Below are 71629 nucleotides of genomic sequence, written 5' to 3'. Positions count from 1 at the left end.
AATCTATCTGCTGGCCACACCTACCGCTCTGATTCTGAGAAAACTCGAGAAGCTTCTCCACAGTGAAAAGCTTGCTTTTCCCCAACGCAGCGAAAACCCTGGAAATGGTGCAGGCAGCACTTCAGGAAGACACAGTGACAGACCCTGGAAACATTTGACTCCCATCGAAGGAAGCAATTGCAGATTCAGGATACACACCAGACTCTTCCACAGCTGCATCAACAAGCACCATCGGGGAAAAAGTCAAAACAGCCCAGAAGGCTCTGGCTGCGGATCCCAGGTACCTACATCAGCCAAGCCCTGGAAGGAAGCCACTTCCAATGTTCGTGTTAAAACAATGCTGCAATATTTTTTGGTTTCCACTGAATAATAGCTGTCAACAACTCAGGAAGGCAGTAGTTTGTTCCAGGTCTTTCTTCTTTGCAAATGTTCTTTTCTAAACATGATATTGCTCTTTTCAGCAAGGCCAAAATAAAGGCACGCACAATTACTCCAAAGGGGTAAATATTTCCACGTTATGTTCGAGCCTTTGTTTTGTTTCTACGTCTGAGAGGTCAAAGGTCCTGTATGGAGCAGACACAGTCCTTAAGTGCATGGTGGAAGGAGGGGCTTATTGGGAGCAGCTTCTATGATCTTCTAGAAGCCTCCTTGGGTCTTTACAAAAGTCTTGGGTGGAGTTCCCATTGTGGCTCAGGGGTAATGAACCCAACTAGTATCCATGAGGCCTCCAGGTGATCCCTGGCCTCACTCAGTGGGTTAAGGATCCGGCGTTGTCGTGAGCTGTGGTGTAGGTCACAGACACGGCTCGGATCCCATGTTGCTGTGGCTCTGGTGTAGGCCGGCGGCTACAGCTCCGATTCCACCCCCAGCCTGGGAACCTCCATGTGCTGCAGGTACAGCCCTAAAAAGACAAGAAAAATAAATAAATCAAAGGTTTGACAAGTTTATTGGGCTGTTCTGTTAATATTTAGGAGTCGCCCATTCCATTCTATTTTACCTAATTCCCATCTCTGCGTTCAAAGCGCCTGATTTGCTGAGGGCCCTCAGGAATTACAAACAGCCCCCCTCGGCCAGGCCTGGGTCTGAGCCGTCAGCCTCGGCAGAGTTGCTCTGCACCAACGCCTTTCTGTTGCAGAGCCCGTGGAACTCTCTGGACATTGTCTCTCACGTCCTTTCATCTGGACAACACGCTCCACCCCAAAGTGACCTGACCTATGAGATCACAGTAAAAAGTCAAGAAGTAGTTCTTAGAACTCTTTGCTCAGCGGGCCAAAGCTCCCAGCGGTGTCAGTCAGTGATCCAGACAAACATGTCACAGAGGAAACGGCGGCCAGGCTCAGCACCTTGAGTCAGCTCCTCGGCTGGCTGACAGGCTGGACGACGGTTCAAGGGTCCAGCTGTGGGCACATGTCCCTCACCTGGGGTCCAGAAGGACTGCCCGATGGAAATCACCATGGGGTGTGTTGTGAGATACGGTGAAACCAGAAACCCAAACATTGCTGGAAGGACTTCTCCTTTCTAGTCGTGAAAACTTTTTCATCTTTCATCCATTAACATTTTGAAACACTTACGTCAAAGTTCTTTTTCCACGAATGAGATATATTATCTTTCCAATGCTTTGCCCAGAGGCAAACCCCAAAATAACAACTTCAGCTCAGGGACCATGTGCCAGACATGGTGGATCTCTTGTCATCTCCCCAATAGCTCTGCAAGGACTCTTATCGCCACTGAAGATAAAAGGGAACTGAGGCTCAGGGAGGTTCCCCAAGTCACAGAGCTAATGAGTGGCAGAGCCAAAAGCAAAGCCAGATTGGCCTCACTCTGAAATCACGGTACCTTCAAAAAGAGAGGTGAAATGTCAAAGACTCACACTGATGCCAAGTTCATTTAAAACGCCAAGTACCTGGATATTTGCAAAATTCTGGGCAGCTGTTTGAAGTGTTTTGCTCTCAGAACAGAGGCCATTCCAGTCTCTAAACACTTCATGCTTCTTGTGGAGTGACTGGCACCCAGTAGGCCCTCAGGAAGGGCAGCTGCTCATAGACCTCAAAGTCAAGTGCCATGTGTTGCCTGGATGCGCCCTCCTTCAATAATTCTGTGAGCAGGCTGACAACAAACCACATGAAAGCAAGCTCACATTCTTTGGAAGACGGCTGGTCAGAACACGGCAACACCAAGGCATCAGGTTTCCCCACCATCACAGCCTCCATATGGTACTCAGAACGCTGTCTGGGCTCAGGCGCAGTGCTGGTCTGGCTGCCCTGGTGGCACAGTACGTGGAATTCATCCCTGGAGCATATCTGGTCATCAGGGAGCCCCTCTTCACCAGACTCTGGCTGGATCTTCCACAAGAGATAACCCAAGATGAGAGAAGCTTTACTTGGGCTGGCAGGGAATAGAAAGGCTCAGGGTCCGTCTGCACTCTTCCAATGCCTGGGGAATGGAGAACAGCCCTCCTTGGGGTGGGAGGCGGGTGTGTGTGTGTGTGTGTGTTTGTGTGTGTGTGTGTGTTTTGGGGATGAAAAGCAAGGCCCAGAAGCTTGATCTGTGGATCAAAGACCCTCATCTACACCAGGAGGAGGATGGCGCTCCCCTGGCCCTTTCTCGCATCCCAGCTCACAGGTGTCAGCCAAGCCTCGACGGTCCTTGAGATGTAATCTCTCCCAAATTACAAGCAAGCGTATCAAACAGGCCAAAGAAATGACCTTGAAACACAAGCGGTTCTGAAAGATACTCTAATTCAGAGGATCTCCAGCTCTACTGTGCATCAGAATTCCCTCAGGGAAGTGGGGGGCAGGGGGCTTGTGAGAACAGATCATGAGCCCCACCCCACCCCTGACCCCTCAACTGCAGGGCCTGAGAATCTGCATCTCTGACAAGTTCCAGGTGATTTTGTTTTTGTCTTTTTTTTTTTTTTTTTTTGTCTTTTGAGGGCTGCACCTGTGGCATATGGAGGTTCCCAGGCTAGGGGTGGAATCAGAGCTGTAGCCGCTGGCCTATACCACAGCCACAGCAACACGGGATCCGAGCCACGTCTGTGACCACACAGCTCACGGCAACGCCGGATCCTTAACCCACTGAGCAAGGCCGGGGATCGAACCTGCAACCTCATGGTTCCTAGTCAGATTCGTTAACCACTGCGCCACGACGGGAACTCGTTCCAGGTGATGTTGATGCTACTGGTCCAGAGGCCAGAGTTTGAGAACCATTGTTCAAATTATTTAAGGAAAACAATATAAGGGCATGAGAACACTGCTCTGAATAAGAAGGATATTATTATCAAATGCCTCGCCTGTGCCAAACCCTTCACTGCCTTTGATATTTACAACACATCCTGCCAAGGAAGAATGAAGATCCCTGCTTTACAGACTAGGAAGCTCAGACACACCTACCACTGCACAGCTAGTAACTGGCGGAGCTGAGATTTTTAGCTAAGATCGGGGAGACGGGAAGTTCTCCTTCCCACCTCCTTTTCCGTCTCCTCTGGGGACCCCGAGCAGGCACAGGGTTTGGGGGCGGGGCTGGAGGAAGATGCACGCAAAGCAGGGGCATCAGGCAAGCTGTGTACCGACAAAGCCAAATGTGTGCAGACGGACAGAAAGTTCAGCTCTGCTGCCCATGGATGAGCCGGCCCCCTGGGAGCATCTGAGGTCACAGGCACTCCAGGTCTCCAAGCACTGACAGAGGCCACGGACTCTGAGCTGGCCTGGCAGAGAGAGAATCAGGTGACAAGTGGACTCTTGAGTCAACCCTGTCCACAAAGAGAGACAGTGTCATCCACATGAATTACATTGTAGCTCAGGATCCTCCCCTCCTGCTGTGGGAAACTTGGGTCTGTGCAGACAAGCATGCACTTGAAAGACGGAGGGATGGTGTTGCCCGGGGGCATTTGCCAACTCAAAGGAGGACCAGGAGGGACAGGAACCAGCATTTACTCAGCTCCTACTATAAGCCACATTATTTTTTTTTTTTCCTTTTAGGGCCACACCTGCAGTACACGGAAGTTTCCAGGCCAGGGGTCCAATGAGAGCTGCAGCTGCCAGCCTATGCCACAGCCCCAGCAATGTCAGATGCGAGCTGCACCTGTGACCTGCACCGCAGCTCGCAGCAATGCTGGATCCTTAACCCATTGAGCGAAGTCAGGGATGGAACCTGCAACCTCACGGACACTGTGTCAGGTCCTTAACCCACTGGGCCACAATGGGAACTCCCTAGACTACTTCTTATACCAGCTGACCATTTTAGGGATAAGGAAACGGAGGTTCAGGAGATTAAGCAATCTGCCCCAGGCTGCACAGCAAGCAAAAAACGGGGACATGGGACTTCAATTCAGGTCTCTCAAAAGACCAAGATTGTACTCACGCTCTGACTGACCGTATAGAATCTCATGCCCAGAGTAGATCCTAAAACCCTCTCATCCAGCATCCTCACTAGACACTTGAATTCAATACATTAGACCTCGACCATGTCTCAGCTGGGAATAACCAGCCTGAATGTGAAATTCCATTCTTTGAGGATTTCCAGGAGAGTCCTTTATGGGGTCTCTGGTTTGAAGTTTTACCTTTGCCTCCTTCCTTTAAGCGTTCGCTCTTAACGTGCAAGAATCTTTTAACCCCCAACCCCTTCCTGCTCATGGGGAGTTTAGCAAGTGCAGAGCTACTGCGGAATCCATGGGATTTTGAGGTGGGTATAACCAGGCCACAGGCCAAAGGTGTCCACATACACACACACACATGCCTCCTCCTCTCCTGCTTCCCAGGCTTGGCCTGCACCACACTGTAACCTGAACTAGAACTTTAGCTGAACGGAACTTATAACAGGAGAGAGCCCCCCCCCAGTCGCCCAGATGGTGATTCAGGCAGAGCAGTGATGCTCATTGACACCCACTCCCTGTCATCAAGATGACAGTGCCTTGGGCTGCCGGGACCCTGTTGGACACCCACCCACTCAGGAACATGGGCCACCCTCATCCCTGGGCTCCAGGTCAGCCTATGCTACACAGCCACAGTCACATCCTTTCACAGCTGGGTCTCAAAGCTGCCTCCCAGGATTTGTAGCATCCTAAGACCCTTAGTTAGAGAAGACTTTGGTTATAAATTGGGCTTGGCCTGAGGGCTTTCACCAGTCCCTGGAGGAATAATCTAGCCAGGCAGCAAAGTCCGAGTATTTTTCTTCTTTAGGGTGCAAAGAGACTCTCCTTACATTCTGAAACAGCCCGTCGGTGCGGAACATAAGACACATCACGTTTCCCTGAAATGACTTTCTGGTCTGCGTTTCTGCCAGACTAAACACCCGGCCACCAGCAGGTGGATGTGGAAGAAACGCTGACACTCACCGGGGTGGCCGTCTCCCACCAGCCAATGTTGCGTCTTGCCCTTTTTGATGACAAGATGCTGTGTCTCACAAGGCAAGTTCAGTCTGAGGCAGCATATGGCTGGCAAAGCACTATTTACAGCCTTTCGGGGGCACCAGCTTTCCACTCCGCAGGGCTCGTGGGGGTCTTCCTTCCCTTTGGCCTCTATCTGTCTGCCGTGGCTCCCCTGGAAGTGTGTGGGTCCCCAGGAGATGGAGTTCTAGCACTGGGCACTAAACAGAGTCAAGCAATGGGTCAAAGTGAAACAGTGAATTGAAATGAACCTGCTGTTTCTGCAAGAAGACGTTTTGGGCTAAGCCAGTTTAAAAATAAAATCCAGGAGCTGCCGATGTGGTGCAACAGGATCGGCAGCCTCTTTGAAGCACTGGGACGCAGGTTCAATCCCCAGCCCGACATGGTGGGTTAAGGATCCAGCTTTGCCACAGCTGTGGCTCAGGTCGCAACTATGGCTCCGTGTGCCAGAGGATGGCCAAGAAAAAGAAAAAAAGAAAAGAAAACTATATCTAATCACTTGTGATGGAACATGATGGAGGATAATTTGAGAAAAAGAATGTATGCAGATGTATGACTGGGTCACTTTGCTGTACAGCAGAAATTGATAGAACATTGTAAGTCAACTCTAATAAAAAAATGGGTTTAATGCTTTTAAAAAATAATAATGCTAAAATAAAATAAAATAAAAATAAAAATCCAATAGAAATATCAATGAAACCAGAGAAATGAGGTGTCCCTGAGAACAATTCTATTCAGGAGTCTCACTCAACTTAGAGTCTGACTGTCTCGTTGGACATACCGCATTTCACCAGGCACAAAGCTCAGTCAATTGAGGAGAGAGATACATAGCAGGAGGTATTGGTCACATGGTTTTGTTGTGTGAGCCTTGGCACCTTTTCAAAGTGTAAGACTTTGCCAAAGTGATGAGAAAAGGGCTAGGGCCAGCCCTCACCCTGAAGGACTGGTCATGGACTTCTAGGATCTTTAGTGACATGATCATACCTCCAAAATATTGTGTGGGCCTTGCCACATACTCGTGCATTGATTTGGGGGTATTTTGTTTGTTTTTTGGCTGTGCCCATGGCATGTGGAAGTTCCTGGGCCAGGGATTGAAGCCAAGCCATAGCAGTGACCCAAACCACAGCAAAGACAACGCTGTGTCCTTGACTGCTACGCCACCAAAGAACTCCCCGTTTTGTTTTTAAATTTTGCTTGTATATTCATTCTAGGTGGGAAGGTCTGTCTCAATCTGTCAGACCCTCAGGAAGGCATTCAAACCTCTTCTCCATAACTTGTGCCTTATGTCCTTGGGGGATGGGGGCGGGGGAAGCTACTGGGATAAACATGGTCAGTCAGAGGAGGAATCAGGAGTCCAGGAGAAGTTATCAGATGGGGAATGCAATAACAGAGTTCAAGTTCTGGGGAAAAGAAGACATAGCATCAGGGAAATGAGGTCTGGAGCATAGAGGGCAAAGGCAAGGTCAGACAAGGCTCAGATGGAGTCAGGATGAAACACCACTGAGCAGTTTCCTGGGGCAGGGGCAGGGGGCAGGGGGCAGGCAGAGAGTAGGAAAGGAGGGCCTGGTGGTTTTAAATCTACCCGGGCTGTCATCATCTCACTGTAGACCTGGCTGATGGCTTAACCTGCATGTCAACCTGCCCTACAGCAGAGACGCCTGATAAATGCTGTCGGTTATGACTGTGATTCCCGTTATTGCTTCCCTGCCTTTCAATGAAACACCCCTTCTTTTTCATGAGCAACGCAGAATATTCCAGTTCAGCTTTGAAATCAGCAGCAAGACAAACGAAAACACAGTACCGCAATCATATCTGTAAATTTCACCACCCAACCATCGTTGGGAGTCATGATCCTGCAACCTCACTCCTACCAGAAGTCAGTGCCAGCCTCACCTGGGTCTAAATTAGGGTGGGAACAGATATTCTGCCGCAGCCTAGATGCCCACATGGTGCAGCCCCGCCTTAGCTTCCTATAGGAGTGCCTCTGTACAAGGCCTGCGCATAGTGCAACTGTCTGCAAACTAACAAAAGCTGCCCTTCTTCTTTTTTTTTTTTTTTTTTCCTGCCTCTTAGGGCCTCACCCAAGGCATATGGAAGTTCCCAGGCTAGGGGTCCAATAGGAGCTAAGCTGCCAGCCTTCGCCACAGCCACAGAAACACCAGATCCGAGCCACGTCTGCGACCTACAGCTCGGATCACAGCTCATGACAACACTGGATCCTTAACCCACTGAGCGAAGCCAGGGCTCGAACTAGTATCCTCATGGATACTAGTCAGGTTTATAACCCACTGAGCATCAACGGGAACTCCCCACATTTTCCTTTAAATAAACACCTTCAGATAACTTCAAAACACCTTCAGCTTTTGTTTACAGGAATTTCCTTTGGCCTCTGGAATAGCTTCTCTTACCATCTTGCCAAGGAGAGCATGCCCAGCCCATATACAGCCCAGTGCCTGAGACAGAAGACATTCCATAAATATTGTTTGCCTGAACAGACTTCATTCGTTACGCGTGGAAAGAGAATATGAAACCTCAACTTGTGTGCCACCCAGATGCGTTCTGCACGTGTGCTGTCTTGTGCGAATGGTCGAGAAGCTCTGCCTCGGGGGCGAAGACAGTGCTATTCCTGGCTGTTTGGGGAGAATGTGAAACCTCAACCAATTGAGAATGAAGTCTGGATGGTTTGATCAACAGCTGCAAATACCCCAAAAGGAATTGTTGACTCATGTTTCACTCATGTATCACAATTCCACCAATTCTGTAAACTGCTGTCCTCACCCTCAGGCACTGGCAGTGCCCTCTTTCCAGGAACCAGGTCCAGGCCATCTTATTACGATATTGCTTAGGTGGCATGCATCACAAAGCACCAAAACCCCAGGGCCTTCCCTTTGTGTGGGGAAGAAAAGGAGCTGCCATGTGTACAGCCCCGCTGTCTCTCTGAGCACTTCACAAGGGAGTCTTGAGAGGCTGTGGGTGAAAACAGAAAAAAAGGAAAAAAAATACAACAACCCAAGCTAGAGAACAATTGCCGAGCTTCCCAACACAAGGGGGACGCATTTTCAGTGAGCCACACGTTCCCCACAAGACACTGAATTGCAAACCTCTCAGATTAATCTGGAATCAATGGCACCACTGGGTAATTTTCACCAGGTAGTGAAACAGGTCAAACCACCTTTTTCTTATCTGCACATAACAGATCCATTTCTCCCCCCCCCCCCCAGCCAGGAATACAGCACTGTCTTCTCCCCGGAGGCAGTGCTTCTCCACCTTTCACACAAGACAGCACACATTCCGAATGCAACAGGGTGGCACACAGGAAGCTGCTGCTCTGACCTGGGCCCAAAGCCTAGGACCCTGGGGTTGCATCAGGCCCCTTCCTGAGCCTCAAGGAGGGGAGTGAGTGGCTCAGCTGAAATCTGTTTGGTATATGGCTCTGTCCACCAGCCAGGAAGCTTTGCTGCAAGGCAATGCCTCCACTGAGGAAGTCCCAGGTAGAGGAGGGGAAAGCCCTTTATAATTCTCTCTCTCTCTCTCTTTTTTTTTTTTTTTGTCTTTTCTAGGGCTGCACCCACGGCATATGGAGGTTCCCAGGCTAGAGGTCTAATCAGAGCTTTTGCTGACGGCCTACACCACAGCCACAGCAACGTGGGATCTGAGCTGCGTCTGTGACCTACGCCACAGCTCGTGGCAAAGCCAGATCCTTAATCCACTGAGCAAGGTCAGGGATCGAACCTGCAACCTCATGGTTCCTAGTCAGATTCGTTTCTGCTGTACCACAACGGGAACTCTTAGCTCTTTTATAATTCTAAGATGCACAGCTCCAAGGCTAGGGGGTGGGGGGGTGGGGGGACCTGCCATGAGCTGCCTTCTTGTGCAACAGTGTGATCCAGCACAGCCCTGCCCGCTTGCAGGAACACGGGATCCATCACCGGAAAACCCGAGAGAGGGCCTCAGAGGTTTTATTCCCAGTGTCCTCTTTTGACTCCCTTTTCCCACCAAGAAGGCATTGCATGTCCAACTTCAGGGTCTCAAATCTCCTGCCAAGCTCTGCAAATTCTCCCTTCACCGAAACAGCAAGTCCTCCCCATCACTAGCCTGAGACGCTGCCTCAACCACACATGATGTTTATCCTTTCATCACTAGAATAAAAGGATTTTTTAAAAAGAGGTCAGGAGTTCCCATCGTGGTACAGGAGAAACGAATCTGACTAGGAACCATGAGGTTTCAGGTTCGATCCCTGGCCTCGCTCATTGGGTTAAGGATCAGGCGTTGCTGTGGCTGTGGTGTAGGCCGGCAGCTACATCTCCAATACAACTCCTAGCCTGGGCACCTCCATATGCCCCGGGTGCGGTCCTAAAAAAAAGGACAAAAGACAAAAAAAAAATTAAAAATTAAAAAATAATAAAAATTAGAAGTCAAAGTAAGTAGGAAGCTTGTTGTTAAGAAAGGGAATCACAGAGTTCCCATCGTGGCTCAGTGGAAACGAATCTGACTAGCATCCATGAGGACTCAGGTTCAATCCCTGGCCTTGCTCAGTGAGTTAAGGATCCAGCATTGCCGTGAACTGTGATGTAAGTCAAAGATGGGGCTCAGAACCCGAGTTGCTACGGCTGTGGTATAGGCCAGCAGCTGCACCTCCAATTCAATCCCTAGCCTGGGAACCTTCATATGCCACAGATGTGGTCCTAAAAAGACCAAAAAAAAGAGAGAAGAAAGAAAGAAAAAGAAAGGGAATCAGTAGGAGGTCGGTCAGACTAATAAAGTGTGTGCTCCTGTTAAAATGGCCTTAAAGGTCACTAATCTACCAAAGTTGATTAAATTGCTCCTCTGAGCAAATCTTGTAAGGATGAAAGAAAAATAATGCTGGAAAAACTTTTTTTGTGTGTGTGCTTTTTAGGGCCACACACGTGGCATATGGAGGTTCAGAGGCTAGGGGTCGAATCAGAGCTACAGCTGCCGGCCTACACCACAGCCATGGCAATGCCAGATCCGAGCCTCATCTGCGACTTGCATCACAGCTCACAGCAATGCCAGATCCTTAATCCACTAAGTGAGGCCAGGGATCAAACCTGCAACCTCATGGATGCTAGTCCGATTCGTTTCTGCTGAGCCATGACAGGAACTCCCTTGAAAAGCATTTTTAAGCTCTGATTAAAAGTCACTGGCAAGGAGTTCCCATTGCGGTTCAGTGGGTTAACAATCTGACTAGCATCCATGAGGATGCAGGTTCAACCCCTGACCTTGCTCAGTAGGTTAAGGATCCAGCGTTGGCGTGAACTGTGTGTAGGTTGCACATGAGGCTCAGATCTGGCATGGCTGTGGCTGTGGTGTAGGCTAGCAGTAATAGCTCCAATTCCACCCCTACCCTGGGAACTTCCATATGCGGTGGGTATGACCTTAAAAAGATACACACACACACACACACACACAAATGTTAGTGGCACACAATGTATCAAAACCCAGAGCAAATCCTTTTTTAGCTCCCCCTTCTCTCTGCCGCACAATCATTCATCTCAGAATCACATAATAATCAGCAGTAGCCATTACCCTCTTGATGCGTTCTTTAGCTATAAAATGAACAACACGATTTGGAAAGAAAAACAAATGCCAGTGTTCAAAATATTATTCAGACTCAGCAAAATGTTTCACGTATGAACTGAAATTTTCGCTTACCAAACAAAAATATCACACCTCACAATTCACACTCTGCTTCACTGTGTTCAGTTTTTAACATAAACAAAATCTTTAAGCAGTCACACAGAAAGACAGAATTGAAGCAGTTCTAGTATATGTCCTTATCTTGACAATCCCTGTGCTCTCATTCTTTGCACACACAGCATACACACCACTTCTTAAAAACAGTTTTAAGTGCTCTATTGTTTACTTCATTTAACGCTATGTATCAGAGATGTTTCATACATGTATAGATTAGATGGACAGATGATTGATAGATAGACTGATCTACTTTATTCTTGTTGATAATGGCACAATATTCCATTAAATTGATATATCAGGGGTTTTGGGGTTTGATTTTGTTTTGTTTTGTTTTGTCTTTTTAGGACCCTACTCGTGGCATATGGAGGTTCCCAGGCTAGGAGTCCAATCAGAGCTGTAGCCGTCAGCCTACACCACAGCCACAGCAACGTGGGATCCGAGCTGCATCTGTAACCTACACCACAGTTCACGGCAATGCCGGGTCCTTAACCCACTGAGCGAGGCCTGGGATTGAACCTGCGTCCTCATGGATGCTAGTCAGGTTCACTAACCACGGAGCCATGACAGGAACTCCCCAATATATCAGGGGGGGGTGGTTTTTTTTTAAAGGAATATCTTGCATCATAGGGATTGGAGACATGAACTACACTGGAAGAGAGCGTGATGGTTCCAGATCATGATGTATTTACTCTTGAACTGTGTAGCATATATTGAGGTGGAGGAGGACAAACACGTACTTAGGAGGACCATCAAATTACTTTCCACAGAGAATACAATGCTCCTTAAAGGATAAGAATGTTTTAAAAATGCTGAAAAATCAACATGCCCTTTATTAAAACTCAACAGTTACCAACCTGATTGTTTAGAACTTAGAAAAACAAAATAATTTTTTGTGGGGCGGACCAGTTTAGCAGATATAGTTTAAAATTGCCCATCACCATAAAAAATAGACTCAGTTGGGGTTCATTTTATTCTTGTTTTAAAATTCTCTGTAGACAAGGCAGCCTGTTTGGTGCTAGAGGAAAGCGGGATCCCTGTACCGCCACCGCTATGCCCCCGTACAGCCCCACCGAAGGGTACTGTGTTCCTGGAACAGATTCTCCTTCTCCTCTTCTTTTTCTTTCTTTTTTTTTTTTTTTTTCAGTGGCTGTGACCTTAGCATGCAGAAGTTCCCAGGCTAAGGATCAAACCTACAACAGAGCAGTGATCTGAGCTGCAGCCATGACAACGCAGGGTCCTTCACTCTCTGAGCCACCAGGGGACTTCGCCTTCCCCCTCTTATCTAAGACACACGTGCTGGCCCTGCCTTCATGGAAGCTGCCCAGTCAACTCCCTATTTAGAAGTGTGGCCACCAACACGAATGGTGGACGGCTTCTCAGTGGCAAATCCCAGTGCCTCTCCCCCTGACCCCATGCTTCCTCTGCTCCAACGCCAGCCAATTAACAGAAACGTTATATATTCTGGAAGGCAAAAGAGAATGTTATGTCTACACGTTTCAAGAACCTGCCCCAGTATCCAGCACTGGGGTGTTTGCAGGGGGCCTAACACAGGGCTAAGAGCTTCGTGTTCCTCGTTTCCTTTACTCCTACCACCCCTGGGAAGTCGCTACAAAAATCATTAGCATTTCTCTCATTCAGACGAAAAACACCAAGGCTCAGAGAGACAAAGCGCATTGCTCCTGGCTTCACAGCTAGTAAGGGGAAGAATCTCGATTTGGGCCCAGGTGGTTAAGCTCTGAAGCTTCAGCCAGGACGCTCAGGGCCAGGTTGAGGCCGTAAATCCCTAACGCTCCAGAGTGAATGCGTTGATCGGGTCTGTTGGATCGTCTCTCTTATGTGAGAAAAACAGGACTAAGCAAAACAGTCCTAAGCCTCGGGACTAAGCAAGCAGTACTAAGACTCCAGCAAAAAAAGGCAGGCTTCCAGGATCCTCTGGGCCTCCAGGTGCATTGAGTGACTGCAGGAGGAAGTGGGAGGGGCCAAGTTCATCTTTCCCCTAATTGCTCAGAGGCAAGCATCACGAAGTCTCTTTTTCTTTTTTTTTTTTTTGTCTTTTTGCCTTTTTTGGGGCCGCTCCCACAGCCTATGAAGGTTCCCAGGCTAGGGGTCTAATCAGAGCTGTAGCTGTCGGCCTCCACCACAGCCACAGCAATGCATGATCTGAGCCGAATCTTCGACCTACACCACAGCTCACGGCAATACCAGATCCTTAACCCGCTGAGCAAGGTCAGGGATCAAACCCGCAACCTCATGGTTCCTAGACGGATTCGCTAAACACCGAACCACCACGGGAACTCCATGAAGCCTCCTCTTCTTAGACATTTGTGGAGCACCTTGCTTGTAGCAAAAGCCACTCCAGGTGCACAGCAGAAACGTTCTCCTGCATCCCAGATGGGGCCACCCAAAGAAAGCATCCCCACCAGGACACACCAGGACACACATGGCCGAGACTGGGTCTTAAAGGACCAGTGTCCTACATGGAAAATTTTTAAAAGTCCAGCTGTTTCTACAAGCTGGGGAGATGAGAAGGAACTTCATCCAATTGCACACTTCCTCCGGGAGAGTTCATTAGTTTTCCATCAAGGATACACTCAGCCTTGGGCTGGGCCAACCTCTTTACAACACTGGCCTGGTGATTTTGCATCAGACTGCTTGGTCCTGCCCAAACACCTTTATTTCCTCAGCTCTTCTCACCCCAAAGCAAAGCAACATCCAGAAGGACTGGCATCATCCCAAGGACAAAGTCATTATGTTTCTGAGATTCTTGGGTGCATCAGACACACAGATTTTCTCAGACCATCACCGGGACCACAGATTCCATTATTCCCTGGACATGCATACATTCCGGCGGCTGGGAGTCTGCGCTTTGGGACACCAACCCTGTTCCCCACCTAAAATCAACTCTAAATTGCCCTCCGGCACTGCATCCTTTCACAGTGGTCTTGGCGGGAATGGGCTACAGCCTTTATGACCAGATCTATACCATGCGGAAAGATATACAGAAAGCTGGGGCCATTACCTGGATAGATGAAGGCCAAGAGACGGGAAAGCTGAGAACTTAAGGGGGGTTCTTGGGGATGTCTTCCACCCAAATGATCCATGTGAGGGCCATGATTCTCCATTTCTCCCCTGCATGGCCCCAGCCTGGGCTGCTAAGGTATTTCATGCCCCATCTACTCAGAATTCCTCCTAGCCCCCAAAGCCCCATGAAGGAAATTCCAGGAGAAGGAGGAAAGGCAACATTCCTCCCCTGCCTTCTCTCCCACCACTGCCCTTCCCTTGTTCAACTTCTGAGTTTTCACTTTCTGCAGAATCAATCCTCCCTTGGCTGGATCCCTCGGTAGGAAACCACTTGTTGCTTCAAAGACCCAAGAAAAAAAATCCTTCTGACAGGGCATCCATGGAGCCGGCCGGGTCTGGTGGCCCTAGGGGGTCAGAGCCCGTCCCTGGAGCCTCTCCCTATCATGCTACTGGGAACCCAGCTCCTTTGAAGAGATTGCTCTGTGTCCACAGACTGCTGCCTCTGGTGGACTTGCTGAGGAAACTGAGACTCAGAGAGTTGATATGGCCTGGCCAGGGTCACTCAGGCAGCAGTGGTGGAAAACCCGGCCCCGTGTCATAGGTCTCTTGGCCAAGGCTGGTCCTCATTTGAATACATCATTAGGAGTTCCCGTAGTGGTGCAGTGGAAACGAATCCAACTAGGAACCATGAGGTTTCGTGTTCGATCCCTGGCCTCCCTCAGTGGGTTAAGGATCCGGCATTGCTGTGAGCTGTGGTGTAGGTCGCAGACGTGGCTCGGATCTGGCGTTGCTGTGGCTATGGCATAGGCTGGTGGCGACAGCTCCGATTAGATCCCTAGCCTGGGAACCTCCATAACAGCCCTAGAAGAGACAAAGACAAAAAAAAAAAAAATCATTAGATATGGCAGAGTCTGGCTTCAACCCAAAGCCTTTTTTGGCCCCCAGAGCTCCTCTCAAAGTCTCCCAACTCCTGACTCTGTCTTGTCTTTCATTTTGTCAGTGGTTCTTTCTCTTCTCACAATAGTCTTTCTACACTGAAGTCACCCAAGAGTTACTAGGACTCACTGAGTTTCAGTGTACCACAGAGCCCGGTGCCAAGCAAGTTCTCTGAAGCCTCCTGGCAGAATGCTCGTCCTATGCTCTTCCAGGCCATCTAAGTCTTCTCCCTGCCCCACCCCCGGCCTCCCAGGGAGGCTCAGGGGCCCCCAGAGCTGTGACATCCAGGACAGTGGCCACTCACCACGCTGGTCCAAACTGAGATGGTCTAAACATATAAAATACACCAGTTTCCAAAGGCTTACCATAAAAAAATAATAGTAATAATGCAAAACATTCTTTCTAATAGGTTTTCTATGGATTCCTCATGAAAATGACAACATAGAAATAAATCAGGTTAAATGAAACCTAGAATGAAACTTAATTTCTCCGGTTTGCTTGTGCATTTTTTTAAAAAATGTGGCTACTAGGAAATTTGAAATTACATATTACATTATATTTCTATTGCACAGAGATCTTTTAGAGAAAGTGTAGTTTTAGTCCAGGAAAAACAGGGGATCATTCTTCATTCACCAAAAATTCACCAAGCCGACCACTTAAGTACATAAAGAATAAAGGCAAAGTGCTGTGGGGATTAAAGGCGGTACACATTTAATGAGACTGGATTCCTGCTCCCCCGGGGCTCACATTGTCAAGGAGGCATAAGCTTCTACAAATTGCTGGGTTCCAAAACAGAGCCAAAGTTGGCTCAAATTGAGGCACCATCACACACATATAGGAAGAGGTGGGTTGGGACGACATCACAGAGGAGGATGAGTTTTTAGGATATTGGATGGAGTTCTCTAAAAAAACCAAAATAACTAGCCTTTTAAAAAGGAAAGAGAGAACTTTAGTTTTCTCTCAGATTATTGCTTCAACATCAATACCCCAGAGCCGAAGCGGGCAGCTGCACCATGTCAAGGACCCAGGTATCTTCCATCTTGTTGCTCTGCCAAGACACTGAGTCCTAACACCAAGTTCACATTCCTGCCAGCAGGAAGGGTGGGAAGGAGCCGATTCCTGGTCTCATAACTACACTTAGCTTCTGGAAGCCTGGGAAGCATTGCTCTTTTAGCCGTGTTCCCAGTTCAACCTCAGCATCACCAGAACCCAAGGAGAGTGGATATTAGGGCATAGTTCACATTCTCTGCAACAGAGGGGTCATCTGAGCGGAACTTGAGAACCAGAACTCTCCAGAATGTTCTTCTCACAGCCAGAACCACTCTTTTTCTTTTCCCAGCTTATTTTCCAAGAGAAGCTGGATGTTCCTAGAACAGTTCCAGGAGCGTCCTTCACCTGGGAGGGGAGCAAAGCAGAAGTTGGGGAGCCACGAATCGGCAGAGCTGGCTGAGCCTGAAGGGCAAGAACCCAAAGGGACACATAGGACCGGAGGAAGGACCTCAAGGTTGAGGATCACTAGCCACCTGCATAGGTATTCTTACCCCCCATATGTTTGTGTTTATGTAACTGTCCTCTGGCTAGAATATGATATCATAAGATGAGAGCTTTGTTTGCCAACGGCGGTACTTCCAGCACATAGAACATAGCAGGTACTCAACAAACTCCTTAGGCAAATGAACGAATGAATGAATGAATGATGGGTCAGCACCTACGATAATGCAATTTTGTGACAGCCAAGAAGATACCTGAGATGGTGATGCTCCCGACGACTTGCTACAGAAGCAAGGGAGGTCACAGTAACAGTGATAATTCCCACCTGACTCGTGCTCTTTTTTTTTTTTTTTTAACAAATGGCCGCACCTGCAGCATGTGAAAGTTCCCAAGCCAGGGGTTGAGCCACAGCCACTGCAGAAGCGACACGGAGTAGTTCTGTTGTGAGCCACACGGGAGGTCCAGATTCATGCTCTTCTTCACCCTTCCCAGCAGCCCTCTGAGAAAGACATTCCTCCCACTTACTAATGAAAACACTGAGACTCAGCAGAGCTCGGGAGTGAAGAAGCAAAGCTAGAATTCCAACTCAGGTCTTTCTGCTCCTCCGCTGCTGTTCCTCCTACCCATTTCTTTTCTTACGGAGCATCCTTGAAACCATCAATTTCTTAGCTACCGACAAAGCCACACCAGAGGCCACAGCTGTTGGGAAAATCTGTGGGGAATGACACAGCCTCCTAAGGGGAAGAAGTGACTTTGACTGAGCCCTCCCGAAGTGCCAGGCCCTGTACGTGACTAGGTGCTTCCCACACATCATCCCTTGTCACCTTCACAACCAACCCCATGAGGGCAGGACCATCGTTCCGTTCCATTAGGGGAGTTAGCAGAATTTTGAAATGGCCTTTGCTTTTTTTCTCTGGGAGCCAAATCACGGAACCGCTCCACGGGAACAGGGTGATTCTGGAATTTGGAGCTAGTGAGTAACTTTGCCAAAGTATGTTTGAGCAGCTGGAAAAAGTGCTAAGAGAAACACATGTCCCAGCCAAGGAAAAACTCCTGTGGTTGGTAAATAATGCAGGATCTTCATGGTGGCTTCCAGACAGAGAGGGAGATTTAATTTCACCTTGCGCGTTTTGCATATTAAAAAAAAAAGTTCAGCACGGACTGCTCCAATCACAGCCTCATGGCATATGTGTTGCACTAACATCTGGAAATATTTAGCGATAGTGCAAACAAATAGTTAAGGAGTTCGCCCACATTTGACTTCAACCCAGATTCCTAGCAGCACCCATCAAGAGGGAACAGGCCTGAAGTTCCTGGCAACATTATCTTCCGCTGTGGCAGAAACAAACACGATGGTTCTGGTACCCAGGCCTGGAGGAGACTTGGGGATCCTGGTCTCTGGCAACGTTTGCCCCTGGCAGGCTCAATGGAATCCAGCAGAAACCAGACCACAGAGCTGCTGGATGAGTCAGGGCAGTAGTCCAGAAAGGCTGGCCGAAGCTCCATCCAGGGTTCAAGGGCAAAGGGTGGATGAATGAGGTGGAGGTGAGCAGAGGTCAGGACTGAGAGGGCAGCAGCAAGCACTAGGTTTCAGTGCCAGGCCGTGAACAGGACCCAGCAGAAGCTCAGGGGTCTGGGAGGTCAGGAGTAGGCTGGGGGCACAGAAAAGAGCGTCAGAACACAGGCTGGGAATGCAGTGTCTGGTTGGGGCCTTCTTCCTCACGGGTGCTAATGGAGTTGGGCTGGGTGGACCAGACCCATCAACTTAAGTTCCAGCTGAGGCTAGACATTGACACACACACACACACACACACACACCCACACACACACTTGCCACAGCCTGCAAGGCCTTCTTCCCTCCTAGGCTGGACCAACCCCTTGCCCTACATTTCCAAAACCAATCTCCTGGCAAAGCCCCCTTGCCTGCAGAGGTCCAAGCACTCCAAGCGCCATTTTGCTCCCCCCTCCAAGTCACCCAATGAGCCACTCTTGCAATTTCCCTTCTAAGTAGGGATTTCAGAGTCCTTAGAGCACTCTGTTGCCCCAGGATGGCCAAAGTGTTCCACCAAGGAACCCACCTACCCAAACGAAGTCTGAGGCCCCCTTCTCTTCCAGCTCTGCCCCCCCCCCTCCAGCCCCACCCCAACTCGGTCCTCATTGACACTTGCTCTTTAGTTCCATAGAGAGAATGTTGGGGTCCCTGGGATAGATACCCATGCATGTCCCATAACCACAAAACAACTCGTCTTCTTCCCCAGACTTACTTTTCTTTCCCTATGCACTCCTGGCTCAGTGATGAGAATTGCTGTCCACTTAAAACTCGAAGCCCAGGGGCCACCCTAGACTCTTTCTTCTCCCTCATTGGGTGTCTCCATATCCAATCAGACACCCAGTCCAGTGATTATTTTTATCCAAAAACACTTCTCAAACGATGCTTTTCTACCCATCTGCCTCTACCAGTCCCCAAGTAATGGTTACAAAGCCACGTTGGACTTCTGGCCTCTACAGCTTCCAGAAGAATCTTCCTAAAGTAACAGTCGGATTGTGAGCTGCGTCTCCTTGGAAACTTTGGCTGACTTCCCATGAGGGATGGATGATCTTTCTCTTGATCGGAAATGCAAGGCCCTGGGAGATGTGGAGCCCACAGTGTCCCCTGAACCTTCTTCCCTCCCTCCCTCCTGGCTCAAATCTCCAGATCAAAGGGGTCTAAGCAAGGACTAGGGATGGTTTGTAAAGCCCATGAACACTGAGACCGCAGGTGAAACGTCGACCATACACACCTTCTCTAGAGGGACTTGCAGTTGTTTTCAAAGAGTCTCAAGGGTCCATGACTCAAACCCAAGTTCAGAACGACTGCCCCTCATGCAGCATTCCTTCTCACCCCAGCCCCCTCATCTCACACACAGCTTGTCAGAAGTGTTCAAACACATGTGACCAGGACCTGTGGTGAGAAGCAGTATATTTGCATGTAAAACAGAACCAAGTCCGAAACACAACAATCCGTACTCTTGCTATGTCATAGACCCCCTAATCTCTATCATTTTCATTATTTTCTTTTTTAAAAATGCTGATTGTGGAGTTCCTATCGTGGCTCAGTGATTAACAAATCTGACTAGGAAACATGAGGTGGCAGGTTCAATCCCTGGTCTTGCTCAGTGGGTTAAGGATCCGGTGTTGCCGTGAGCTGTGGTGCAGGTCGCAGACGTGGCTCAGATCCTGCGTTGCTGTGGCTGTGGCGTAGGCCGGTGGCTACATCTCCGATTAGACCCCTAGCCTGGGAACCTCCATATGCTGCAGGAGCGGCCCTAGAAAAGCCAAAAAGACAAAATAATAAAATAAAATAAAATAAAATAAATAATAAAAATGCTGATTGTGACCTTTTAAATGAATTTTACAGCCCACCAACGAATGGATTCCAACCCATGGTCTGAAGCTGAAGTCTTGAGGCTGTGCTTTCTTTGTGGTCCTCTGTTCTTTTTAGCGTCTCAACACCCACATATCTTGTAAGCTCCTTGAGGGCAGGGATCATGACTTACTTCAGTGTCGCCCACCAACCAGAGCCCCTGCCTTGGGAATGTAAGAAAACAGCTGGAAGACGAGGGAAAGCCCTGAAACAAAGGACTCCTGGGTATAAAAATGACCCACTCCCTTGTGCCTAGGGGTGTGAAAATAATGAATTGATGGAAGAGAATCCTCTAGAGAGTATTTCAGAGAAGGATGGGGTCTCCGTGGTGCTGCCATATTTGTCTGCTTGAGTCTATCCCATAGGATGGGAGATGCACGGAAATGCATTAGCCCACGCACAACAATAAACCCTAAACACTTTGAGATCTCTCTCCCACCAGATGTAGGAGAAAAAACAAATTATTAAGGGAGTCAAAACACTGCTTTGCAAAAGACATCGACACGGTAAGGAAGTAAGTTTTTATTATTAAATCTATCTATCAGTTGAATTTGTGGTTCTTCACTACATTAGCACTGAGCCAGGCAGAGGTGTTTGTTTGTTTGTTTTTTGGGGGGGTTGCTTTTTAAGGCTGCACCCACAGCATATGGAATTTCCCAGGCTAAGGGTAGAAAGGGAGCTGCCTATACCACAGCCACAGAAACTTGGGATCTGAGCCGCCGCATCTGTGATCTACACCCCAGTTCATGGCAATGCCAGATCCTTAACCCACTGAGCAAGGTCAGGAATTGAACTAGCGTTCTTATGGATACTAGTCGGGTTTGTTACCACTAACCTACAACAGGAACTCCCAGGCAGAGGATTTTAAATACACGGTGCCTCCTCTCCAGTGCTTGATAAACCAGCAGATGTATGGAAGTCAACAGATGGTAAAGATTAAGAGTTAAACTGCTGGTGTGGACTCAGAGGGGAAAGTTTCAGAGGGGCGATCTCGGACTTGAAGGAGGTGAGTTCTTCATCCTTAGCTAAAGCTAAAGCGCCATATTGTCTTGGCATAAACTTTCATGTCACAGGAAACCGGGGGCCAGATAAGCCGAGGACTTTTGTCCGCCACAGAGGCTGCTGCTAATGACATAGAGGCCACCCCCAGCTGGCCTGTTTGTGGGGGAGGGGGCGACCCCTTGTGGGATGTCGTCCTGCCCAAGCAGCCCCCACCCTGAGAGCCCTTCTCTCCTTCACAGATGCTCCCAGGCAGCATTAAAGGGCGGGGCTGTCCTCCGCCTCAGTGTCCCACCTCGAGCCCCAAACCCCATCACCCGCAGACCTGGAGTCAAGTTCCTCAGGTGCTTCACCCTCATTCTCCACTGCTCCAAAGTGAGAAAACAGTCCCGGATGCCCTGAGATGCTGGGCACACTGGACCCAGCGCATAGTAGGTGCTCTGTAAACACAGCCGCCCCTGCTTTGCACCTCGGCACCTTGGATGGACACATTCACATCCTGGCCTGGCAAACCGTGTAAGGGCTTAGAGGAATGCTGGTGCAGCTAATAAACCCCAGCCCAGGGATGGAGCCCACCCGGCGCAGGCCAGATCCCACGGACCAGAGTGATGCTTAAAATAGGAATGGTCCAGCTCCCGAGACGGAGGATGTGGACAAGTGTGCTTGAATAAACACCAGCAGTCTGTGTTCAAGTGCAGCCTGGCTGAGACAAGCACACACTGTGCTTCTTTGACCAGAAGGACTTACCTCTCTCCCCGGCCCCCACCCTACCCCACACTGAGCACCAAAATCGGGGTGATTCACCCTCTGAACACATCAAGGGGGCATCCCTGGTCCAGAGGCCAATTTGCTCTCCACATTCCAAGTCCCAAAGCATGAGAGCAGGAGGCAATATTCAGCTGGGCATAGTTTCATAAAACAAAATAAACTCAGCTACACGGAGTTACGAAACGGCTCTCTGGAGAGCACTTCCCTGCCTCGGACACGCTCCCATGAGAATCATGCTTTTAAAAGGAGATTTAAAATTCCCACCCTACGGTAAACACACTCTTTCAATCACACGGCAGCCGAAACGGCCAGTGCCCCACTGTAAGAAAACAGCGCCTTGCCATGAACACTCACCCTCCTTCTCCCTTCTCCAACTGCCCTTGGGCTTTGGGTGGGTTTTTTGTTGTGGTTTTGTTTGGGGGGGGGGGGCATTTCCCAATGCATTTAAGTGCACATTTGTATTTGTATCATGGACAACCTCATGCCATTCCACATAAGCAATCCAGTCACAAGCCACTGGCGCCAGCTCGCCCCACTCCCAGGAGAAGAGAAAGAGGATCAGTCCCCACCGCCTGGCGAAGATGGGGTCTGGGGCCTCCTGACCCCGTCCCATCCCACACGTGAAGCAGAGTGAAAAACAAGACACGAGGCCCTTCCCAAAATACACACACAAAACCACTGGCAGAGAGGGCAGCAGCATTCAAATCTGGGAACACAACTTAAAATATCATGGTCCAGGGAGTTCCTGTCATGGCACAGTGGTTAACGAATCCCACTAGAAACCATGAGGTTGTGGGTTCAATCCCTGGCCTTGCTCAGTGGGTTAAGGATCTGGCGTTGCCATGAGCTATGGTGTAGGTCGCAGACACGGCTCGGATCCCGCGTTGCTGTGGCTCTGGCGTAGGCCGGTGGCTACAGCTCCGATTCAACCACTAGCCTGGGAACCTCCATATGCAGGCCTTGCTGGGGCCTCTAGGAAGCGGCCCTAGAAAAGGAAAAAAGGGACAAAAAAAAAAAAATCATGGTCCAGCCTCCTTTGCAGCCAGGCAGCCACATGAGTAAGTGCTAGGTAATGGGGTGTGAGCCGAGGAGCCTGTGGCTGCACTTTCGGTCTGTTCTCTGTCCCATCATCCTCCTGCTGCCTGAAAGTGGGTGCAGTCATCAGAGACCAAGAGGAAGAGGGCCCCTCCACGGGGAGCGCCCAGTGAGGAGCTGGAAGAGCTTAGATCCCTGGGGTCTCCATGGTCACTTCCCGCTGGACGCAGCTGATGTGAGAGAGAAAGAAACTCCTACCTGGTATAAGCCAGAGTTACATGGAATTTTCCGGACCTTGGAATTGAATCCTGCCCTAATTATAACAGTTCTGTCCCCGGGCCAGGTCACCCCTGAAGATGGCAGGCAGGTCACCTCCGCTGGGTTCCAATCACCAGGCCACTGCTCATAGCGAGAACCTGAATGTAGACATCATCACCTGGGATGCATGGTCTCCAGAAAAGCAGAGCCACCAGTTCATCTTTGCACTGGTCCAGCTGTTTCGTGAGCCAAGACTCTGTGCTGGACGCAGGGCTGAATGCTAGAGGCAGAGCTGTGACCAGAACAGATGGGCCTCATCCTCCTGGGGAGCCCCCACCCCCCAACCCCGCAACCTCTCAAGGAAGGAACTGGGATGGGCAAGTAAATAGGAAAAGGGCAGCGGACAGGGGCACAGGGTAGGGACTCAGCCTGGGAAGGGGGCTGACATAGAGGGACAGTGGACAGGCACACTCACCTGCCTGGCATTTAGCAGACACAGGAGAGAGGAGTCTGTGCAGAGGACAGGTAACTAGGGACTAGAGAGCAGAGGTGGAGTAGCCCAGCCAACGTGCATGGGGGGCCCACGGAGGCGCCCCCCGCTCTGTCTCCCCACCCACCTCCACGCCATGGATGACAGCAGAATCTCCCTCTTTCCATTTCTCCAAGTCTGGGCTGGGCGTGGGCACAGCTCCGTGGGGAAGGTGAAGGCTTCTCAGGTAGGGGCAGCAGGGATGGGGCACTTTGGCCTTGTTCTGCCCCTGCTCCAGGTCCACGTCCTTGTCCAGCTGCCTGCCCTGATCACCTACAGAGACCTCATGCCCAAAAGCCCAGCAGATGACAGCCCTCCATACGCCCTGCCAGCTCCCTGAAGGGGTCCCAAGTTAGCACTTCCTCTGACCCCTCCCCCCCAAATATCCCCTTCCAGGGCTTTACCTCCCAGCTTTTCCCATGATGAAGGAAGTAAGAAACCAATAAAGCACTATTCTTTTGCACTTGTCCTCATTCTGCTTTCCTTCTCAGATCCTAACTGACCAAATATCAATGCTGTGAAATTCAAAGAAAGGTTATAGAATCCTTGAGGATGAATGGAGACTTGGAGTTTCCTGGTGGCTCCATGGGTTAAGGATCCGGCATTGTTATTGCTGTGGAGGTCAATGGTGTGGAGCAGGTTCAATCCCTGTCCCAGGAACTTCTGCATGCTGAAAGTAGGGTGCAAGCAAAAGAAAAGAGGGAAGGAAGGAAATAGAGAGGAGAGGAGAGGGGAGGGAGGGAGGAAGAAAGGAAAAGAGAAGAGTTCCTTTCGTGGTTCAGTGGAAACGAATCTGACTAGTATCCATGAGGATGCAGGTTCAATCCCTGGCCTCGTTCAGTGTGTTAAGGATCTGGCGTGCCGTGAGCTATGGTGTAGTCACAGACTCAGCTCAGATCTGGCGTTGCCGTGGCTGTGGCATAGGCCAGCGGCTACAGCTCCGATTAGACCCCTAGCCTGGGAACCTCCATATGCTGTGGGTGTGACCCTAAAAAAAATACAAGAAAGAAAACAAAAGAGAGGAAGGAAGGGAGGGAGGAAGGGAGGAAGGAAAGGAGAGAGGAAGAGACAGGACAAATAAATGCATGAAAAGGGCAGCGGGCGGGGGCAGAGGGTGGGGACTCAGCCTGGGAAGGGGGCTGACATGGAGGGACAGTGGACAGGCACACTCACCTGCCGGCATTTAGCAGACACAGGAGAGAGGAGTCTGGATGTGGGGAAGGGGGATGTTGTAACAACATTGTGGGGACTATGGGTAACGTGAGCTTCCCTTAGATCATGGTATTGAAATTGACCATCATGTCAGGGTTACATAAGAGAAAATCCTTTCTCTTAGGAGACACCGCCTCCTGTACGGAAGTCTGAAGAGCCTTGTCTGCAACGTCATTCCAAACAGCTTGGCCAAAAATATGAAAAATATGTATTCATAGAGACAGAGGAAGCAGAATATGAACTTGCAAATGGAGATGAAAGATACACAGGTGTTGCTTGTACTATTCTTGCAGCGTTTCTGAGGGATGGATTTCTTTTAAAATACCAAGTAAAGGAAAACATTTTAAAAGGGAAAAAAGAAGAAGGAGGAGAACCCGAGAGGCAGGCATGGAGGCATTGTCAAAAGAAGAAGGGTTTGGAATTCTTGCAGAAAGATCTGCAAGAAGGGAGGTGGTCCAGCCTGAGAAGCCCCCGAGTGCCAGGCGACAGGCCCAGAACCACCCCCACCACCACGCAGACACCCCCTCCCCAATGTGCTTGCCCCTCTATTTATAGAGTCATGACTTTCCTACATAAAGCCCTGAAATAGAAATGTTAAAAGAGCAGCTGGTGCCTCACGGGGGCCTAATAAAACGTCTGTTTCCAAACAGTCCTCCTCCTCTGTCATAAATACCCTATAGTTCCAGCTCTTTCGCTCTTTATCAGCAGGTGATTTGCATAAAAATGGGACTCGGTTGATTATGAATTTCCTTCTCCCTGCTGTTCACCGCCTGCCTGAAGATTCACCATGATCACACTAGCCTTTAGCCCGAAGATAAGAGGTACACACCCAAAAGACACAGTGAAGACAGAAAGAAGGGTCTATGCTTCTTGGGGTCCTGCTTCTCTGTTTCAGTGAAGGAAACAAAACCAGACAGACACAGGCACAGGGACGAGTACAATGGCCTGGTTCCTGGAGGAAGGCTTGGTGGGCTCCCAGAGGCCAGTCCTCCTCAGCTGGTTGGGCAGATGCCCAAGATGGCCTTTAGGGTCTGTTTGCCCCCAGACTTCCTAGTCCCTTTTGTCTTTCAGGTTTGTCAATGGATGACACCTTAGTCAAGCCAGTGTGGGTGTCATAACAAAATATCACGCACCAGGTGGTTTCAACAACAGACACTTATTTATCACAGTTCTGGAGGCTGGAGGTCCAAGCTCAGGTTCCTGGGGAGGGCTCAGGGCCTGGCTTGCAGACAGCCGCCTTCCCACTGTGTCTTCACAGCACAGGGAAAGCTCTCTGCCAGCTCTTCTCTAAGGCCACTAATCCTATGGGATCAGGGCCCCACCCTTAATGACCTCCATGAAAACACTGTCTCCCAACACAGTCACACTAGGGGTCAGGGTTTCAGAATATGAATTTGAAGGTACACAACTCAGTGTAGAACAGATCAGGAGATTGCTGTCATTCAGGTCCCCCAAACCCTTTTTTTGGTGACAAGTTAAGACTCCCCCGCCTCTCAGCTCCCTTTGGCCCCTAAAGACCATCTCCTCCTTGTTGCCAGGGGGAGTCCTCCATGCCACCAACCATGGTTGGCAAAGGGCCTGCCTCCCACTGAGGGGATGGAGAACTGGGCCCAGAGGCAGACACGGCCGGAGAGGTCCAAGCCGCTGTGTGCAGGCAGCACTTGCCTGTGCTAAGCGCCAAGTCCCTGTCAGGTTCCATCCCTTCTGGATACAATGTGGGGGAGGAACCACCTCCTAGGGGCCAGGTGACCCCCACACTGGGTACCGGAGCACCCTGCAGAGCTTGCCCCAAGCACAGCAGTCCTCATGTGGAAATGCCATTCAGGCTTTTTGTCCATTGTTGCGTGTCTAACAATTAGGAATGTTTTCCTTGGAACCCGTCTGTAATCCCGTCATGCTGTACTTCCTTTGTACTGAACAAGTGTTATTTAATGGGGCAGTTTGGATTGTTTTGGAGATAGGCACATATTTGGAGAGAGGAGGGGTTTGGGTGAGTTGACTATATTGGCCAGCTTCCTTTATTTTTTCTGGGAACTCCTTCTTCCCCGGGTAGAGATGGGAGTCTCACAGACCTGCACAATCGGCGTGTGAGACCCCTTGCCCTGGGTGTCTTCTCAGTGACCCCCCCCCCGAGCCCATGGCTCCAGGTCCCAGGAGGTCTCGGAGTGGGGGCAGGAACTGGGTCAGTAGCACCTCGTAAAGTTGTAAAGTCACACTCAGGTAAATCCATCAGCAGGAGCTGGCGGGAGATGGGGCCCATCAAATTCCTAGTCAGTTCCAGAGGTCAGCGTGAGCCTCTGGGGCCCCCTTCTTCCTTCCCTTTAGCCGCCCCCTCCCCTCCCCCAGGAGGCCCCTCCTGCCCTAGGGAATGTCACCTCCAGTGGCAGAATGAGGATTGTTCCTTCTCTGGGGAAAAGAACCACCATCACCACCACCATCATCCCACAACCCCGACCCCTCTGTCCTTTCTTGCCTCCTGTGGCTGGTTCCTAAGCCCCACTGTTGGGTGGCTGAAGTTTCCCCCAACCAGGAAGCCTGCCTGCCCGTCCCAATTACCCCCTGCACACACCTACTCTCTCCAGCTCCCCAGAAGCCGGCTGGCTCTGGCCTCCCTCCTCTCCTGCTTCTTCAGCCCACCATCTGACACAACCTCCCTCTGGTTTCCCTGGGCAGCTCTGCCTTCTCTCTCCCACCTTCACACCATGTCGGTCAAAGGACATACTGGCTCAAGACCCAGCATGAAAAGACACACTGCGAATTCCCTTGCCTGCATCCTTCTGGCTCCTCGGCGGCATCAACTGGGAGGTGGGCGGCAAAGAACTTGCTGACTCGCCTTCAAGCAAGATGACTTTCTCCCAACCCTCATGGCTAAGCGGGGTCTCACAGACTCCTGCACTCACCTTCTTGCTCAGCAGCCTCCTTCCTGAGGAGCCATGTCTTTCAGCTGGTGAACACCTAGGCCCTGGCCCAAGGGACACCTCGGCTGCATCCTGCCCACCTTTAAGTCCCGACAGGAAGCAGGGCTGGCTGGCTCAGAAGCTGGAATTCAGAGCATCCTTCCTCCTTTGGCAGCCACATTTTCTGTTCATCACCTGGAAACTCAGTTCCTTCTGATCCCTAAGAAAATCTGACACGATCATTTCGTCACATAGGAAGGTGTATAAACGTGGGAGCTGATTCCAAGAACGAAAAACGTGGAAACCAGAAGATGACCCTGAGGACACAGCCCTCGCTTCCCTGACCCCACGCTTGTCCAGCTCTCTTCCTTTGGGGCCGAGTGAGGTCAGGAGGGATGTTTTTAGCACAGTGGTCCTCCTCTTCTCTGCCTATCTTATCCACCTCATCTTTGCCAGGAGAGAGAGAGAAATGTGCTTCACAGATCTTGTAATTGGGTTTTCCTGGGGCCAGGAAATATCCTAATAAACCTACACTTTACCCAACTTCTAGGGGAAGTTTGTTGTAGCATTTCTGTACCAGGGTGCTAAGCGTATCTGTGTGGGTGGCAGGCGGTCCCCGTAGTCAGGTTCCCCACAAACCACAGCTGCCTCCTTTCTCTCTGGGCCTGGCCAGACTGGGCTCACTCCCCAGCTGTTCTACTCTTTGCTGGGCTCTGCCCAGGCTCATGCTCCCAGTGGGTTCCTCTCCTGACACCTGAAGCTCTTTCCTGCTTAGCCCTCACCCTGGTAGCTTGATGCTGCCACTGTCACCACTCCTCCCAGCTCCCCCAACCATCCAGAGCTCACCCAGGACCAGTGAACATCAGGGACTTAAGCCAGAACCTACACAGCATGGTGAGACCACACCAATAAATCGATGTTCGCCATTGCTTTTATCCAGCCTCCAGTATAACCACAGCCTCTGCCTCTCAGGGCTGTTGTAGGGATGAAATGAGGTGATGCACAGAACATGCTAGAAGGGAGCCCGGCACACCCTGAGTGCTGGAAAGTGCTTAGTAACTGTGATCTCCCTGTTTGCCCTCCAGGGCATTGTACGGACAGATCTTAGGTCTGAACACAACAATGCATGGAAACCTAAGTGCCACGTAAATGCTTGCTATTGTCATCATGGAACTGTGACCAGCCGCAGAGCTGGCCAAGGTGACCTTGAATGGTTCAACCGGACCTGGACTCTGAACAAATGTCCTCATCTTGCTGAGTTCCTGAATCTATCTAACGAGGTGAAAGAGCAAAGTCCGAAGTTGAATGGTGTTGGCATACCTGTGTGAGGTCTGTTGCTATGAATGACGTAAGCCTTTTGTGTGTTGACTATCCAGTCTGTCAAAGCATTGAAGAGCTAACCGCTCAGTTCTTCCTTCAGATCTGGGCCCCTGGAGCCCCCACTCCCCACCCACCTCTATCCTCTTTCACTTCACCCAAGGAAGCACTGGATGTGGAACCTGGAGCCCCGAGGTGACCCAGCACCCACACACATGCAGACCACGCACATGCTCTGTGGTTCTTTCCTCCCAAAGCCCAGAGCCAACTGCCCCCTTCAGATATAGGAGGTCCAGTGGGCTCAAGCCAGAAGCCTTGGGACCAAGCCCAGATAGAAAACTACATGGGCTGGAATATTTCTTGGAAACAAAAGAGCCAGTGGCCTCTCTGTGACGTTCGGGTCGGATGGGAGCAGCCATCAGATGAACAAGCTGAGGGTCAGGTCTCCCAGATTGAGAGATGGAAGTGACCAGAGACACTGTCCCATGGGTGCTGGGAAAAGTCAGCAGGACAGACACAGACCATGGTCACCTGTTAGCCATCATCCAAAGATGAAGCCTGGGGAGCAGAGGGTGTTGGAAACAGGGGGTGGAAGACCTACTGGGTGGGCTTCAGGGTCCTGAGCAGCTCAGCACTGACCTGTTTTAATTATTATGTTACTCAGAAGAACTTATTTTTAAAAGGTCACCCCCCCAACCCCATCTCCTAATCTCCACTGACACTAAATTCCTATCGTTTCCAAACGCATCTTGTGCAAGTGCAGCCCTAAAAAGCAAAAAGAAAAAAAAAGAAAAAATTAAACAAATAGTGCTGCTGTAATTCTTTTTCTTTTCTTTTCTTTTTTTTTTTTTTTTTTTTTTTTGGGCAGTGGGGGCACACCAGCAGTATCCAGAAGTTCCTAGGCCAGGGACCAAATCATCACCATAGTCATGACCAGAGCCACAGCTGTGACAACACTAGATCCTTAACCTGCTGAGCCACCAGGGAACTCCTCTAATCATTCTTATACACATGCCCAGTGCATGTGTGTAGGCATTTCTAAGAGTATTATTTCCAATCCCAGGGTTTTCTTCGTAGGAAGTTTTTTGTTTTGTTTTTCGTTGTTGTTGTTGTTGTTTGTTTTTGCATTTTAGGGCTGAACCCGCGCCATAAGGAGGTTCCCAGGCTAGGGGTCAAGTTGGAGCTACAGCTGCCAGCCTACGCCACAGCCACAGCAATGTAGGATCAGAGCCGAGTCGGTGACCTACACCACAGCTCATGGCAACACAGGATCCTTAACCCACTGAGCTAGACCAGGGATCGAACCCTCAACTTCATGGTTCTTAGTCAGATTTGTTTCCACTGTGCCATGGTGGGAACTCCCCATGGAAAGTTTTTAAATTAAGGATTCAATCTATTTAATAGTTATTGGACTAGTTAAAAATCCATATTTTTTTATTTTGTCAGTTTCCTTATGGAAGTATAGCTGATTTACAATATTGTATTAGTTTCAGCTATATGGCACAGTGATTCAGTTATATATATATATTTTTTTAATATATACATTCTTTTTTAGATAATTTTCCCTTATAGGTTATTGCTTCAGTACAGTTCCCTGTGCTACACAGTATGTCAGTTTTGATAAATTGCATTTTTTGGGGAATTTACCCATTTGTCTAAATGTTCAAATATATGGGCATAAAAATGTTCATAATATCATCTTACAATCTTTAAGAAGGTAGGCTCTGTTGTTATGTCTCCTTATCATGCCTGCCATTGATTATTTTTACATTTTTTTTCCTCTTGCTCAATCTTCTAAAATTTTTGGTTTTTTAAATCAACTTTATGACTTTTCCAAAGAATCCAACTTTGGGTTTATGGATATTTCCTATTTTATGTTTGTGTTTTTGTTCATTAAATTCTGTCTTTTTTTCTTTCTTTGGGTTCATCTAGTGGGCTATAATTTCCCTGCAGGCAAATGTTATGTCTTGTTTGCTATATGTCATCTAGGGCCTAGTATAGTTCCTGGCACATAGAAGATGCATAATAAATATTTAGGGAAAGAGCTGAGAGAAGGGAGTGAAGAAAAACAGGGAGAAAGAGAGAGACATAAGGAAGGAAAGGAGTTGAAAGGACAACAGAATTGGAATATAAGCTGCCCATGTACCTGAGAGGTTAGTTGCGAGATACTTCCGTGTGTGCGCACACACATGCGCGTGTGCACACTTGGGCCTTTTATTTTAAACAATGTAGTGTCATGACTCCGAGTTCAGCTCAAAATGGGAATTATAAATATATCTAGAAACTCACAGTATTTTCCTTGAAAGAATTTCATGGCGTGTTACTCGGCACACACTCCTGAGGTCCCACCATGGATCAGGCCCCACACTAGACACTAGACACCAGGGAGGAAACATGACTAAGAACTTGTTCCTGCCCTTCATAAGCTCAGAGGAAAAATCTGGGCAGTTAACAGATGGGCCAGATCCAAGCAGCACCTATTGCATAAATAAAGTTTTATTGGAACACGGCCCCACCATTCAGCTGTGGTTACCTTCCCACCACAATGACCAGGGGAAGTCATTGTGACAAAGACACATAGCTCCCAAAGAAGGAAACATTTACTATCTGGCCCTTTGTAGAAAGCATCGGCAGCCCTGGCCCAGGAAGTAGGCCCCTGGAAGGCAGGCCCTGGCCTTGTCCACCAGGGACAGCAGAGTGCCTGGTCCACTGGTGAGTGCTCAGCTTCTCAAGGTCCAGAAGCTCCCTGGAGCTGGCCTCACGGCTGAGTAAGAATCACTCCTCGTTATCTAACAAGGGTAAACACAGCACAATATCCAGTGGGTGCCAGTGACTCTATATAAACCCCAGCTCCTCCTAGGATGAGCCGCTACACAAGATCTCATCCAGAGCCTGCAAGGTATGTGGTGCTAGTTGAGCAAATCCTGAAGCCCCAGAAGCAGAAACCATGGTTCCTTCGAAGAAGTGAGGCTGGTTGTGTGGGGTCCCCATCTCATGGCCAACTTGGGGCTCCACTGCCTTATCTTAAATCAAATGTTCCAGCAGGAGAAACGTCACCCTTCTGCCAAGACAGTATTAACAAATTTGTATGCAAGACAACATCAAAAAAGTTGTGTTCTTTTGCTCTGGACAAGGAGTCACCATCAGGGTGGACAGAAAGGCGAAGACAAAGACCGGGCCAGGACAGCACTAGCTGACCCCTCCTGCCTGTAGGCCCACACATGCCTTTCCAGAGCTGGGCAGGGTGCCTGGATAAGTATTGCCTGATTTGGACACCAATCCACTCGGCCACTTGACCTGTCTTTCCCGCAACAAAAATGTTTGCTTTTCCCTAAAACGGAGATGGTGTGTCTTGATGAAAGAACCATGCAAGGTTTTCATCCTCTAGACAACAATGTGCTAATGGAGAATTTTTGTCATGGCCCTGGCTCTTGGAGGACCAGCCTTAGTGCTTATTTTCTTTCTTTCTTTCTTTCTTTCTTTCTTTCTTTCTTTCTTTCTTCTTTCTTTCTTTCTCTTTCTTTCTTTCTTTCTTTCTTTCTTTTCTTTTCTTTCTTTCTTTCTTTCTTCCTTTTTTCTTTCTTTTTTCCTTCCTTCTTTCTTTCTCTCTCTTTCTTTCTTTTTCTTTCTTCTTTCTTTCCTTTTTTGTTTTTTTAGGGCCACGCTCACAGCATATGGAGGCTCCCAGGCTAAGGGTTGAATGGGAGCTGCAGCTGCCCTCCTACACCACAGCCATGGCAACTCTGGATCTGAACCTCATCTGCAACCTATACCATAGTTCACGGCAAAGCCAGATCCTTAACCCACTGAGCGAGGCCAGGGATCGAACCCAAGTCTTCATGGATAGTAGTTGGGTTCATTACCGCGGAGCCACAACAGGAACTCCTTAGTCAGCTCTTAAACAGGGTTTTTTGTTTTGTATGTTTTTCCCCCCCGTGAGTATGTGTGTGTGTGTGGCTTTTTAAAACTGTGGTTTAAAAAAAAAAATAAGTTGATCTGTAAGTCACAGTGTCAGAACAGTCAGGGTGAGAGTAGGCACTAACAGGAAAGCAGGAAGCACAGTCTATAAGTTGACGGGGTTAGGGAGGACTTCAGAATTTCCATTCAACACCCCAGCAGCAGTAGCACACAGACAGGACAGCCCAGACAGAGCCAAATGTCATTTTCTCTATCCTAACTTATTGATTTCTGGGGTACTTCGGAAGAACTCAGGGGAGGGTGTGGGGTGTCCACAGCTGATGATTTTCATTGTTCTCACAATTAGCGTGTGTTGGGGGGGTGAAGGAGAAGGCTGCTGAGGGGAACCAGAGAGCACATGAAAACGATGGCTGGATGCAGAGAAACCCCAGCACCCAGAGCAAACCCGCCTGCACCCGTTCCTCCCACGGCGGTGTTTTCGAAAGTAGCCTGTTCATTTACTTGGAAGAGACTTCATACCAAAAATATAAAAAGACACCATCCCATCCGCCACCAGCCCAGTCATCTTGACTCATCAGCCCAGAAACACAGCTGTGGCCAGGGGGCTGCACCCCCAAAATCACCATCCCAGAGCCTGTGACAAGTCTGTGATGACAGAAGTGTAAATCACCGGAGCTGCGTGGAACCTCTCCACGCAGGTGTGCAGCCTCGCTAGATGTCAGGGCAGGTGGGGGACATGCGGAGTTCAAGGTCCCTCCACAACCCTGAGAGAGAGACTTGGCCCCCCCGGGGATGTAAAGGAAGCCGCTGCTTCTTCAGAGTTCTATTTTCCATTCTGCTACTTCAAAGGGGCTTTGGGTGTTCATTGTGCTAGTTGTTGTTTTTTTTTTTTTCTTTTTTTTCAGGAACACTCATTACAAAACTGAAACCAACATCACAGAACAATGAGAAATCACCACCCCCTTCCACAAGGTCGGAGTTGTGCACACACTTCAAATCTGAAAAATGTTTTGTGTGCGTGTGAAGTGACCTACGGTGGGCTTTCCCCGGCTGCCCCTCCCCAAGGGCCTTCCTCGCCAGTCTTGCCCTGGGGCAGGGTGCCCCCTGGACACCCCCCACTCATGGCCCTGACTGCTCAGCTGTCCTCCAAGAGCCTGACACCCGCTGTCTACTGGGTGTCATCACCCAAGGTCCCCCCACCTCCAACAGCTCCCCTCTGCGCCCCCCCAATTCCAGCCCCAGTCTGACCAGCCTCCAACCCCAGACTCCTGCTGGATCTCCCCCAGAGAACCTCCTCCATCAGACCTCCTCCATCAGATGCCCTCCCTCTCATGCCCACTGTCACCTGCCTGCCAGGCCCGTGTTGAAGTTGGCTCATCCCAGAACGGCACCCCCCTTTCGAAGCTGCCCTCTGCCAGCACCCAACACCCAGCGACCTCGGCTCAAGCTGGCCTTCAGGGACTCCCCACCTGGCCCCAACCATTAAGATTCTCCAACCCAAAGTCGGGGACGTCCTCACACACTCCGTGGGTAGCTCTTCCCTCACCCCTTCATCTGTGTCTTAACCCCGCCTGGACCTTCCTCTCCCTCTAATCTGCTCACCCAGCTGCTCTTCAAAACCCAGTTCAAGTGCACCCCCCCCCGTAACCATCCCCCACACCCCAGCCACAATCTCTCCCCTCCCCAAAGCCCCTCGTCCCTCACTGCCTGTGCCTCTTCTCCCTTTACAGGGCGACAGAGGGTCAGGATTCTAAGGCATTGAGGTGACTCTTTCCTGTCCTCCCTCAAGGCCCCTCTCCAGCTCATTTTCAAATACAGAAAAAGTTTCCCCTTCCTCAAAACACTACCTTTCAAATATTTGTCACAGGAGACCCAACACGTCTGCGAATCTGCGATGCGTGGGGGCCCCTAGGACTGTGGTGCCAACCTTCCCCTCCCACAAGTGGTGGCCTGCCTGCCCCTCCCCCAGAGCCCCAAGGGGCAGGGTAGCTTTCCCCACAGTGTGTTGAACTCCAAGTTCAAGTTCTTGTTTCCTCAGATCTCAAGGAAACTTGTGAACAGGGAACTAAATCTTCAGCAGGCCCTGCATGTTGGTGCAGGGTCTGGGCAGCGGGGGACACTGGCCAGTGGGGCTATGGCCCATGTGCCTTCACAGTCTGACCCACCAGCTCTGCCCCACAGCCCACGGGTGGGACTGCAGCCATCCTGGCCTGGCTGGTGCCCACCCAGCGCCTACCTAGCTCATCCATGCTGCAGAGGCCAACCAGGGCCATCCTGGCTCACACCCTCCACATCACAGGTTCGAGGCCCCCAGAGGGCATCAGCCCCCAACACACATACACCACCTTCCTTTGCCTGACCAGGTTCTGCTGACAAGGCTTCTTCCCAGACTGGGAGATGCCAGTGTCGCCGGCCCTCACAGTGAAGATGTTTACGACAGCAGGCACTGGCGCGCTGGGCTCCCAGCCAGGCTGGGTCACCTGCCCCTATTTGGGATGACTTTCACATCATCCGGGGACCAGTCTGTGGCATGATGACTCTGCCATGTTTTGGCTTCTCTGGAGGCTTCACCACTGGGAATTGAGTGGGGTTGGATTTCCATTCCCTGGAGGTCTACTTGGCATCCCCAGTGCAGGTCTCTGAGGGTAAGGAGATTTGGCCTGGGGTGGGATGGGGGGGGGGGGGCTCTGGCCTGGCTCAGCAGCTGAGCTGGGCATTTTACCCCAGTGTCTGGCCAACCAAGCCTCCAGGAGGCCAGCCCCCAAGCCTTGGAAATGTAGGATCTGCTCTTGGGACCAACATGACTACAGAAAGGCTCTTCTCAGCCCCTCGGCTGGGCTTTCACTGCCTGTTCCTACTGATGGTAGTAGATAAGATATTCCCCCACACAGACACTGGGGCCTTCCCACCAGCACGGCGGCCTTTTCACACTTGCTGACAGCTGACTACCATTCCGACAAACCAGAAAGAAACATGATGAGATGAGAAGAAAAAGAGAGGGAAAAGGTTGTGGGAGTTCCCGTCATGAATCAGCAGAAACGAACCTGACTAGTGTCCATGAGGACGCAGGTTTGATCCCTGGCCTCGCTCTGTGGGTTAAAGATCCAGCATTGCCATGAGCTGTGGCATAGGTCGCAGACAAGGCTCAGATCCCAAGTTGCTGTGGCTGTGGCGTAGGCGGGCAGCTACAGCTCCCATTTGACCCCTAGCCTGGGAACCTCCATATGCCATGGCTGTGACCCTACAAAGATAAAAAAAAAAAAGAAAAGAAAAAGAAAGAGGAGAGTGGTAGGGTTGTAATAGTTCTTTCTAGAAATCTGCATGCCATTGGAAGGTGGAAGCTCCCCATCTGCCTCTGTAGAGCTGACTTCTAGTCACAGTGCCCTTTCATGGGCTTCGGTCCCCATAGCATAAATACTCAGCATATTCTCAATTGATATTTCATCCTCATTCTGCCTAGGTTTTTTTTTTTATTTTTTTAATTTTTTTGCTTTTCAGGGCCACACCTATGGCATAAGGAAATTCCCAGGCTAGAGAAATTTTTTTTTTTTTTTTTGGCTTTTTAGGGCTGCTCCCATGGTATATGGAGGCTCCCAGGCTAGGGGTCGAATCAGAGCTGCAGTTGCCAGCATACACCACAGCCACATCAACACTAGGTCCGAGCCACATCTGAAAACTACACCACTGCTCGAAGTAGTGTCAGATCCCTAACACACTGAGTGAGGCCAGGGATCAAACACACATCCTCATGGATACTAGTCGGGTTCATTATTGCCACAATGAGAACTCCTTCATTCTGCCTAATATTTATTGTCCAAGATATAGAAAGAGAGGCCAACACTAATCTTCACTGTATGGTTTGTTGTGTTTTTTCTTTCCTTTTCATTCTCCATCATAGTTGACCTCTCCTAATTTTCTCTTTTTTAATTTTCTCTTTTCTCCTCTGCTCTCTCTTAAGGCCCCTGGACTCACGGTAAAGAGGCTGCTGATCCTGGGAAACCGTGTTCATATCTGAGATATTGTCCAAAGGCAGGGAGTAGAGATGTGTCTGTCTGCTGGACGACAGGCGTTCCAAGCAAGCCCCTTGGCCGTGGACAGGAACTGCCAAGGGCAGGGAGCACAGCTCCAAAGAATAGGCTGCAGACGTGTCCCCCAAGGCCTGGGGGACCCACCTGACAAGAAAACAAGGTGTGTGCCAACCAGCCCAGAGGAACACCCATGAGAGGTGGCCTTGCATCAACACCTGCCACCACGCTTTCTCCATGGAAGCCCGGAGTGTATGTGACATTGGCTGCCCCTGAAGTACCTCTCTCCTGACTAGCAGGAGCTCAAGCTCAGAAGGCTGCCATGCCCACGGAGGACGCAGCTCCAAGAAATTGTGGGTGAGGAGTGAAGCTGGCAGCCTCTGGAATCAAAGCCAATAAGAGTCAGCAGGCCATCAGAACAATGGCTTGGGCAGAGGGATGGCCATTTGAAGCAATTTCCTAGGAATGTGCTGCTGACCATGTTAGATGATCCCAGACTTCAATACAATAATTTTTTTAAAAAGAGAATATCTGGGGGAGTTCCCGTCGTGGCGCAGTGGTTAACGAATCCGACTAGGAACCATGAGGTTGTGGGTTCGATCCCTGCCCTTGCTCAGTGGGTTAACGATCCGGCGTTGCCGTGAGCTGTGGTGTAGGTTGCAGACGCGGCTCGGATCCCGCGTTGCTGTGGTTCTGGCATAGGCCGGGGGCTACAGCTCCGATTAGACCCCTAGCCTGGGAACCTCCATATGCCTCGGGAGCGGCCCAAAGAAATAGCAAAAAGACAAAAAAAAAAAAAAAAAGAGAGAGAGAGAGAATATCTGGGGAGTTCCCGTCATGGCACAGCAGAAATGAATCCAACTAGGTACCATGAGGTTGCAAGTTTGATCCCTGGCCTCGCTCAGTGAGTTAAGGATCCAGCGTTGCCCTGAGCTGTGGTGTGGGTCGCAGATGCGGCTTGGATGTGGAGTTGCTGTGGCTGTGGCACAGGCCAGTGGCTTCAGCTCCGATTGGACCCCTAGCCTGGGAACCTCCACATGCCTCAAGTGTGGCCCTAAAAATACAAAAGACGAAAAGAGAGAGAGAAAGAGAGAGAATATCTGGGAGTTTCCACTGTGGTGCAATGGGTTAAGAATCCAACTACAGTGGCTCAGGTCGCTGTGGAGGTGAGGGTTGGATCCTCAGCCCATGCAGTGGGTTAGAGGATCCAACATTGTTGCAGCTGTGACATATGTCGCCAGCTGCAGCTTGGAACGTCCATATGCCGAGGTACAGCCATTAAAAAGATAAAATAAAAAAGAATATCCCATACGAAATGTAAGAGCGTTCGAATTGAGGTAAAACCTTGGAAACTGAAATCTGTTTCAGACAACAGATGATGAAAAGATGCTGATGTGCAAGAAGTCTGTGCAAGGGAATCTCAAAGGGGAAAGACTGAGCCTGAGCCTGGTCTCTTCCACACACAGGGTGGGGGCAGTGGAGGGGGCACCCAAATGGGAGGGGGAGGGGCTGAGTTAGACCCAAGTTGTAAAGCTCTCTTCTCCAAAGGGACCTGAGGATTCAAATCATTAAAAACAAACAAACAAACAAACAAACAAAAAAACAGCTAAAAGCATTTTGTGGTCATTTTTATTTTGTAACTCAATAAATTATTTAAAATGTTCTGCTTTGAGAGAGAAATGTTAAAAAATGGGTGAGTCTGCTTGCACCCCATACCCTCACCTCCAGGGACCTTCAGCCGACTTGGCCACATACAGTCTTTAACTGCTTTTGTTTTGTTTTGTTTTGTCTTGTTTTCCTTGAGGGTGGAACCCGCAGCAGACAGAGGTTCCCAGACTAGGAGTCTAATGGAGCTGCAGCTGCCAGCCTACACCACAGTCAAGGCAACACCAGATCCAAGCGGCACCTGCAACCCACACTGCAGCTTGTGGCAATGCCAGATCCTTAACCCACTGAGCAAGGCCAGGTATTGAACCCACATCCTCATGGATATTAGTCAGGTTCTTAACCTACTGAACCACAACAGGAACCCCTGTTTTGTTTGTTTTCTTTTAATTATACTCACAATGTTGTGCAACTATCACTACTATCTTTTTTTTTTTTTTTTGGCCACACCCAGAGCACGCAAAAGTTCCCAGGCCAGGAAGGGAACCCTCCTCACAGCAGTTAACAGGGCCAGATTCTTAACTACTAGGCCTCCAGGGAACTCCTAACTACCTTTAGTTTTTGTCATATACTATTTCTTTTACGTCCAGGGTGAAGCACTGGCCCCAGAAGAGAAGCATAAGAAACACTGAGCATATTAACCAAAAGCACAAAATGGTAGTTATTTTGCAACTGATCTCCAAGTTATCTTCACCAGATCCACATTTCCCATAGTTTAAAAATATAAGTTGAGGAGTTCCTGTCGTAGTACAGCGGAAATGAATCTGACCAGGAACCATGAGGTTGCAGGTTTAATCTCTGGCCTCGCTCAGTGGGTTAAGGATCCGGTGTTGCCGTGAGTTGTGGTGTAGGTCACAGACTTAGCTTGGACCCTGCCTTGCTATAGCTGTGATGTAGGCCCAGCAGCTGTAGTTCTGATTCAGCCCCTAGCCTGGGAACCTCCGTATGCCTCAGGTGCAGCCCTCAAAAGCAAATAAATAAATACATAAATAAATAAGCTGAGGAGTTCCCTTGTGGCTCAGTGGGTTAAAGATCCAGCGTTTTCACGCTGTGGCTCTGGTTGTGGCTCTGGTTACAGCTATGGATGGGGTTTGATTCCTGGCGCAAGAATTTCCACATGCCAAGGTCACGGTCAAAAAGAGGGGAGGAAAAATGTAAGTTGAAAAGAAAAAATATGGGAGTTCCTGTCGTGGCGCAGTGGTTAACGAATCCGACTAGGAACCATGAGGTTGTGGGTTCAATCCCTGCCCTTGCTCAGTGGGTTAACGATCCGGCGTTGCCGTGAGCTGTGGTGTAGGTTGCAGACGCGGCTCAGATCCTGCATTGCTGTGGCTCTGGCATAGGCCGGGGGCTACAGCTCCAATTAGACCCCTAGCCTGGGAACCTCCATATGCCATAGGAGCGGCCCAAGAAATAGCAAAAAGACAAAAAAAAAGAAAAGAAAAGAAAAAATATGTATAGGTGATTATATTCAATTTGGCTTTTTATTTATTTGTGGGGCTATAATGTATTATTTGAAAGGAGCAGTGAAATGGTATCTCTTATCTTTTCAGTTAGAAATAAAATATCAGGGAGTTCCCATAGTGGCACAGTGGTTAACGAATCCGACTAGGAACCATGAGGTTGTGGGTTCGATCCCTGCCCTTGCTCAGTGGGTTAAGGATCCAGCGTTGCCGTGAGCTGTGGTGTAGGTTGCAGACGCGGCTCGGATCCTGCATTGCTGTGGCTCTGGCATAGGCCGGGGGCTACAGCTCCAATTAGACCCCTAGCCTGGGAACCTCCATATGCCATAGGAGCGGCCCAAGAAATAGCAAAAAGACAAAAAAAAAGAAAAGAAAAGAAAAAATATGTATAGGTGATTATATTCAATTTGGCTTTTTATTTATTTGTGGGGCTATAATGTATTATTTGAAAGGAGCAGTGAAATTGTATCTCTTATCTTTTCAGTTAGAAATAAAATATCAGGGAGTTCCCATAGTGGCACAGTGGTTAACGAATCCGACTAGGAACCATGAGGTTGTGGGTTCGATCCCTGCCCTTGCTCAGTGGGTTAAGGATCCAGCGTTGCCGTGAGCTGTGGTGTAGGTTGCAGACGCGGCTCGGATCCTGCATTGCTGTGGCTCTGGCATAGGCCGGGGGCTACAGCTCCAATTAGACCCCTAGCCTGGGAACCTCCATATGCCGCGGAAGTGGCCCAAGAAAATTCCAAAAAAATAAAATAAAATAAAATAAAATATCAAAAATTATAAAAATAGACAAGTTTAAGTATAAAATATAAGCTTTCCAGACATCAGGAAAATAAAACAATTTTTGCCTATTTTTATATCATTATAAAATATATATATAGAGAGAGAGGAACTAAAATCAAAACAGAATATGCCTTTTCTACGTTATTCACTATGAATCACAGATTTCTTGATTCATCTCAAATAATCTAAGTAGTACATGTCACAGAAGTGGAGAAAGAACAAATATCATGAATATTTTAAAGATTATATGAAAATAAAATTTCAAGAATTCCTGCTGTGGTAACCATGAGGATGCGGGTTCGATCCCTGGACTCATTCAGTAGGTTAAGGATCCGGTGTTGCTGTGACTGTGGTGCAGGCCAGTACTTGCAGCTCCTATTGGATCGCTACCCAGGGAACTTCCATATGCTGCAGGTGTAGCCCTAAAAAGGAAAAAAGGAAGGAAGGAAGGAAGGAAGGAAGGAGGGAAAAGATCAATGCAAAAACTAAGGCCACACTAATCCACCAAGGACCTGTTGTATAGCACAGGGTAATCTACTCAAAACAGTGTAATAACCTAGATGGGAAAGGAATCGGAAAAGGAATGGGTACACATATATGTATAACTGAGTCACTTTGCTGCACACCTGAAACTAACACAACTTGTTAAGTCAACTATTCTTCAATGAAGTATTTTTGAAAAACTGTGCTGTCCAATACAATATACTAACTATTGGCCACATGTGGCTGTTTAAGTCTAAAATAATGAAAAATTAGTACAAACTTTAAAAATTCAAATAAAAAGAATATACTAAGTTAGTAAAGCCAAAATATGTTTTACTCAAAATCACACCTTTACCATATACCAATTAAAGTGGAAAAACAAGTTTCCACTCATAGGAAGTTTGATGAGCTTATGCATCAAAATAGAGGAGGAAATGAACTGTCATCAGGATCTGTTGGATCCAATTTTTATCTCTTTCTTTTTTTTTTTTTTTTTGGCTGTGCCCACAGCATGTGGAAGTTCCTGGGCCAAAGAATGAACCTGAGCCACCGCAGTGACCTAAATCACTGCAGTGACAATGCCAGATCCTTAACCAACTGCACCACAGAACACCCGAGTTTTAATTTTTGAGTTTCTTTTTTGAGCAGTTCTATTTTTTGTAAGGATTAGTTATCACTTAATTTTTATTCTTTATTATAAGTTTTCCAAAGGAAAAAAATTACTTATTTTTCTTAAAGAAATAAGATTAATTCTATATTACCATAGCATCCATTGGACGCTGTTGTACATCTAAGTGACTTAGGGTGCTTATTTTTCCCATGTCATTGAATAACATTTGCTACTTCATCATTACTCATGAGTTTTTCTGACCAATATGAAAGAAGAAGAAGAATGGTGGAATGACCTGGATTCAGAGGATAATGCAATAATGAGATACATCAACACAACTGCATCATTCAAGGCTTTCCCATTGCATTGCCAAAAGTATGGCATCATCTTTAGGAAGGAGTAAGAGAAGAATGGACACACCATCTTTGTAGCTTGCATCAAACATAGTAGAAGACAGAGAATTCCTTTGCTTTCCATTTATCATGGCAAAGAGGAAAAAATAAAGGAAGATGTTTCACAATCCTTCAATGAATCAGAAGGCAGAGGCGGCCAGACTTGGGCTCCAAGGACAATGACGAATTTGATAGTATGAGGGAAACTCCAGACAACGAGTCTTTAGATGACAATAGCCTCCTCAACGAATTTTCTCCAACTCAAAATTTGATGGGCAAAGTTTATATATTTTAAGGACCAAAATGAAATACAGTCAATTATTCCAATGGAAAGACTTCATCGTGCAATATTTTGTCACAAGTACCCGGACCATTCCATTCGCTAAAAGGACATCATGAACTGGGAATTGACCTGCATGGACACAGGTTGAAGGCAGCTGTGTATACGAAGACGGCTGGAAGGAAACAGAGAAACTGGTTGGATTGATCGATCTTAATTGGTTTATAAATCTAAAAATGAAAATTCTGCACAACTATGAAGCAAAAAGATGACTATCTTCTCTTCCTCAAAAATCTTGTGCCATCGAAGGTTTCCATTTTTCCTTGTACTTCAGCGTGGCGATGCAAGTGCAAGAAGATGCAGAAGCAATGACAAGACCTTACCAGACCTCACTGAGGGAAGTCTGAGTCAGTACCCACAGGACAATGTTCCAGAGTCACACACAGCAGCTGAGAGGCTATTAATTCCATTCAACTGGTATTACTCACTTCAGGTGTGAATATGTTCAAAATTAGGGAAATACAGAAGGAAAACTTGGAACTTGTGTGTCCAGTTCTTGTGTCTAAATTTCTAGTAGGGTTGTTTTTTCATTCTTACTTTTACAAATTATTTATACAATGATGGAAAAATATTTTTTAAAAATTCCACTGTGAGTTCCCATGGGGCTCAGTGGCTTACGAGCCCAACTAGTATCATGAGGATTTGGTTTGATCCCTGGCCTCACTCAGCGGGTTAAAGATTTGGTGTTGCCATGAGCTGTGGTGTAGGCTGGCAGCTGCAGCTCTGATTTGACCCCTCGCCTGGGAACTTCCATATGCCTCAGGTGAGGCCCTAAAAAGTGAAAAAAAAATTAATAAAATGATAGGAGTTCCCATCATGGCACAGTAGAAATGAATTCGACTAGGAACCATGAGGTTGCAGGTTCTATCCCTGTCCTTGCTCAGTGGGTTAAGGATCTGGCGTTGCCATGAGCTGTGGTGTAGGTCGAAGACATAGCTCGGATCTGGTGTTGCTGTGGCTGTGGCACAGGCCGGTGGGTTCAGCTCTGATTGGACCCATAGCCTGGGAACCTCCACATGCAGTGGGTGTGGCCCTCGAAAAGACAAAAAAATATTAATAAAACAATAAATAAAAGTTCCACCAGATCCAGATGTTAAGCAGGGGTGACTATCTTCTTTGGTACATTGAAGTTTGCATGGGGTACAAATTTCCCAAAATAGACCCTGCACAACACTTTTTTAGTCAAATATGTTTGAGAAATGTTGGCTAAAAGAGAGTTGTGTCAATTTTTAACTGCAGGATTTCTCTGAACCTTCAATATGCAAGATGTCCAAACTGGTCTGACCATGAAACTCTTGGGCTGGGGCAGAGTATTTCATGGGACTAGTGGTCGATGGAAGATTCTTAAAAAACTGCCCAAGCAGATAAAAGGACAGCAAACCAAATCATATTATTCATTAAGGTTAAATTTATGGAGGCTTCCCCCTGCCCTTTATAGGGAAAAACTGAAGTATCAGAAATCCAGCTCATGGGAGAACCCCAAAGGAAGGCTGGGGCAAGAGAGAAGGAATGGGCTGCTCATAGGTCAGAGGGAATTCTACTGAATAGACAGGTGCAGAGTGAGGTCGCCATGGTCTTGGACAAAGAGGACTCAAAGGGAATTGCTTCCTTACCTTTATTTTGAAAAGGAATTGCAAGATTATTCTAGAGACAGGGAATATGATTAGACTCTTGGGAGAGCAAAACTCTGTGCCCAATGCAGAATTCCTAAGGGTGGGTGGGAGGAAAGAAAGGAAGGCAGTGGTTCTGGAGCCTCAAGGGAGAGGGGACATCTTTTTAAAAATATTCCTGACACAGAGTCCTGGGTTCCTGCCCCCTGGACGTTGCTGTGAACTGGAGCAACCACCTCTGAGACCAGGACGCCCTCCCACAAGGGTCCTGCTGTAGGGCTCCAGCCCTCACCGCTGGATTCTGTGTCCAGGAAGACCCTCACTGTCGTTGAAGAGTTAGTGGCAAAGTGGAGCCACATGTCAGAGGGGCAGCTGCCTCTCAGTCCCCGAGTGAGCAGAGATCCAGGACAGCCATCTCTCCCACTTTTCAAGATGGGCGAAAAGGGAGTTTCTGTTGTGGCTCAGGAGTATCGAACCTGACTGGTATATATGAGGCAGGTTTGATCCCTGGCCTCGCTCAGTGGGTTAAGGACTTAGCATGTAGGTTGCCAGCTGCAGCTCTGATTTGACCCCTAGCCTGGGAACTTCCATTTGCCATAGGTGCAGACCTTTAAAAAAAAAAAAATTTAATTTAATTAAAAAAAAAAAAGATGGGTGGGTGAAACATCTGGATTTTCCTGTGATCCCGTTTCTTCATTGTTGATCACTAAATCAAATCATTTCATCTGCCAATCGGGTCAAACAGCACCCGTTTCCTATTCCAGACAAAGTCCCGTAGGGTTTGAGACCTTTGGGTGGGGCACTCAGAATTCGGCGGGGTGGGGTGAACGGCTTTCTCCAGCCACATTCAGTAGCCACCTGACCATTCAGCCTTTAGTAGGCCTGCGGAGTGAGAATGCTGGAAGATGGGGAACTCCCTGTCGGCTCAGCAAGTTAAGGATCGGGCATTGTGGCTGATGGGGATTGGGGTCATGGCTGTGCCACAGGTTCAATCCCTGGCCACGGAACTTCCAAATGCTGTGGGAGTGGCCCCAAAAAAGTGAGTGAGAATGCTGGAAGGCAGAACAAGAGGGATAAAAAGTCAATGGAGGGACCTCATTGCAAGGGTTGTGTCCAAGATCCAGAACACAGAAGGGCCTCTGCAGCCGGGGCCCAGCAAGAGATCAGACTTCAGTCCCCAGGAGAACAAAGAACTGAGTGAGAAGAAATGAGAGAGACAGTGTTGGAAGTCAAGAGCTCCAAAAATAAACCTTTGCCTTTTATCACTTTTTTACTTCAGTTGCTCTCAACTCGCCTTTTTTTGTGTGTGTGTGTAATTCTAACAATTCCACAGACAACCAGAAGTGTGAAGAAAAGCAAGCAACAGTAGGTTTCCACGGATCTGCTCTGCTGATCCTGCCCTCAGCCTGCTGGTTCCCAAGGTGGGCACACACCCTCTCTTTCAAAAGGCCCAGTCCTGGAGTCAGACCACAAGCCAAGGCCACAGGCAACGGTGCGGGGCTGCCTCTGCCTTGGCCCCAGTGGCTGCCTTCCAAGAAGTGCTGGAACAGCCCAAGCAGCAAGCAAGCAGTGGCCTAAGAAGTGGTCAGCAGTTGGAAACAGCTGGGGGGAGGAGGGCCCTCAAGCAAATATCAGAGTTTGGGAGATAAGGCTTTGGCTGAACAAAGTTCACTTGTTTTCCAAGAAAGCAGGACCTGGGTGGAGAGTGGGGGGACGCCCCAGAGAACAGAGCAAGGAGCAATGAACTGCACACTGGCTTTCAACTTCTGAGGCCTGGGACACTTGGCCACCCAACAGTGACCAGGGCCATTGTTGTTCCCCTTGGGGCAAAGGGCAGGCGGCAGCTCCATGTGAGAGGGCAAAGATGGACAGGCAGTCAAAGCAAGACTAGGCGACAGAGATGGAGGGCAAGATAAAAGGAAAAACACCTGAAAGGCCATTGGTGCTTTCCTGGGCTATGCAAATTCACTTAACTCATCTCCCTCTCATTCATTAGTTCATCTGGATCATTTAGAGCTGTTCAGTCCTGCAGGTGCCGACCTTTTGCAGTGAGCGCTCTATCCCTAGCAGAGTTGGAGCCGAAGCTCAACTATTATCTATCAGAAATTCTGCTAAAAGGAGGAGAGGTTGGGTCAGCTACCTTCTAATTCTTAAAACTGTATCTTAGCAGGAGCTCCCGCAGTGACGCAAGCTCTTTGTAAATTAGTGAACTGTTCTTGGGAGTCGTTATTATTTTTCTAACTCAAAAAAGTCATTTTATTTATCTCATACCAGGAATTCTTATGCTTTACATGTTTGTATCCCTACGACACCCCCAGCCCTGAACCTGAAACATAACAAGTGCCAAATAGATGTTTGTTGAATAAATTAGTTATAAAGATAGAGCACATAGGAGTTCCCATCCTGGCTCAGTGGAAGCAAATCTGACTAGCAAATCTGAAACTAGCAGGTTTCGATCCCTGGCCTTGCTCAGTGAGTTAAGGATCCGGCATTGCCTGAACTGTGGTGTAGGTCATAGACGCGGCTCGGATCCAGCATTGCCGTGGCTGTGGCGTAGACCAGCAGCTACAGCTCCAATTCTACCCCTAGCCTGGGAACCTCCATACCCCGCAGGTGCGGCCCTCAAAGGACAAAAGACAAAAAAAAAAAAAGTGAATCTCAACCCTCTGCTCCATGGTGTAGTTTTAAGTGCCTCGAGCGGTGTGTTCAGCAAATGGAAACTACAGCATCGCCCACGTAGATGGACCACAGGGCTGAGAAGGCCGACTCCCCCTCGGTGGGCACACAACCACGACCCCAACCCCCAGCCCCCAGCAGCTTCTGCTACGGGCCATGCAGCCTCCCCTCCCCCAGGCCCTAAATCACTCCCAGGCCCTTTGTTCTTCCCACAGCTGCTCAGCAAATTCCTTGATTTAAAATTATGATCACAGGTTGGAGTGCTACTTAAAATAATTTTGCCAAATGTTCCATCTCTCTGCGTTGATGAATATAATGGATGAAAATTGAAAGAGCAAAAAAAAAAAAAAAAATTAAAGAATTCGCTTTGTTGAAGACAAGAAAAAAATCAGGGGCTGCCTCCTTGGCATGTGTTTGGACCTGAAGGATTCTCTCCCACAGGAAGCTGCTCAGATGCTGGGCTTTCAAGGGCCCTCGACTGGTGGGGAGAGTGGGCGGCAGGCAGGTTGGGCCTGCCCCAGGCGGAGGGAGCAAAGGTCGGGGCGGGGGTTGGGTTTGTTTAAGCGTGAGTCAGAGGAGGGGAGGGGGCAGACCCTTGGTTTCCAATTTCCAATTTCCTGTGCGAGTCACTGATCGTACCCCTCCCTGGCCTGGCCCTCCTTTCACGCACACCGCTCTGCACAACAAAGGCAGATCCAGGGACACATAAATAACCCAGACTGGCGAGGTCTTCCTTCTCTAACTCCAGATTTCTCTCTCGAATTAGGAAGAGTTCAAACGCCAAGGGAGGCAGGGCTGGAAGGCCCACCATGGCATCCATCATAGGAGCCTCCAGGCCTAGGGCCCTGGCTTCTCCCCCTGGACCCGTCGTCGTGAGCTCTGGTGAAGCCTTGGGCTGGCCACTCCTTCAGGCTGGCCCACTGCCCAGGGTCCCCGGAGCAGGGTGGCTCCTAGGGTGCCCGTGGCTCCGGAGACCCCCGTGGATGGGCCATGCTGACTCCAGACAAGGAGTCCTCTTGCACCAACTTTTGCCACATCAGCGGAACTCCACTTAAGATGTCCCCCCACCCACCCCACCCCCCACCCCTTTCCAGAGGCTTCGTCTTTGGAGCTGGAGAAGCTGGTGGGCAGAGATGAGCCCGACCTCAGCTTTGGGTTGGAGGTGGGTGTCCATCAAATTCTCGAGGATACGCCTCGGCAGGTCCCCGAGGTCAGGCCTGCCCAGGAGCCAGGGTTCCAGGGATCCAACAGAGACCATGTGCCTCCAGGGCCACCTTCCAAACAAACTGCTCTCTAAAAATCACACGTCCAGCCATCCACAGAAAACCAGCCAGTCTGGAAACAGCTCCTGTGCCCTTCAAGGCCCCTCCAAAGTGACGCCTTTCCGTTTTGCTGCATGGCACTAAGTTTGGCCCACTGAGCTTAAGGGGAGCACCATGTATGCACCCCAGAACGACCTTGCACACCACACAAAGCCCTGGGAAGAAGGGATTCCTCTTAGCCTTTGGGAAGCAGGCCCTGTGCAAACCACCCCCAGACCCACTGTTTCCTCCAGGAGGTTCCTGTCCCTTTCCGAGTCTCAATTTCCTCATCTGTTAAATGGGCACAATACCATGCATCTCACCGGCTTCTCATGGTGTGAATGAACCCACCCTGCTGGGTGTCAGCAAGGATCTTTAGAGCTCTTTGCATCAGATGGCTGCACAGCCTGGGCAGGAGGAGGCCCGTGTTCAGGTGGGGATGGGGGGGGGTTGTAAAGATGCAGGAATGTTGTCCTTCTTTGCCACTCCCTCACCCTCCAGGGCTGTCTGCTTTGCCAGGAAGTCCATTACCATAGTCCATAGAAGAAACCACTCCTCCCCACCCCAAGCCCAGGGTGGCCCCTCGGTGGATGCCACTCCCAGGCCCTGCCTTGTAGACCAGTCATAGAGAGAGAGAACCAGGGGGACCGGTGTCCAGGCTGTGGACACCTCTGTCCCCCTCTCTTGTCACTCTTTTGACGCCCCAAGGACCCCCGAGCACCTAGCTCCTCCCTTTCAGAGGAAAGAAATGTCTCCGTTCCTTTAAGTCCGGGGCCCACCATCTGCTTTCTAGCCGCCCACCCAGCACACACCGAGAGCCGAAGGAAAGGAGTACCAATGTGTAGGAGGACTGGGGCCCAGCAGCTAACAATTGTGCAAGCAGTAAACCCCAGAAACAGGGCACCCCTCAAGACCATACCTGAGGCCCGCCCACCTTTGCACCCTCACCTCCTGGGGGAACCCCCTTCTCTCCTTTTCTCTTGAGGCTCTTATCCCAAAAGGTGACCTGCACCCTCTCGAGTCTCTACTACAGGAGCCACCAGGAGAGGCCTGTTGGAACTCCAGAGAAGTTATGCTTGGACCCTTTGTGCAAAGAAATAACTCATCCCCAAAGACCATCGGAGACATCTGAGAAGGGTCCTTGGTGCCTTTCTCTTCTTGAGTTTTTTTTTTTTTTCTTTCCTTTTTTGCAGATGGCTGCATTTAATGAGGAAGTGCTGTCAGCAAAAAGGAGAGGAAACCTTCACCCCTGGCCACTCCCAGGATCTGGGTTCCTAGTAGCAGTGAGGCAAGAATGTCCTTTTGCTCTAGAGGGCAGCTCTATCCGTGCGTGTAGAAGCCAGCAGGAAAAGCAGAGAGGAATGGGAGTTCCTGCTGTGGCTCGCCTGTAACAAACCTGACTGGTAACTATGAAGACACAAGTTCGATCCTGGCCTTGCTCAGTGGATTAGGAATCTGGTGTTGCCATGAGCTGTTGCGCAGGTTGCAGACATAGCTCTGATCTGGCATTGCTGTGCCTGTGGTGTAGGCTGGCAGCTGTAGCTCCCATTCAACCCCTAGCCTGGGAACCTCCATACATCATGGATGCGGCCCTTAAAAAAAAAAAAAAAAAAATTTAAAGCGCAGAGGATGAAATCGTGTTTTTTAATCTCATACAGGTAGGTGCCTTCCTGCAGAAACTTTGGGCAAGAGAAAAGAAACGTTTCAGTCCACACAATAAAGCAACTTAACACCTAACCCTGACTTCTTAGAGGCTAAGTGTCTATACCACCTTCCATTCTCCCAACCGGCCCTTTTTGAATCCTGGAACGACCTTCCAATGGAGATTATTGTCCCCGCAATTTTTCCAGATGAGGAGATGGAGGCCAAAGAAAGAAAGGGATTTCCCCTGGTGGCAGAGTAAATAGCAGAGCGGAGACTTAAACCTATCTGAAGTCAAGGTCAGTCTGAATTGGTCACACAGCCCCTCCAAGGTTTGCACAGTGCCCTGGGCTACCCCAGGCACCACGTCTTTCAGCTAAGGATAGCAAGATCCCTCATCAGGAGAGAATTATCACCTTCTTGAAAACTTGGAAACCGACACTTCCAAAAGCAAATATATTTCTAAACTTTGGGTTAATGATAAAGCTGGGGAAACGCAAAAGGCTCACTGTTCCCTCTCTCCCTTTATCAATATGTGACTTAGATTTGGGTGCCAAGTCAAATTTCTCCCGCTCTAGATCCTTCATGGTAACTTATTAAAAAGTAAATCAAAGTTTGCTTTAACAGAAAAGTAAATACACCCAACTTTCCATCCCACGCCGGACCCTGAGTCCACTTCCTGGTTCCACTGCTGACTCAGGCTGTAATTGGAGATAAGCGCCTGCACAGCTGTCCGGGGTGTGAGTCCCCCATATCCACACGCCCCTCCTCCCTTGGGATGCTGGAAATGGAACTGCCATCCCCAGGGGAGGCTGCGGGCTTAGCAGGGAAAGGGAGACCAAAGGCAATGCAAAGAAGCTCCGCGCACAAGTAACAGCCACTGGTGTCTCGAGCCTCCCAGGGTGAGGAAAGGGGCCGCTCGCTCCTTTGTCACATGGCCAATAAAATCCTGCCGTTCTTTGACTCTGAACTCACCCATAATTATTGGGAGTGAGGTGGGAAGGGCTGCACTTTGGGACTCAGATGGCAGGAGGATAAGAAGAAAGTTGACAAAGAGTCAACTCTAATCACACCGTGAGCGTGTTCAAGGAAACAAATAAAAATAGCCAGAAGTGGGTCAGCAACTGACACCAAGGTTAGAGACAGGAAATTGGGGCAGAGTCTTGGGTAGATGGATAAAAAGTTCTACTTTACGAATACAAATTCAGACTCTCTTTCCCGTCTGATTCCCCATTTTCCCCTTTTTTCTTCTCCTGGCTTTTGGATACACAGGAAACATACACGCAGACACACACTGAAAAGGAACAGCATGATATTAAACCCTTGATCCGTCAATTCCCAAAAGTCTTTCCTTTTTCCTGAGGCTGGAGAAAAAAAGATACTTAAAAAGAACTTACTGGAGAGGCAGGCAGGAAGGAGAAATATTACAGATCTTTTACTTGTCTTTCAGGTTTTCAACATTTTGGTGCATGTTGCTGACAGGGGAAAGAGCAGCAAACCAGAAGAAAAGCATTTCTGTACTGAAGTGACGGACCTGCTTCCAAGCAGGTGCACACATAACAGCATCCTTGCCACCACTGTCCCCAGGGGTCTGTGTCATTCCGTAGGTCACACACACGGTAGACAGGCGTGTGTGTGCTCATACAGACAGAGATGAGGCACAGGCACACTCACACATCTGCCCAGGCTCATGGACACACACAGCACATAAATACACACATAGCACACACACACACACAACGACCCAGAAAGTAGTTCTTGCTCTCACTGTAACCTTTAGACTTTGGCAGTTCCTAGCAGGATCACATTTCCCTGTGGCCTGAGTGACATGACTGGGGCAGATTTATTGGGCTTACCAGAGAGAGAGAGACAGAAAGCAGAAAGTCTGATTGATGTGCCATGATCCCAGTCAGATCATCAGGGCCAAGACAGAAGAATCAGCAAGATGGGTTCATTTGGTGGGAAGGGGACCCGTAATTTGCTGCAGCACTGAAACAGACACTTCTTCCAAATGTTATCTCCTTTGAATTCATAGAAAAATAAAAAGGAATTTGAGGCTGAGCCCCCAAACATGGATGACACACCAATATGCATGCATGCTTGCAGACATATATACTTACAAACATGCATGACCAGAACCCACAGGGACCCTGGGAGGAATCCAGGTGCGGAGGTGGATTCCCTTGCTCTGCCCTCTCTCTCCGCGGCAGAGCCCAAGAAGCAGCCCCCTAAAGGCAGTTTCGAGCCTCCAGGCCATCACACTCAAAGCCTCTGCAAGGTAGCCAGGAAAGCAGAAGCCCCACTGTGAAGTCTAGTTCTCATGTAGATTGTTTTCAAGGCCAAAACAGCCCCCACACCCAGTCTACAGAACTTTCTGTGCGGCGGTCAGTTAGATGTGTCACACCAGAATGGCATCTGTTTTCATTTATTTCAGAACATGCGCCTGGGTCCTGGGAACACTTGTCCAACTGAGCCTCCCGGTGGCTGTGAGGGAGAGGGTTATGTTTCCAGACCCAAGTCCAATCTACCTGGCCTTTCAATTCCCCCAAAGGCCCAGGAGATGGAGAGGTTCCAGAATGGGTTTTCCAAATCATGCAGCTTTTAAAGATCTGCTTATTATGGATATGGTGGGAATGAGCAGATGGATCAAACACTGATCAAACATAGACCCACCGAAAAATCTGCAAGTCTAGACGATTTTTTTTTAGCTTGGGGTTTTCAGGGTGGGATTTTTGGGGAGTGGGAGGGAAGCTATCCAGTTAAGATAAGTTCCTTAAGAGCATGGGCAAAATTCCCTCTTCAATTAGCAGTTTTGTGTGTGCGTGTGTTTTTTAAATGACAAAGTCACACAAGAGAGGAAATGAAAAGGGAAATTTTTAGACTTCTCATCCGTCCAGAAAGCCCCGGGGCCTGTTTCAGAACCTGTCGGGGTAACAGGGTAGCTGTGGCCTGTGGTCAGGGCACTGCAATCCCAGGAGGCCTTGCGTCACCGGCCATTATATCAATAAGGAAGTACAATCACCAAACCACAAGCGAGCTTCTTTTCTGAGCCCACGTGTTGCTTGAGAGGGTTTCTGAACAAGAGACTTTCCTGTTTTTGAAACCCGTGAATCCACAGGTCTTACAGGTTACTCAAATTATCTTATCACTTGCAGCAACCACTGGCCTGGATTTCAAAACTGCTTACTCCAGCCCTCCCCTCCCCGGGCTCCACAGACAGCCATTTACTCACCAGAATCCTTATTTACAGGATCGTGTTGCCAACTGCTGACACAGAAGAAAAACATACTAGTTATACATTAAGCTGTACGGTTAAAGTATCTGTGCCAGACCCTATCCAAATGCCATTTATCTACTGACCGGAAGGCAGGCGAACCCTGCCTCTCTTCTCCCCTGCCACCCCCCCCCCCCCCCCGCAAGGAAACCCGACAGAAACCATTTTGCGGTCAGATCAGTGTTTCTTCGGTCGGCCATGCCATTATTCATGCAAACACATACACACACGGGGAAGTGTCATGTAAGAAATGGTCACAATTCATGGGAAGGTATCAAAATCATCACTGGATGTGCGGGCCCATCTCTTGGAAAATGTCAAGTCCATCCCAAGCCACCTCAAGGGGCTGCTTTGAGGAAAGTGCGGGGGCTCCACGGGGCATACGTGAGACATGAACCCCACCCTGTAAATCTTCCATCGTAGGCAACTCCGATTTGTTTTTCTCTTGAGCAAATAGAAAGACTCTGATTACAGAGTGCACTCTAGAGCCATGAGCTAAATCCACAAATAAACGTCCCTCTTTCCTGCTCAGCACAGCAGCTCAAGGGAGATATGCCAAACCTAACAAGCACACTCGATAGCCATCTCCTGGTGTAACTTCTACCCTGGCGGGGGGCCACTTGGCGTTGCTCAAGCGTTGTTTGGAGAATCCATCCTGAGCTCTCTCGTGCTAGAAGCGTCGACTCTCAGAGCAGGGAGGCAAGGCGGGTGGGGTGGGGGGAATCTGAAGTTACCGGAGGGCTTCTGGAAGGTGCAAGTTTTGCCTTCAGTTAACCCAATCAGAACAAGGATGAACAATAAAAAATAATTCTGCAGCCCCAACCGGTGACCTCTTAAGCTGACTTCACAGAACCCACAGGACAATAATGAATCTAGCAGACACTTACCTAACCTGACACTTCTCGGTCTTCATGGGTTAGAATCAACACTTAGCTCATCACACACACACACACACACACACACACACACACACACACACACACACCCTTCCAAAAAGAACCTGCTTTGGGTTTGAGCACGCTGGTATTTTTGCTGATCTTATTTTGTTTTTCTGCATATTCCAATAAATGTGCTAGCACTGAAATGCTGGGATGGGCTGTGATTTTCACGTTGGAAAGAGGATTTTTCAAAACATTCAAAATCCTCTCCCTTATGAAATGTTGAGTATGAATGAGGCGACACTGAAAAGTGTCAGAAGTAAATTTCTTGATCATTAGGACCAGTCTGCTGTGGTCTAGCACAGTGTGTCCTCAGGGGGAAAGACAATAAAAATAAAAAGAATTCCGGAGAATTCTAGACTTCCCACACAGACCTGAGGAGATCGTTTTTACTGTAATGTGCTTCAGCAAGTAGTCTACTACATTTCATGGAAACCATCCTCTTCTTCAAACATGTTTTTAAAATAGCAGCTCTTTCTTTCTCCCCTGGAAAAGCCATTGCTACATGACTAACATCAACGCTGAACAGTTTTCCGATCCCTTCAGACTGCGGTAATTTAGGGTCCTTAGACCCAAAGAGTCTTGCCTGACTTAGAGCCTACTGGACAATTACCCAACCTCTCTCTCTTTTGGCTGGGTGGACCAGAGCTCTGTGCCCTCTCTCTAGGGGATAAACATTGCCCAGTAAGGAAGATGTTGCCTCTCCCCCTTGACATCACCACTGACATCCCATCCCCAGGCTGGTGCCACCAGGCCTGTCTCCAGGACTGTATGTTCCCTACTATCCTGGGCCTTCCAGCTCAGATGCCAAGGAGGGCACTAGGTAATGGGGATTTTTGACAAAGGACACTGCAGGAGGTCTTCCTATTATTTATGGGAGTTCTTCGTCTAGGGCCATTAGCATATGGAGATTCCCAGGCTAGAGGTCCAATCAGAGCTACAGATGCCCGCCTACACCACAGCCACAGCAACACGGGATCCAAGCCACATCTTCGACCTACACCACAGCTCACGGCAACGCCAGATCCTTAACCCACTGAGCGAGGCCAGAGATCAAACCCGCAACCTCATGGTTCCTAGTCAGATTCGTTTCCGCAGCACGACTCCTGGTTTTTTTTTTTTTAATCAAAGAAACGTGAAAGTTTTTATAGTTATTCTCGAGGGTGTGACCTCTAACTGAAAGTATTAGATAGTGTAAGTGAGTCTTTTAAAGCCTATTTTTAAAATGTGTATTATGAAAAATTTTAATATTTCAAAAGAAGAGCATAGAGTAAAATGAAGTTCCATATACCCATCACTCAGATTCTTAGTTGCCCCGGTTTTTCCACATTTGCTTTTTGCTTCACTGGTCCTTATTTTTGTCTTTTGTCTTTTTCTCTTTGCTGAACTATCCCAAAGAAAATCCCAGACCCCATGTCATATTATCCCTTCATACTGAAGTGTGGGTCTTTAAAATGCATGAATATTACCTTTCCTAGCCACAACCACATAAAGATCCCTTTTAAAAGCAGTACAAGAAGTTAGCCTTATGGACATCACATACAGTGCGTGGATACTGAGCTTGAGATAACATTTCTGGTGACCAAGACATACAGACTCAAAAATACTTGGGCAGAAGCAACGCAGTGTGTTCTGGAAGATGAAGTGAGATCACTTAAAAGTGGGCTCGAGAGATGATAAAGAGTCTGAATAACGGGTTAAAAAAAAAGGCAACATTCTAAATAAGCCTATTGACACATATTTTAAATGTGATTAAATCAATAAATTTTATAACTAGAAATCCGACTGTTCCACTTGCATCATTAAAAGTGTACATATTCAAGCCAGCTAAGAAAACACACACACACACCAGACTTTTGTAACTTGCTCATTGGGAAATAGGGCATTGCCTCATATCTGGAGTTGCATATATTATATCTTCAACCCATCGCCTGCCCAGCTCTGCCAAGACCACTCTCCTTAATGAGAGCATTTCTACTAGTGTCTATTAGATGCCAAGCACCAGGCCCAGCCCTGAATACATATGTCCTTTACGTGCGTGCCAGCCCTCCGGGGCATCCTGCTGGTCCCTCACTTTCACAGGGAAGAAAACTGAGGCTTCCAGAAAGTGAGGTACTCTCTCCAGGAGAAAAAGATGGAACGTAGGTCTGACGCAGTCCGTTTTACGCCCTTGCCTCTGCCAGCTCTTTCTTCTCTCCCTCTCCCACTTTAGATCCACTCTGAACCATGTGGTAATATCAAGATTTCTATCATGTATTCAAATGAAGGGGAACTAGGAGGATCGGATGAGGGTCAGAGCCAGCATGATTCAGTTTAGCCATCGCTCCATTTCGTTGCCGCTGAATCACCCTTTCTGGCTATAAGTCTGGTGACACCACCAAATGGTCTTACTAATTCCCCTAAGACAGCAACACCAGCCGAGGCATCTGCAGAAAGGCTTGGCTGGATGGGCAGCTGGATGTTCTCAAGCTTCCATCATCCTCTTCCTGTGCTTTCCTTGCTTTTCCCATTTGCTAAGACATCTTCCCATCCAGAGGATCCTGGCCTAGCATCATTGTTTAACTGTGGGGTGATCCCTAGCAAGTCATTTAACCCTTCTTTACTGCAGTTTCTTTATCATTAAAATGTGATATTTGAGGACCATGGCTGAAATGGCCAAATATTATCCAATTAAGATGAAAAGCACCGTAGAAAGGCTACAGAGGCTAGGACTTAAATAGTCACATATGGTTTCATGAAAAGCACTCCAGTGCATCAGCTAACAGTTAAAACGTGCAGGAGTGAAATGATCTGGCTGGAAATGAACTGCAAATTGATAAACATTTAGTTGCTAATGCCGTGTTTATTATTTTTTACTAGGATAAAAATTAACTTGTGCGGCCTTGGCCAGAAAACAGATTGAACTCTACCATCTGGGTAGCGGAAATGGTATTTCTTTAGCCTCAAGTTACATACAGGTTACCTCTGCCAGCTCCGATTTTATTTGTAAATAGTCCCTGGCTGTCCAGACAACAGAACTGTGGGAGGCTTCTGGGAAGCACAATCAACCCAGCCAACGTACTAAAAAGGGTGACTCTCTGGAGGGAGCTTAGGAAACAGGGCCGCCCCCATCATCCTCGGTGTTGTGCATTTCCCAAGAAAGAGGTTGCCACAGGGGCCGGGGAATTGCCTTCACCCTCAGAAGCCAGCGCGGGGTGCAAGGCTGTGGCCTGCGGGCAGAGCAGGCGGCACACGTGGGGCGCGGGCGCCCGGGGGCGGGAGGGGGGCGGTTCCGGGGGCGGGGCCACGTGACTGCGCCCGCCGCGGGCCCCAGCTGCAGCTGCGGTCCCCTCCCGCGGGCACTTTTCCATCAGCCTGCAAGCAGCTGGATCAATTTACTCGGGCCCCAGCGCCCTGCTCCAGCGCGGGCTGAATTATTACTCATGGAAATCCCCTCTGTTTCAGGAAATCAGGTAGCTTTCAAACTGCCAGCAATTAATGGCCTTCTTGGTCCAGGGAGAATAGCAAAACAAAACAAAACAAAATAACAGACTGCAGGCTACAGGTTTCCAAACAGGCCGTTTGGTTTCTAGTAAATTAGAGGGAGTGGGCGGTCGAGGTACTAAGTAATGTTATCCTGTGGAGTGTGGTCTTCTTTGACGTCAGCAAGATGTTTCTCTCCCCCACTCTCCCCCTCCTTTCCTTCCTCTGTCTCCTTTGCCCGTCCACCCCCTCGCCTTTTTCCTCCCTCCGCCTTCCCTCTTTATGTCAAGGAGACAGATGACAGAGGGTAGCTCTGGAAAATCGCTCAGTGTTGTGCAACAGAGCTCCGAAAATTCCTACATTTTCAAAAATGAAGGCTATGGCGTGGGGTGGGGGGTGGAGACTCAGCCACCGTCTCAATTAGCCAGCCAAAACTCCATGTGACTCGGGAAAGGAGGGGAAAGGCTGCTGGAAAGGCAGCGGTCACCACCGCCGGCTGTACATTCCTCTTTTCATCTCGCCCGATTAGCAGTTCTGTCTGAGGGAACATTCTTCCTGTGGCAAAGAATACATTCTTGCCTCCAGTCCGCCTGAAATAGAATCCTGGAGAGCAGGCTACGGCGCCCTGTTCCTGCATCCGGGGGCCCTGCCCGGGCTGCTGTGCCATGATTCCCCCCCACCCCCAGACCTCTGCCCACCCAATTGTTTCTCCTCTCCTCACCGAAGGCAGCAACAGCTGCCCCGATGTTGACACAGAACTCTCTTGAAAAAGCATCCCAAGGTTGGGTAAGAAGCTGTATGTAGCCTGATCCTGCTATCTTTCTATTGCCCCTTTAAATTGCTTTCGTGGGCCCCATTGTTTCAACAGGGCTGCGGTGGACACTCCATGCCGGGTGCTGCCCGCAGTCACGTGGTGAGTGTTGGTTAGAGCAGGCGGTTCCCTACGTGGCTCTTAATTGTCATGTAGCCTCAGCGAGACTGCTTGGTTTCTAGAGTAACCGGACTCGCCTTCTTTGTCCAGGCAGCTCTTTAAAAGCAGAAATCTGTCCCAGAATTCACATCAGGAAGCAGGCAGGATGGGGTAGGGAGCAGACCCGGGGTGCACGGGGAAGGTGGGACCGCTGGTTTTCTACCTCTGGCACGTGGTGGCTCCTCCTTCATACCTTCTCAGATCTGTCCAGCCAGGGTCTCAGAGGACCTCAGAACAGGGAGTGCTTTCTAAACAGAGCCTCCGAACTGCTCTCTGCAGGCATTGAGTTCCTAATGAAGAATGTATTGGCGTTGAAAAAATACATGCACACGAAAAAAGCGGAGGTCATCTGAATCTATTCAGAAATTAAGACATGGAAACTGAAAGACTAAAGAAACTTTCCTGTGTGTATTGGGGGGGGTGCATGGGAGTGTCATAAGCAGGTGACAGCACTTTGGTAAGGGCACAGGCCCAGCACACAGATCTCTTTAGTGTAAGTTTTGAGAGGAGGGGTGAATGAGCAAGGGAATGAGTAAGAGGCATGAATTTGTTTGGAACACAAAGCAAAAAGGAGCCCAGACTTCCTGGGAGGTGAGGAGGATGGGGTGGGGCAGGTCTGCCAGAAAGAACCATTTGGTTTGAAGGAGAATGGACTTCTAAAGTGTAAACTAGGAGCCCAACATAATGACAGGTGACACTAACGACATTAGATGATGGATTAAACAGATCCGTGAAGCGGATATGGCAAGTGCATAAAGCAGCACTGCCTAGTCCTCGCGGCACCCTCCCTAGGTGGGAACCATCTGAAGAGCCTGTCAGCTCCTTGGGGCATAAGGAAGAGACTCCTGGACCCCCAGGTTTCAGGCAGACTTGAAGCAGATACAGCCCACACAGATCTTCAAGGGCGGTCCATCCACGTGGGCTCTTTGGCGGCCCTGCCAGTCTGGTCTCACCTCCACTGTAGTTTCTGCCACTGCCGAGAGAGAGGGAGCCTGCTCTCCTGCTGACTTGACCGTGGAGACCCTCAAGGGAGGACTGAGATCTGATCTCCAGGCAGCAAAGTCCTGCCTGCCTCGGCTGGCTCGGCTGCTCCTTCTTGCCAGCAGAAGCATAGCTTCCAAGGATGCCTCTGAGACTCGATGGCACTCCCCCTGGGAACACTTCTGGCCCTAACCTTGCTGGGTGACCTCTGGGCTCTCAGGGAAGCATCCTCCCGCCTCCTGGGATATTAAGGGATCCAGGTAGGCAGAAGTGATGCCCAGGGGCCTCTCTCCCCAGGTCTCTCTCAGCTTTGAGAGAGGAGCAAGGAACAGAGGTTTCTCCCAATCGGCATGATTATCCTAGACATTCTAGTTGATGACGCACAAGCAAGTTCTCCATTCAGCGACGTCACAAGGGTCCTTTTCTCCACTTCACGTTTCCACTCTGGGAACCACACCTTCACTTTGGGCCACTTCAGGGGATGTTTCCCTCCTTCACGATCTCCACATGGGCCTACAGGTTGCTTCTTTTTTCTTCCAGACAGGCCTTAGAGTCCTGGAGTCACAGGCACTTGATAATGCCGTCCTGCGAGGGCAAATTTGAAATCTCGGGGACAGTATTCTGAGGGAGGTGAGTTGGAGCTGCTGGGAGGGCCCTTGGAGGAGGAACTTTTGGTCACCAAGACAGAGCAAAGTGACTGTCCACTTGAGTGTCCTTCTCACTGCTCAGGCACCCTAGGCCCCCCCCCCCAACAGATTGGATTCCTGCCACCCACCCAGTGACATTCCATTTAAAAATTTGGACTATCAACAGGTTCCGGAACATTGCTCCCTAACTTGGCAGATGTGTAATCTACCTGAACAAAAGGACAGAACACTTAGCCACTGCCAGGTGGTTAAGCAAGGGCTTGGCGAAGCTCTTTGGCTAATAGCACACAGACCAGTCTGTGCTTGTGTAATGGGGCAAAGGTGAAGTAGATGCCCCAGGGTCCTCCTGACACAGCAAGTTGCCAGCCTCCACTGAACACACACACACACAAAACCCCCAGTGTGCCTGAAAGATGGCACAGGGTGTGCTTCCCACAGCCAGAGCCACTGGTTCCACTTCCAGCTAGCTGCCTTCCTGGGCCTTGGGCTCCTCTTCTATAAAATGAGGGACTAATTCCATGTATATAAAACTTTAGACTTAGAGTAAACCCTTAATAACCTGAATCCAGAACAATCCAAAATTGTCAGTAGCAAGTGTTCGCCGTGGCTTGGTGCTAAAGACCAGAAGAGCTACAGATGACTGCGCAGGTTTTGAGCCATAAAATGTGTGTTAAACACAGTATCTCCTCTCAATTCACACTAGCCTTGCCAAGTAGGTATTGTCATCCTCATTTTACAAATAAGGAATCTGAGGCTCAGAGAAGTGAAGTAACTTGTGCAGAGTCACACAGCCAGTTAGTGGCAAAGAGATGACTTACGTCAAGGTAATGCACGCTTCACTGCATGCCAGCCCTAAGGCGTGCTCCCTTCACAGGGCTGCGAGGCCTCTTGATGCAGTCAGAGCTCTGCCGTCTTTATAGGGCAACACAGAGTAAATGTCAAGTGATTATGCAGAGGGCTGCAGCCTTGTGTGGTGTGTGCACACGCACGCACACACATGCACACTCGCGCGTGCGCGTACACACACACACACACACACAGCCTCGGCCAGTGGCCCCACTGTCAGCCAGCATACCCAGTGTGCCAAAGCCCCATGTTCAAGTCCCGCCTATTGAAAAGCTCATCTCTGATTTGGCAGGAGAGTGCCTCAGCCCCGAGCAAACATGGGAAATAAACAAGGGCCATTTCAAAGGACTGTGATTCAAGTAAAACTCAATAAACGAAACAGCAGCCGAGGCCTGCAGAGAGCAGCAGTAGACAATCTGGTAATGATACATTTATCTTAAGTGGTTAGAAAGGGAGAGCGAGAGGGAAATCAGTTTCTATGTGGGCAGAGATTCACGCTGTCCCCTCTCTGCAGGCAGTGCCGACAAGCCCACAAGGGTTCACTTGAACAGGGAGATCACCCCCTGGAGAGCCGCAGGCACCCATAGATGAACTGCACCGGAAATGCGCCCACAAGACAAGCAGGTTTTAACACACAGGCTCTGAAGGGCGCTCCCTGCTGCTCTTTTTCCCTCCACACCCGTTTCAGCTTCCCAAAGATGGAGACGCCTTTTGAGCTTTTCCTTTCTCAGCAGAGCCACGCTTGTCGTCAAGCCAGTATCCTAGAAACTGAAGTGGCCTTGGGTGTCATTCTCTGTTTCAGCAGACCAAACTTCCCTTGCTGAATCAGACCCCATAATGTATCAACCATGAGTCACACACAAGCAAATGAGCCACTATTAGGAAGAGAGAGAATGCGGTGATATTTATCAGTGGCTGAATCTTAGCAAATGCCAAGCGTTGCCTAATCACTGGGCATAGTCATATACATTACCTTCCAGATCATTGCTTGGTAGCTCTCAGGCTGGTTTCTAACTGCCAATATTTACAGAACCAGGCACTCAACAACACAGGCCAAGGGGATGGATGTCTCCAAGGCTGAGTCATGCCAAATGAAGCCTTCTATCTCAGGGTCCCTGCTCCATCTTCATTGGCTAGAGCGGCCTGGAAGTCATCCACTTGTTGAAAAGCACCTGCAGGGTTGCAGGTTCTGTTCAGTTCTCTGGAGGAACCAACATTTATGAAACTGAAGCATGAGAGGAGAGGCGGGTGAGTTTGAAAACATGTAGAGCTGTCTTTTTTTTTTTTTTTAATTTGCTAGCTAAGAAGTACAGCTCTGGAGCTAGGGGGAAGTAGCAGAGAGATGGCCTAAGTCCATCTCCACTTACAGCAAGACAAAGGATAAATACCAGTGAGTGACATTGTGGCCTTGGCTGGTGAAGGAAAAGCTACTTGCTTCCCGCCCAACACACACCAAGGAAGAGGGTGCCACCAGGCTTAGATCCAGACTGACCACTGGTCTGGTTTTTTCAATAAGCAAGGTAGGAGTTCCCACTGTGGCGAAACAGAATTGGGGGATGTCTTGGGAGTGCTGGGGCGCAGGTTCAATCCCTGACCCAGCATAATGGGTTAAGGATCCAGCGTTGCCACAGCTGTGGCTTAGGTCACTACTGTGACTCAGATCTGATCCCCAGCCCGGGAACTACGTATGCTTCGGGGCGGCCAATGAATGAATGAATAAATAAATAAATAAATAAATAAATAAATAAATAAATAAATAAGCAAAGTAGGCCCATCTGCCCAACCAGCCCACATAGAAACCCTTGGCTCCACTAAAGCAGTGGAAGCTCATTTCTTCGGGGTTTGAAAGCTTAGGGGTTCAGGAGTCACTCGGTGAAAATGCAGGTAATCTCTGGAGTTGCACACACCAGAGATCTCCTCCGTCAAGGGTTACTGTGCTTGATGAGAAGCAGGAAGCAAGAGGAAGAGGGCAGGAATGGAGGGCCAGCCACGGACAGTTGTGCAGGAGGAAGTGGGGTGGGGAAGCACTCTTGCTGGGCCTGTGCCCAGACTACCCTGGGATCTCCTTTATCTGTATGTGGAAAAGAAAGGAAGCTTGTTTTCACATCAACATGAAGTAAAGAAATGGCACCACACTTCAGAAACCCACAAGCAGGAGTTCCCGTGGTGGCTTAATGGTAATGAACCCAACTAGTATCCATTAGGATGTGGGTTCGATCCCTGGCCTCTCTCACTGGGTTGGGGATCCAGCATTGCCGTGAGCTGTGGTGTAGGTTGCAGACACGGCTAGGATCCCACATTGCTGTGGCTGTGGTATAGACCGGCACCTGCAGCTCCAGTTCAACCCATAGACTGAAAACCTCCCTGTGCCGCAGGTACAGCCCTAAAAAGCAAAAAAAAAAAAAAAAAAGGAAAAAAGAAACCCCAAGCAGCACAAATGACCATGATGTGCAAACTTCCCTCCCCAGCATGCACCCAGAAGCTGATTACAACCACATGGACAGTAATATCTTTGCCAAACTCCCCCAAGGACCCAGAACTACGCAACATGGGATCCGTTGGTCAACACTGAGCTCCTGGAATCCCAGTTCCCTTTAAAATCAATGAGCTGAGCCAGGATTGCGAAAGGTCCCATCAGGGGAACAGGATGGTTACTGAACTATATGGGGCAAGACGTCTTTGATCCAAAATGGTAGACACCACGGAAGGTGAGAAAGAGCAAGGCTTCCTGGACACACTGTCATAGGAGCCCGATAGCGTCTCAGTAGGCCCGGCAAGATTGAAGGCTCAGCACTGTTCACAGAGATCCCACGATTATTCCATGAGGACCTGAGCTCCTGGTTCATGCAGACAAAGAGATCACAGCCCACAGCCATTGGCAGGGGCTATAAACCAAAGAACAGTCCTTCTGTAGCAGTTGTGTGAAAACGTGACACTGGTCTCATCTTTAGTCACCAAGGGCAACAGGGACTGTCATTCCTGGCCCACAGAAAGGTTTGACTGTGGCCCTTTGCAGCCACCATGGGCCTTAAAGCTGAGGCTGCCGAGCACCCTGGGGAAGGCAGTAGCAACAGCACGTTCACTGGGTGTCCACAACCACTGCAGGCCCTGTCCCCACCTTCCATACACACACACACACACACACACACACACACACGCTGGCCATGTACATTCATACACATGCGCCAAAGAAGAACTGAGTGCCAGAAAACAAAAACAAACTCAGAACACTTCTGGTGCTACGTTAAAGGGTTTCATTCTATTCCAGAGCTGCCATAAGATGGCATCGGCTCGGGGGGCCCTCTGGTTCAATTCCCCCTTCTGCTTTTCCACTTCCTGGTGGGGGTCGACGTAAGGAGGGGCTGAGCAGAGGGGGGTGGGTTAGTGGGGAGAAAGATGCAGAGAGGACAGGCCCCTGGCTCTTCCTCTTTCCCTGTATGCCCTTCTCGGCTTTGGCGCCACACCTCCTGGAACATCTTGCCCCTGGTCCGTGCTCAGTGACTGCATCTCGAGGCTGCATCCCTTTGCTGGGGCTGCCATAACAAAGCACCAGCCCTGCAGCTTAAACAACAGGCATTTATTTCCTCAATTTGGAGGCTGGGACAGGGATCAAGGCAGGGGCAGGGCTGGTTCCTTCAGAGGGCCGTGAGGGAAGAACCAGTTGCAGGCCTCTCTCCTTGGCTTACAGACAGCCATCTTCTCCCTGTGTCTTCACATGGTCTTCCCACTGTGTGCGTCTGGCTCTTAATACCCCCCCCCCTTTCTTTCTTTCTTTTTTTTTTTTTTCTGTCTTTTTAGGGCTGCACCTTTGGCATATGAGAGTTCCTGGGCTAGGGGTCCATTCGGCGCTGCAGTTGCAGGCCTACACCACAGTCACAGCAACTCAAGATCTGAGCCGAATCTGTGACCTACACTGCAGCTCACAGCAATGCCAGATCCTTAACCCACTGAGCAAGGCCAGGGATCGAACCCTCATATTCAAGGATACTAGTTGGGTTCTTAAACCCCACTGAGCCACAAGGGGAGTTCTTTATCTCCTCTTCTGATATGGACACCCATCAGACTAGATTAGAGCCTCATTTTAACTGAAAATGACCTCATTTTAACTTCATTCCCTCTTGAGGGCCCCTGCATCCAAATGCAGTCACAGTCTGAGGCCCCCAGGGGTTAGGATTTCCACCAGTTTAAGGCAGGAGAGGAAGTCAGCCAACGTGTGCAGCCCTACCGTGGGCTTGGCACCGAGCCAGATGGCAGGGACAAAAGAAGAGTCGCTCTCATTGTGGATGAGGGACTAAATGACAGCCCCAGTAGTGAGCAAGTTGATGGATCAATGCCGAGTGAATGGAATGCACAGACATCAAAACTGCTCGCAGAGCCCAGAGGGCCGATCAGACATAACCATACTGAGTCCAGAGCCCGCAGCCCACTCCCACCTCCATCTACAAAGGGGTCTCAGGGATAATTAGGGACATCAGGCAACAAAGGGGCCACCCTTCCCTGCCCAGGGGAGCCTGGCCAGCTCTGAAAACTGAACAGAACCAGCGTGCACAGAGATGGTCCTGGATGAAAACCCAGACTTTTCTTCATGCTCAGCCTGCGCCTGGGAGACCTAGGGAGACACCCACGCTGTGGGTCCCAGTGGCCCCACAAGTTAGACGGAAAGCCCCCACGCCACCGCCCCCCCTGCCCCTGCCCCACCCTGAGCGGCATCTCAGATTAGCCGGGGCCGGGAGGGAGGGCCACCTGCAAGGGGCCGCACCAGCTGTTGTGGGATGACGGGTGGTGCACCATCCCTGAGATGTTGTCACACCCGTGAAATGAGAGTGAAAGTCGCCACATCCTCAATGCCATCCCCTGAAAACGCGCTCTGTGCCCCAAACGGCGCACATCAGTGAGGAAGCCAAGTTAGAGGAACAGAAAAGGCACCATTCCTGTCCCCGTCCTGCCCAGCTCCCTGCTCTCCCCACTGCAAGCATGCCAGCATCGTCACTCGGTTATTATTATCCGTGCTGCAGCTGTTTACTTCATCGGACTTCAAAGAGATTTCCAAATGGGAATGTTTGTGACCCTGTGAGGTCAGAGTTCCCTGGACCATCAATCAGAGCCAGCAGGGGGCAGGCCAGCTGCCCGTCATCCGATGGCGGCCGCTGTGCACAGACTTTGAACCAGTTCCTGTGGCCTGTCTCTGCCCGGCTCCCTGTGAACCATGGTCGCCGGTCAGTTTCTGAATTGCAGCAACGCACCACGCGAACACACACCCCAACCGCCCTCCCCTCCCTGCTCAGATGACCCCCTTATGTTATTTTCCAGCAGGTTCTCCCTCCAGCCCAGATGGGATCACGTCAGAAGGGCTGGTCCACACATCTCTCCTTTATTACTGAATCTGCGGCTCAGAAGCCTCGAGCTGGTATTTCCTCTGCCCTACTAGGGATTTTTATGGGGTTTTTATTTGGTTTCATTTTTGCCATGCTTCTGAGAATGGTTCCTTTGTTCTGCCTCACTCGCTGCTTAGAGCCTCCAAGGCCCCAGAAGATCACACAGCCGTACCCTCAGACATGACCTGCACCCCCACACACACCAGTGTAGTTTGAGGAAACCCTCATCTTTTATGGATTTTCAAGCAATACAGTGATGGGCTCCGGGGGCTGTAGAGGCAGCTCCCACAGGCCAGGCCCCTCACTGCAGCCCCAGGAAGCAGAGATGAGGCAGCCAAGGGTCCCAGCCTTCGGTGTCCAGGGTTAGTGGGCCTAGTGCCTGCCCACTGAGGACAAGCGCCCCGTCTTTAGAAAACACTGCCTCCTCTGCACTAATCATGGCATCCAAATGCAAGCAGCCACCTGCTCAGAGGTCCCCTCCCCCCACCACCACCCACCGACACTGAGCCAGGGGTGGTCACCGGACCCCAGCCAAGGCCCTCAAGGCCTCTCTGGGACTTTTGAACTCTTGGTCCCTCTCTAGCGGTGAACCTGGGAGGCGTGATAAGCAGAAGCTGTCATCCTGTGCCTCCCCTGCAGGGCTGAGAAAGCTTATCAGTGGGATTGGAGTCGAGATTGGGTGGGAGATGATGCAGGGGGTCAGGTCCCGTGGCAGGCATTTTCAGAGCCCCTTTTTGGAAGCCCCAGGGGGTCTGAGTTGCATTTCTTCTGCATGTGACTGATAATAGAGTCCCCATGGGACTCACCAGGGGTTGGATTCTAGCCATTCAGCCTAAGCCAGACTGGCTGGCCTCTGCTTTGGCCATGGGAACAGGAGAGGATGGAGGGGGAGAAAGAGACCCTTATCCAAGGTTGTTTAGGATGTGAAAATACAGAACCCCCGTGGCCACTTTGAGAGGACTTCAAAATCTTTATCAAGTCAATACTTTCAGGATTATATGCTCTCAGGCAGAGGGAATTATCTGGATCATTGAAGTGATCTTAGAAAAAGTGACAGCGTTTAGTCAGCACACTAAGGACAGGTCCTTGGGAAAATTGTGCACTGGGATAAATGGCCAGTTTTGACTCTTCTCCTAGAAGGGAGCTGCTGAGCTCCTGGCCCTCTCCTGTGTGTCTGTGGCTAGATGGACAGATGGATTCCAGGAGGCATAGTTCAACTGCCACCTCCATCAGTCGAACCCCCGCCAAGGCTGAGGCCCACAGAACCCAGCTGCTCCCCCAAACATGACTCCCAGATCCAAGGAGGCCACTGAGAGGGGCACAGGCTCCCCACCTCCCTGGTCTCCCTGCGGAACCCACAGGACGGCCTCAGTCACAAGGAGGGAGGGAGGCAGAGTCCAGCCTAATCCCCTTACTCATCCAGAGGGTCGAAGGAGGGCCAGCAACCACAGGGGTCACAGCCTCCGTTTTGACTCCAAGTTCAAAGACTCTAGCTGAAGCAGCACAGGGCCCCCTGGCACCAGCCTACAAAACGGATCCAGCCCTGAGTCAGAGAGGAAGCCGACACTCACTGAATCACCCGTCCACTTCCTTCTGCCCAAAGCCGCCTCGGCCAAAACCAGCAGCCGCTTCCGAGGGGCAGCTCGGCGACCGACGCTCAGAAAAGCTGAGGCCCTGAAGGAGGGCCAGCAGGGCTGCACTCATGCGGCCCAAACCATCACAATAGTGTCAAGGTGGTGCCCCCGCCCCCTGCATTTTCCAAAGCAAAGCTTCGCATCATGTGACACCGTGTCCTGCACTGTCCTTGGCAGGGTTCTTTTTCACTTCCCTGTTCGGAACACAGCCACACTTTCCAAATGCCATGAATCATCACCACTGAGCAACGGCCATTCAGCAAGACAGGAAACCACTGAGCGGCAGGCCGGCAAGGAACAGCCCTCTCTGGCCCCGGCTGGACCTGAGGCCACAGCAGCAGCTGCCACTCCAGGCACCCCTTCCCCACTGTCATCCCTGGTGGCTGTCCTCTGCCCTCTGATCCACCCTTGCACCGGGTCCCAGGCGGCAGTAGGGTTTCTGACTTGGTTCTAACAGCTCTCTCGTTGCATTGGCTAAAGCGAAGCTGTCATCTGCCAATCCTGGGAGGGAGATCCAGCCAAGACCCAGGGAGCTGAGCTCAGGGGGACGTGGTGCAGAGCAGACCCACCAACAGAATATGGGGCATTGGCTCCCTGCCTGCAGGTGGCCTTGCAAGGATGGTTCACATGCCCTCCTTGTCATCCAGGCCTCTTTGTGACCAGAACCACGTGGCCTTGTAGATGCCTTTCAGCAAGTGCCCGAATCCAGTCACCAGTGAGTTGCTGAAAAAATATCAATGAAAGAGTCTCATCCACAGCGAGTATCAGACTCTCCTGTGCTGAGTTCCTGGCTCCCCTGATAATATGTCTGCCTTCACGCCAGTCTTAGGTTTTCCTGGAGTAGGGGAACCTCATACAAATCATTGCGTTTGCCTCTATTTAATCATAGACAGTGCCATTCAAAAGGAAAGCAATCTAGGAGTTCCCTGGTGGCTCAGCAGGTTATGGATCCCTCATCATCATTGCTGTGGCACGGGTCACTGCTGTGGCAGGGATTCGATCCCTGGCCTGGAAATTTCCACATGCCATGGGCGCAGCCAAAGAAAAAAAATGGCAACAGCTAGTGTTGGCCAGGGGGTGGGAAATAGGCACACTTTCTCTACTGTTGGTGGACAGGGAGTGTTACATGTTTTCTGGAGGCAGTTTGATCCTGTTAACGATAATTATTAATGAGTAACTTTGACTCCTTGGCTTCAAGACTAGGGATGTATGGTCAACTGAACAACCAGGAAAATGCACCAAAATGTAAGTATGAAGAAAGTCATCACAGTGTGAGAAAGAGAAAAGGCAGGGAAGGAAGAGGGGAGGGAGACAGGAAGGAAGGAAGAAAGAAATTGGAGTTCCCGTGTGGCTCAGCAGGTTAAGAACGCAATACAGTATCCACGAGGATACAGGTTCAATCCCTGGCCTTGTTCGGTAGGTTAAGGATCTGGTGTTGCCACGAGCTGCAGCGTAGGTTGAAGATGTAGCTCAGCTCTCACCTTGCTCTGGCTGTGGTGTTGGCCTCAGTTGCAGCTTTGAGTCAACCCCTAGCCGGCGAACCTCCATATGCCATGGGTGTGACCCTAAAAAGAAAATAAATAAATAAACAACAACCTGGATGTGATTGAGCCAGTACGTTTAATGAAAAACTCTGCAACCGTTGAAAATAATGTTGGAAATCTACATCCAAAGCCCTCAAACAATATTCACCTGGATCATTTTGATAAAAAGTAGGAGACAAAACATGTGGCCCCCGTGCGTGCAAGTGTTGATGGTGCCTGGGCCCAAAAGAGACACTTGCAAGATGTATCAAGTTGTGAGCAGCGCTCACACCTGCGGAGGTGGATTTCAAGGTGATTTTCATCATCTCCATATTTTCTGCATTTCTTAAAATTTCTTATAAGAAACGGTGAAGCATTTTTATGCCTAGAGAAAAGTATATATCTGTTTTCCTTTTTAAGCCAAAAGTAACACAAATGCAAAAGTTGTATGACTCCCTGACAGACTGTGTCTGTGCAAGATAAATTGCGTGTCCTCGTTCTGATAGAAGGTGTTACTGGACCATTCTGCCAGGAGGCCTTGGGCCCTGAGTTGTTTCTCTTGAGGTGTTTGTTTTTTTATTTTATTTTATTTTATTTTTGTCTTTTTGCCATTTCTAGGGCTGCTCCTGCAGCATATGGAGGTTCCCAGGCTAGGGGTCCAATCGGAGCAATAGCCACCAGCCTACACCAGAGCCACAGCAACACAGGATCCAAGACTCGTCTGCAACCTACACCACAACTCATGGCAATGCCGGATCCTTTACCCACGGAGCAAGGCCAGAGATTGAACCCGCAACCTCATGGTTCCTAGTTGGATTGGTTAACCACTGCGCCACGATGGGAACTCCTGTTTGTTGTTTGTTTTAATGGTCACATGCACAGCATGTGGAATATGGAAGTTCCCAGGCTAGGAGCCACATCTGTGACCTTGGCCGCAGCTGAGGCAATGCCAGATCCTTAACCCACTGCACCAGTCCAGGGGCCCAACCCACACCTCCACAGCAACCCAGGCCACTGAAGTCAGAGTCTTAACTCACTGTGCCACAGTGGAAACTCCATATTTCTGATGGACTCAACTGATTTTCCCCTGCTCTCTTAAGCAGCCCCTGTGTGGCACTTCCATTTATCAGGATGGCTGACCCGGGTCGGGGTGGAGACTGAAATATGGCCAGGTTTTCTCCCATAGATGCCACATATGCTATTCAGTCGTCAATCCCAGGTTTCAGTGCTTGGAATTAACCAAATTAATAAACGCAGACCTATCTGGGTGGCCAAGCAGATTCAGATGTTTTGAAAAATATATGTATCACAACTCCCAGAAATAAATTCCAGACCCTTGAAGATCATAGACTCTAAAGCCAGACAGATCTTTTAGAAATAATCTCTTCTGGACCTCTCATCTGACAGAGGGAATCAAGGCACAGAGAAGTCAAGTGACTTGCTTAAAGTCACACACTTTATGGGTGACAGAGCCCAGAATAGAACTGGTGTCTCCTGACCTGCAATTTGAGGTTCTTTCTGCTTTACCACAACTGGGACCTGTGCAGTGGGTAGAGGTGGGAGCCATGGCAGAAAATGTCCTTCCAACCCTCAGGAAACTTCTCCTGTGAGAGGTCCAGAATATATTACAATGGCCCCAGCCTTTGTAGGGGGGTCTCGTAGAGTTTCAGGTAAGCATATTCTTGACCAAGAGCTCATCTGTTTTTCTGAAAGGGGATTACAGAGCTTTCATCATATTTCCAAAGGGATCCCACGGCACAACAAAAACTAAGAACCAATGAACTGGAACAAAAGAAAAAAGAGAAAAGAAAAGGAAGGAAGGAAGGAAGGATGGAAGGGAGGGAGGGAGGGAGGAAGGAAGGAAGGAATCAATGAACTAGCGCATGAGTTGTAAACTTGCTTTATAGAAAATAAATATTTTGGCTTTGCAGACCATATGGTCTCTGTCCAAACTGACTCAACTCTACCCTTGAACTGTGAAAGCCGGCACAGATATTCCACCAACAAATGGGCATGGCTGAGTTCCAATAAAACTTTATTTACAAAAAGAGGCTGTGGGCCAGATTTGGCCCCAGGCAGTGGTGTGCCAAACCCCTGGACTT

The 71629-nt window shown here is 49.3% G+C and overlaps 2 long non-coding RNA genes across 2 annotated transcripts; both read right to left on the bottom strand.

Annotated features, from left to right (window-relative positions):
• Positions 1 to 42208: 42208 nt before the first annotated feature.
• On the bottom strand, positions 42209 to 51587 carry LOC125116530 (uncharacterized). The gene is made up of 2 exons (XR_007132362.1): positions 51275 to 51587; positions 42209 to 42764 (listed from the first exon to the last, which is right to left on the bottom strand). It is a non-coding gene; the product is annotated as an uncharacterized LOC125116530 (long non-coding RNA).
• A 7274-nt stretch (positions 51588 to 58861) lies between these two features.
• On the bottom strand, positions 58862 to 68385 carry LOC125116529 (uncharacterized). The gene is made up of 3 exons (XR_007132361.1): positions 67942 to 68385; positions 61969 to 62220; positions 58862 to 60087 (listed from the first exon to the last, which is right to left on the bottom strand). It is a non-coding gene; the product is annotated as an uncharacterized LOC125116529 (long non-coding RNA).
• Positions 68386 to 71629: the final 3244 nt, after the last annotated feature.

This window comes from Phacochoerus africanus, chromosome 15 (assembly GCF_016906955.1).
Source record: "Phacochoerus africanus isolate WHEZ1 chromosome 15, ROS_Pafr_v1, whole genome shotgun sequence".
NCBI lineage: Eukaryota > Metazoa > Chordata > Mammalia > Artiodactyla > Suidae > Phacochoerus > Phacochoerus africanus.
Note: the sequence above shows the minus strand (reverse complement) of the source record. Positions and strands in the feature narration are given on the sequence as shown.